The 72,089-nt window shown below is 36.3% G+C and overlaps 2 protein-coding genes, 1 non-coding gene and 1 pseudogene across 5 annotated transcripts in view; 1 reads left to right on the forward strand and 3 right to left on the reverse strand.

Annotated features, from left to right (window-relative positions):
• Nucleotides 1-32,409: 32,409 nt before the first annotated feature.
• LOC145790968 (cysteine synthase, chloroplastic/chromoplastic-like) lies at nucleotides 32,410-40,541 on the reverse strand. Of its 2 annotated transcripts, XM_082870361.1 has the most exons (4): nucleotides 40,399-40,541; nucleotides 36,692-36,752; nucleotides 35,756-35,813; nucleotides 32,410-32,980 (listed from the first exon to the last, which is right to left on the reverse strand). In XM_082870361.1, exons 2-4 carry the CDS (start codon nucleotides 36,742-36,744, stop codon nucleotides 32,666-32,668), a joined length of 426 nt encoding a protein of 141 aa, XP_082726487.1. In that variant the 5' UTR covers nucleotides 36,745-36,752; nucleotides 40,399-40,541; the 3' UTR covers nucleotides 32,410-32,665. The 2 variants fall into 2 exon arrangements, with proteins under 2 accessions (XP_082726487.1, XP_082726486.1); XM_082870360.1 differs by lacking the exon at nucleotides 40,399-40,541 and having other exon boundaries at nucleotides 32,411-32,980; nucleotides 36,692-37,905.
• On the reverse strand, nucleotides 33,802-35,260 carry LOC145790380 (putative galacturonosyltransferase 3 pseudogene; annotated as a pseudogene). Its single transcript, XR_014329052.1, has 2 exons — nucleotides 34,926-35,260; nucleotides 33,802-34,816 (listed from the first exon to the last, which is right to left on the reverse strand). The product of XR_014329052.1 is annotated as a putative galacturonosyltransferase 3 pseudogene (transcript).
• Nucleotides 40,542-41,903: 1,362 nt separating the features above from the next.
• On the reverse strand, nucleotides 41,904-41,984 carry TRNAL-AAG (transfer RNA leucine (anticodon AAG)). Its single transcript has one exon. It is a non-coding gene; the product is annotated as a tRNA-Leu (tRNA).
• Nucleotides 41,985-71,124: 29,140 nt separating this feature from the next.
• Nucleotides 71,125-72,089, forward strand: part of HSFC1 (heat shock transcription factor C1) — a 1,482-nt gene continuing 517 nt past the window's right edge. The window contains exons 1-2 of the mRNA XM_028266268.2: nucleotides 71,125-71,462; nucleotides 71,750-72,089. The exon at nucleotides 71,750-72,089 is cut by the window's right edge and continues 517 nt beyond it. Coding sequence (XP_028122069.2) covers nucleotides 71,259-71,462; nucleotides 71,750-72,089 — 544 coding nt within the window. The 5' untranslated portion in view covers nucleotides 71,125-71,258. The remainder of the gene's footprint in view (nucleotides 71,463-71,749) is intronic.

Consider the following 72,089-nt stretch of genomic DNA (forward strand, 5'->3'; position numbering starts at 1 on the left):
CATCTAGGGTTGCATGTGTGAAAATTTTAGGCTTTTCTACTGGGAATAAAAGGAGAAAGAGAGGCTGGAATAAGGTTCGAAAAACATTTGAGAGAAAAGGAAGAGAGAGGTGTAGACACCACATTTTTGACCGACCTTAAGACTCAGACGTCATCGATTGAGCTCTCGGTGATGGTGCATGTTGTGCTCGTTATGAGGTTTCGGAGTTTTCGGCTGAGAGCCTTACCCCCGAACCTCAGGAGCCTTTTGTGCTTTGCCTCGATTTGCGAACCAAGTCTTGTTTTCTCCTTCCGAAGGGAGGAAGAGGTCTCGTAGACCATCTCTCAGTGGCCGTAGGCTACTTTTCGTGGTCGTAGACCACTGTTCCTGTTTGAAGACCAGTTTCCAATTTTCGGAGCCTTCGGCCGGGCGCCTTAGTTCGGGACCGCTTAACTTTCTCCATTTGCTCTGGTTTTTGGCACTGTGGACGCGCCCTCGGGCCCCCGATGCCACAGTTCGGACTCAAATTGTCACGGTTCTTAATCTAATCTTGCAAAGTGCAACGCAAGACCGATAGATCACCAAAGAGTCCAAATCCGGCAAATCGTTTTGAAAAACAGATTTTTAGAAAGAAGTGCCAAACATGGACTGCTTTGCCAGATACAGAGTCGCCACCTAAATGTTTTATTTTTGAGAAATTTAAGAAACCCTGACTCGTTGCCTAAGGCCACATGTCCGTTATCACCAAAGTTGCCTCTGCTCGGAAACTTGGGTACGATTGGGGAAGGTCAGCTATGAGCACCCCCGCTCGCCCGATCAAAGATCGGCCTCTACTAACCATGATATCTAGTTTTGAAAACATTATGCGTTCTTATTTCGATTAATTAGCTAATCTTACTATGTGATGCGCACAACACAAAAGTATAGACTAGATTGCCTAATTTGGAACAAAGCATCGCATATCCGTTTGTTTGGAAATCAGTTTGAAATTTGCTACTCGCAAGTAGGCTAAAACATAGATTTCAACGAGTTGTTCCAACTCAAACAATCCAACCTTCACCCACAGGCATTCAGGCAGATATATCACATAAGCATATAGCCACATGGTATGCATGCTGTCATGTTAACATTCACACTCATGCGAGATGCTAAAGCATAAAACAGTTACAGTGTACCCCAAGCCAAAACAATGAACATGTTAGCAATCAAATGTATGATCCAAGTCCATGTTAAATGGCTAATGCATCGCATACAAAATGCAATCTAGAATAGGCTCGGCTAATCTAAGAGTGGCATGTGGAATGCAACAAGTAACACGTATTCAAGTTAGATTTGAAATACTACGCAGTTAGTATGATGCGCTGAGCCCGGTGCATGCAATACAAATGAATGGATGCACGCATGCATAGCATAAGGATGCTAAATTAAATATGTCCTAATATTAACCATCAAAAGCAGGTAAGTAAAAGGGAGAAAGAAGTGGGGGTTGGAAGACATGCACACACGCACCCACACTTATTACAAATTCACCCTCACTCGGAGGGACCAAAAGAATAATACAAATTAATTAACCTACAAGCTAATTAATTATTACAGACCACTTAACTAGTTAAGCAAATTAACTAAGCTAAGAAAGCAATAAAACAGCCTCAAGAAGAGGGTCCAATGCATGCGTGCTCGGGTTTGCTCGGAAATCCGTCACCATGCACAAGCTGCCTCTGTTTACCCTGCTCTGCTCTTCTGAAAATTGCACAAGTCCCAAGGAACACTCTCTGAACACTGTGGAGCATCACCGACCAAGGGGAAACATCACCGACCATGGTAGAAGGGTTATCGACCAAATATTCAGCTCTCGGCCATCCATCATTGGTCGATTGGCACTTTATGCAGTCGACTGGCCATATTTATCTGCAGAATCCTGTTTTGACAGCAGCAGAGGGCAAACATGGCATGGCAATGCATTTCAAGCAAATGTTTGCACAAACACCCTCTTTATCATGTTCATGACTCAAAGGAGGATGGTCCTCGACCCTCGGGCCACCAATCGCTCATTTCAATGCGTGATGGCCAAAGAGGCCAAGTTATGCATTTTGATGTCAAATGAAATGCAAACCAAATAAACACATAAGGCCCAACCTCTATCACTTGATTAAGAGACAAGGCATGCATGCTCAATGTAATGCAACCTAGACATGTGAGCTAAGTATGCAATCATGAGCATGAAAGCAAGTAATGTGTACTAAGAACACAACCTAAACAAACAAACATGCAAGGCATGTAACAACATGTGCAAGCTAACAAGCATGCAATATGCAATGCAAACATGCAAGACACGTAACATGTTAAACAACCAAGACAAAAGGAAGAAAACATGCTAAACGCAATGTGATTCAAGCATGCAACACATGCGATAGGCCAAGTATGCAACAACACACAAGGCGAGCATGCAACAACATGCAAAGGAGGGACTTATACCAAGATGAACAGCTCTCTACTAGGTCCAAAACAGTGGCCAAATGCTAAGGAAATGAAGGCCAAAACACATACAAACATGCATGCACACATGGCCCAACTCTTAAGCATAAAGAAGCAACTTTTAAGCACACTTAAAAGAGGATAAACAAGGACTAATGGCAAGCATAGCAAGCTTTGAAAATACATGAGGAATGATGCCAAATCAACCTATCAATGCAAGCAAGGCATGCAACTATGTCTAAAACTCAAGGTAAGCCAAGGGGCTTAAACCATAGCTATATGAAGCAAGTCCCAAAGGGCCATGGGGACTCAAAACCACCCCAAGGTAGATCAAAACAAGGTCAAAGGCACACCTAGATGGCATCTAAATGGCCTAAGTCTAAAGGCATGCAAAAGGGTTCAAACATGGAGCATAAGATGCCAACCTCTTGAAGCATTAAAGGAGCATCAAATGCAAGCATACCATAAGGACTAAAATGATGTTATAAGTGGTGCCAAACCACTAAAACAAGTCAAGTAATGCATGCTTAACACTCACACACCCAAGGCTAACAAGCCAAAATGCAAGGTGGCTATGCAAAGCATGTCATGGATGCCCAAAACAACTCCAAACAGACCTTAAGCATACTAAGACATGCATAAAAGCTTCACAAAGATAGGCCAAAAACATGCTAGAAACAAGGCTCAAAGCACAAAGCATGTTAAGGCAATTCATGGCATTACAAGACAAGTATGCAAAGCAAGCATGGTGTGTCTAAACCAACTTAAAATAGTGTTATATCATGGAAAAATAAGCACAAATACTAGCTAAGACATGGCCAACATGAACTCAACAATGGTGCTCACACATGAGGCTAAAATGAGAACTTTTGAAGACAACAAGGAGAGGGGATGGCCCTCTCCTTGTTAGGACCTCAAAGCACCATCCCCACTACTGAAATCCAGAGGGAGGCCCAAACAAGGTGATCCCGGAGCTCACCAAAATAGCACAAAATGGGAGCCAAACAAGGCCTAAGAGGGTCAAACAACCCCAAACACCAAAACAACCTTAAACAACTATTTTAAGTACTTAAAATCAGAACTTTTATATGTCATAAGTTAAGCTTAAAAATAGATGCAAGGATGGCTAAAAGCCTATGCAAAAATGGGAAATAAAGGGGTAAAGTTCTTACACTTGAAGACCTTCTTCACAAGGACCACTCCAGCCCCTTCTCCAAGCTTAGATCAACTCAAGAACTCTGAAAATCACTCCTTAGTACCTCAGTAGCTAGAGAAAAGTGTAACTCTAGGTATTTGTGTGCAATACTATGAACAAAACACCTTAATACACACATAAAGAACAAAAGAGAGGGAGATATAGAGATAGATAGATAGATACACAAGACCTAACCCTAATTCAGACCTCTGGAACTCTTTTTGTAACCCTCAAGGAGGGAGGAAGAGACCTCCCTTTATAGAGGATCACTCTTGCAAAGCTTACAAAACAAGCTAAGCAATAGTGAAATCCCTCCATACACGTGTATGGAGTGTATGGAAGGGGTGCAAAGTGGGTGCCAGCTAGCACAGTTGGCACAAAATATCTGCCAAAAGAAGATGCACAGTGGTCAGCTAGCCAAAAATGCCAAATTGACCAAATAAATGGTCGACCGACCAAACAGAGTGCCGACCGACCAAACATTTGGCCGATGGCAACAAAACAATGGCCGGTGGCTTCAAACCATGGCCGGTGAGATGTGGGGATGGCCAACAAGCCATTCCCTGCTCCTCAAAAGAAAAACACAAGTGTTTGGTGCAAAACCAAACACAAAACAGGCAAGTCGAGAGGTCTTGAGGCAAGGGACGTGGCCGAGACCTCCGAGAACTCAAGACGAACACGAACATGGATGATCACCGAGTGTTCAAACGGTGATGTCCAAGTCTTGAGGACGGTCAAAAATGGCGTGTCTACAAGCACACACCTTGTTTCCTCGCTCTAGAGGGACATTGTGGCCCGGGAGACCACCTTCGTGGTTGCACGCCACTTTCGATGCTTAACAGTCATTTTTCGGGGCACCCGGCTGCGCGTTTTAGCCCCCGAACCCGCGTTTTGCATCCGTCTTGGTTCATTTTTGGCATGGACCTTGTTTTCATTGTTTGGAAGGTGGTACAAGGGTGGGAAACCACCTTTTCTCCCTGGAGACCACCTTTCCCCGGTCGGCCGATTTTCTTGTCAGGTAAGTGGTCTCCCTCACTTTTGGGCCACAATTGCTGGTCTCCCACCACACCACTTGCTTGCATTGAGTGTGGACACCACCCTAGGAGCCAACCGACCAACTGAACCTTTTGACCCTAGTCGGCCAACCAGGGGGAGTGGTCGGCAGACCACCTGAACTGGTCAGCCAACTTTCTCCTTTTCTGTCTCACTGAGTTGGTGCTAGCTGGAAGCCACAGATTGTATCCTCCATACACGTGTATGGAGGATGCTTAACCTTGGTTTTAAGCTTCTAGGAGAAGCTTTAGACCCTTGGCTCTATAAAAGAAGAGCTCCTCTTCCTTTGCAAGGGTTGAGAAATTGGTTTTTGGGCATACACTATATCTCTCCCTTCGTCTCTATATTTTAGCTTCAAAGCTCCATAGTTCTTGCCCCTTTTGCATACCACCTCCTAGCACAACACCTCCACTATCAACCTAAGCATCTTGGAGCCCATTTTCAGAGGCTGAAGGCTTGCTGTTTCGGTCCAGAAGCGCTAGTCCCTTTGGCTACAAGGGTAACACTCTATTTCCCCCTTTTTGGCATTGTTTTGTTCCATCTCTTAGCCTAATTTGCAAGCATATTTGGGCTTTGTTATAAACTAAAAAAAAGTCTTATTTTGAGGTCCTTAACATGTTTGTTTGAGACCATTTTTCTGTTGGGGGTCATCTACCCCCTTACATGCTTCATTTCATCTTGCTTTAAGCCATGCATTAGGGCCTTTGTGTTGAGCATTGTTGGCCCTTTTGACCACTAAAATCCAGTAAATTTTCAATGGTTATTATGTGTTTTTGAGCACCAAAATCAGAGAGGGATGACCCTCTCACCCCTCGTCTTGTTTACTAGCACTTTTGGCCTAACAAAGGAGCCTATACTTGCATGCCTCCTAACCTCATTTCAGGCCCTTTTCAGTGAGTTTTAGGGCCTGAATAACCTCTGTCTAGAGTTGGTTTTGTCATTTTGGGTGTCCATCTTGCATGTGTAGAACAACCCTCTTTATAGCCTATCAAAGGAGACTATCCTTCTTGCTTGCATAGACCATGTTTCAGTGGGTTTTTGGGATTTATTTTGCATTTCATACCTCTGAATTTTTCTATTTTGGTGGCCTCTTGAATGCTTCATATACTTGTAGTGTAAACCCTCTTCACTAGCTTGTGTTGCATGCTATTTTAGCCTTTGATCCTAGCACTTTTTGGCCATGCCTTAAACTCATTTTGTGCATGTTTTGGACTGCCTTAGCTCTGTTTTCATGCCTCATGGTCGAATGATGCTTGCTATGCATGGTTGTAGTTCAATACCCTTGCCTAGCTTTGAGTTTTGGAGCCTATTGCATGCTTATGTTGAGGTGTTTCCATGTTTTGGGGCCATTGTGCATCATATTTCAGAGCTTACATGCATGTCATATTCCCATGTTTTCCACTCTTTAAATGTGTTTGAGAGTCATGCTTGTATGCCTCGTTTTTGGACCATTGCATGAGCCCCATTTCTTTGCATTTTGATCCATCATTTTAGACCATTTTCCCACTGTTTAGGACCTGCATAGGGACTGTTTGGGGCTGGTTGGGTCATTTGAGCATTGCTTTGTGTACCTCTAGTGTAATGCGCTTCACTAGTTTCGGTATTCGGGCCATCTAGCATGCATTATATGAAGTGTTTGCATGATTCGGGACCATCTTCCATGTCATTTCAGAGCTAGAAAATGTATGTTCATATTTCATCCCTTGCCGTGCTTTGGTAGAGTGGCATTTGATGCCTTAGGTTCGAGCCTTTGCATTGTGCATGCTTATGTGTGTCTTGTAGCTTTGATTTCATCATCCATTGGCCACTGAGTTGGACATGGCTGAGGCCTATCCATCTTGGTTTAAGTCCATTTAGCATTGCGCATGCCATGTAGTTCATCGCATTGAGTATGCTATTTGACATTTGCATTGTGTATGCTAGTCTCATTTTGTCATATTGTTGCATGCTTATGATTGTCTCGCATTGAGCATGTGTACATTAGCATTATGCACTGTGTATGCCATTAGCCTTGCTAGGTTGTTCATGTTGCGTTCCATATTGACATTGTGTATGCTAGGTGCATGTTGGCATGTTCCACCCCTTGCATGTTTGCATGACCAAGTTGCATTGCATTTAGCTTGCATGCTAGAGTCGCATTGTGCATGTCATACTTGTTGCATTGTGTTTGGAATAGGAGTTAGTCCAAACACGGGAAATGAGAAATGTTTTGTACTCAAAGTGACGAAACGTACCTCAATTCCTGATCGCCGACCCTCTTGACTAACACATGATGGAGTTTCGGCATTTATGTGTTCATATGTGCATTCATTCCATATCAAGTCATGCGATTCGACTCCTTGGCCATCATGCATCGAGATGCGTGATTGGTGGCTCGAGGGTCGAGGACTACACTCCCTTAAGCTTGTGCAACGATGGGAGAGTGGTCGTGCACACATTTGTTAAAAATACCTTGCTATGCCTCTCTCTTGCTTTGTGTTGTAGAAAACTAGGAAAAGGAGGCAGAAACAGGTCGGCCGACCAGCCTTTCTGGTAGGCCGACCACCTCTTTTGGTCTCCACCACAAAAGGTGGTCGGCAGGTGGTCTCCAAGGCCAAGGGGCTGGTCGGCAGCCTTCCCACAGCTTCCCAGGGTGGAGTATCAGCCTTCTGGAGTATTTTGCAGTGTTCTGAGGTCAATTGCAAACAAAGGCAAGTCAGAGCATCGTGATGGATTTTCCGACAAGGCGACTCGAGGATGCATGCATTCCTTGTCATCCAAAACAGAGCCGAGGTAGTCACATTCATTTAGTTTACATGCTTACTTAGCTATTTTGTTAATTAGTTAATGTCGTGTAATAATTAGATGTAGTTCATTATTCATCTGGTTTTGTATTATTCGGATCCTCCGAGGAGGACAATGTTGTAATAAGTGTGCATGTGTGTGATGTATGTCTTCCAACCCCATGTCTTTCTCCCTTTTATTTACTAGCTTTTGATGGTTAGTTTAGGGCATGTTTCAATTAGCATACTTATGCTCACATGTTTGCATCATTCATCTGTATTGTATGCACCGGGCTCGGGGCATCATGCTAACTGCATTGTATTTCAATTCCAAGTTGAATACATGTTATCTGTTGCATTTCATATGCCATGTTTAGAATAGCCGAGCCTATCCTAGTTGCATTTTTGCATGTGTTGCATTAGCCATCTTAACATGAACTAGGATCATGCATTGATTACTAACTAGTTTCTGTTTTGGCTTGGAGTACTCGGTAAGTATTTATGCTTTAGCATCCTTGCATGTGTGTGAGTAACTGCCATGATAGCATGCTTACCATGAGGCTATGTGCTTATGTGATATACCTGCCTGAATGCCTGTGGGTGAAGGTTGGGTTGCTTGAGTTGGAATAATTCGTCGAAACCCGTGTTTTAGCCTACTTGCGAGCAGCAAACTTCAATCCATTTTCGAAACAAACGGATATGCGATGCTTTGTTCCAACTTGGGCAATCCAGTATATACTTGTTTTGTTGTGCGCCTCACAAAGTAATTCTAGGCTAATAAACTAGAATAAGTGCACATGCATTTTCAAAAACTTGATATCATGGTTAGCAGAGGCCGATCTTTGATCGGGCGAGCGGGGGTGCTCACGAAGTGACCTTCCCCAATCGTACCCAAGTTCCCCAGCCGAGACAACTTTGGTGATGACGGACACATGGCCTTAGGCACGAGTCAAGGTTTCCTAAATTCCCCCAAAATAAAATATTTAGGTGGCGACTCTGTATCTGGGAAAGCAGTCCATGTTTGGCACTTCTTTCTAAAAATCAATTTTTCAAAACGATTTGCCAGGTTTGGACTCTTTGATGATTCATCGGTCTTGCATTGCACTCTGCGAGATTAGATACAGGACCGTGACAATTGAGTCTGAACTGTAGTAAGCCCAATGAACCAAACAGGATTCCCTCCCGCGACGTTCGGGGATGTCTACAGTTTCTGGCGACTCCGTTGGGGAGTTAGAGAACTTGACTCGAACTCATGATATCTTGTTTTGATTACACTTATGTGTTTCTTTGCATTGCATTTGCATTGGTGCGCCTAGGACACCGTGTTTGCCATCTGCTATTCCTGAACGGTTTGTCGGAGGCTCACTTTGAGAAGCGTGCCATAAGGCTGACTGGTTACGGGCTCTGCCACGATGGGAACACAAATCCTGGTTTTTACCAGGGTACCCTTTTTGACCATTCGACCTAGTGCATATTCGGAATCCATAGTGACCATTCCAAGCTAGGACAGGTTGCTTACCCGATTATAGGTTGTTTGAAATCGCTGCGTGCGTAGTGAAACCCTAGCTCCTGACAAGATAGGACAGGGAAACCCTACCCGAACATAGGGGTGTTTTGGCTCTCACTTGTTTGCTATGTGCTTTTAGAGTGTGTCTCTACAGGAATGCATGTATCAGTTTCCAAGTCTGGGTATCAGGCCTGTGGGCACCAGTATCAGTATTTGGGAATCGGTTATATCCGCGGGTAACAGATTCAGTGTTGGGGCAGTAATTTGGGGAATAGTGATCAGTGGTCGAATACAGTTATTCAGCTATGCTTATGTTTGTTCTGGTGAAAATTGGACTGAGATGCTGCATGTTTTCTCTTTCAAGGTTCAGAGACTCAGTTCAGAGCAACCAGTATTCTCCTCTGCTAAGGCAAAGTAGGAAAAGACTCACCGATTCATCAAATCCGTCAGTCACCAGTTACATCACCTCTGTCTAGTTCAGTAGACTTATGACGACCCAGAATTCGGAGGAAATTATGGTTATGGCAGCCGCACTGAACCAAGGAATCATCCTGCAGGACGAGACCAATGTTGAGGCACCGCACCCACCCAGGTCACCTGCTGCACATCCCATCTGGGAACCCCAGTTATTTCAAACCCGTGAGCCCACCACCTTTGAGCTGATGGGAATGATTGGCGACCTCCAGAGATCCGTGGCTGATCTAGCCTATGGAATGTCAGCCCCGCCACCAACTGCATCGTATGTTAGAAATTTCATGCCGCAAGAGCCCCCGCTACTGGGGTGAATTGTAATTGAGCTCAGCCAACCTGAAGCTGTCTCAAACTCCGACAATGATACGTCGACGACGACGGGCTTCGCACTGAAGTAGCAACCCAAACCGTCCACCAAGCTGAGACTAGTGAAAAGAACAAGATGAAGGCAGATGCAGATCCCTATGCACAACTCCAGCAAGCTGTTGAGGCTCTGAAAGCCGGGGGGTTGACTAAGCAACAAGTACTTGCGGTTATGGCTAAGACTGTGGATGACACTTTCCCCACTCAAACCGAGGGCAGTTCAAGCCAAGGGGAAAATCGAGAGAAGGGTCATCATACCGGAACCGTTCCATCCAACCCTAATCCTCCACCTAGGAAAAATCAGCAAACCAAGCCTGTACCTACCGATCCTTTTGCTAGTACATCCAGCAAAAATCCACAAACCTCGAAGTATCAACCCCGAGGTCGCAGGGTCTTCCATGCCCTCTATATACCTCTATCCAAAGCCCTTCAAGTCCTTGCTAAAAAGGGGCATCTTAAACCCCTTGAGCCTCGGCCCCTCCCTGCTCATCTTCCACCAGGTCATGATACTACCCAGTACTATGCGTACCATCAACAGACCGGTCATAGCACCAACAATTGCTTCCGTCTTCGCCATGAAGTACAAGACTTGTTTGACAATGGGGTCATCCTCCCACCAAGCTCAGCAAAGTCTACTGTTACTGGATCAGTGAACCTGGAGGATAATGTGATGTGATCAGGGGATGAACCACCTGCGGGCGGTGCTCGGTTTACTCCGGACGTGGCGTTTGGCACGCACTATTTTGAGCATTTGCGAATGCTAGTTTTGTAGTTTCTGACTTGGGTGTTGAGTCAGTTCTGTAGTTTTGTTTTGATTCTGTCTCATTGTCTTGGGTCAGTCTTTTTGATTAAGGGTCTGTCTTGTTGTATCGAGTCAGTCCTGTTGTGCAAAGGTCGGGTGATTCCAGGGGTGTTACCTTAGGCATCACCATTTTATTTTGCGTTTGTCTTTTTGCTTTCTCTTGAGTTTGTTTCTGCCGTGGAGCCAGTTGTGCCAACAGATTTGAATGAACAGTAGTGATTTTCACACCCTTGTGTTTGCTTCTGCCTTGCGCTAGTTGTGCCAGAAAGTTTGAATGAAACGGCAGTACTTTTTGCCTACTTTTTTGTGCCTCGAACTCATTGCATTGACCTAAGTTTTCCAAAACTTTTCAAACACTGTGATGAAAACGAAGAGGGAGGAATTCCTCGGGTTTTGCAAAATTTGATCAATTGAGAGAAAGAGAGGCATGCTAAGCCTTTAATGAATGAAATTATGTTTGTTAATGTGAGTACTGAGAAGGACCCTGGCTTGATCCAGATTGGTTCTACACTGTCTTCAGCGCGAGCGATTTGTCGCTTTCTTAAAAAATTTCAAAAAATGTTTTGCGCAGTCCAGCGAACACCTGTGTGGAATCGCTCTTGAGATTGTGCAGCCTAGGATCGCTCTCAGCCTCGAGACTCGACCCCTTGCTTTCAAACCTTGGACCTTAATTCAAAATGTTCAAAGGTCAATCATAATGTGAGGCCTGTGTGGCCAGATTTGAAGCAGCCCTCGAACTAGGGACAAGAAAGTTAAATCAAGAAGATCAGATGTCATCAAAAGAAGCTTGCGAAGCTAGATCAGAAGCACCCCTCAGACTAGGGGCAAAAAATATCAGACGTGCTCGAAGAGCCAAAGATGGATCATTGCTCAAGATAATGAAGATCGGCAAGAATACCAAATCCCAGAATGGAGGAAAGAAGAAAGTATTGCTGAAGGACAATTGAGCTTCTATCCGCAACACCCGGGGCAAATTCAACCCCCAGTGGATGGACTTCTACATCATTAGCGAACAGCAGCCATTCTCCTAGATTCAGATGGCTTCGAGATCCTAAAACCATTCAACATGGACAAAGCTAAACTTTTACCCTTGAGAGGCTCGCTGGGCCGAAAATCCGGAAGGGCGACCCAGGCAAAAGTTAGAGCAAGAAAAAAAGAGAAGAAAAAGAAAAAAAGAGAAAAATACAAAGAATGAAAAAAAAAAGAAAATGAAGAAAAATGAAGAAAATGAAAGAAAAAGATGAAAAAGAAAAAAAGAAGAAATGAAATGGAAAGAAAAGAAAAACAAAGCTCGCAAGGTTGAAAACTCGGAAGGGCGGCCTTAGCAAAAGTTAGAGCGCAAAAGGAGAGGTTAATACCCGAGTATACCTTAACACCCCGAACTACGTAAGGCTTGATTCCCATGTTTAGGATACGTAGGCAACTTCGTTCTGAAGTCCAGCCGTAAAACACTTCAAATTTGACTGTGTCCATGTAATGGTTCTGATCATCGTTGTCTTCTCTGTATCCGAGAGCTCGGTTGTGATCGTCACCTTGAAAACTGGTTACAGTGTGCTGCGGTGCTATTCAAACAAGGGGCAACTTTCCGTTGCCATACAGTGCGCTGCGGTGCTATTCAAACAAGGGGCAACTTTCCGTTGCCATACAGCGCGCTGCGGTGCCATTCAAACAAGGGGCAACTTTCCGTTGCCATGCAGTGCCGTTCAGACAAGAGGCAATTCTCCTTCGGATTTGAGGATGTGCATCTCGAGAATAGGTTCCGTGCTCGTTGAGCAGTGGCCATTTGTAAAAATAGTTTTTGAGAATTTTTACTGAGGTTGACTAATTTTCTCGAAAAGTATTTCATTTTTCAAAACTGGACCATTTCTTGGACCCAAAAAAGGAAAGTTTTCAGTGCTCATAACCTAACTTACATGATTTCAATTCAGAAAATCGAACAAATGTGTTAATCTAACCCTCATATTGGTCAAAATTGTTTTAGTAGAAAGCAAAAACAAAAAATGGTCAAAATAATGAACTAGGGGCACAGTTGAGTCAGGTGTTCTGTCTTTTCCCCGTTGCCAACATACTTGCCAGAAAAGGGCACTCTACTTGCCAGAAAGGGCACTCTACTTGCCAAGAAGGGCATTCTATCTGCCAGAAAAGGGCACAACTGAGGATAACAACGAAGGGCTAAAAGCTCTCTCATCCTTCAAACAGTGAGGCATCAAGCCAAGTGCAAAGCACGAATTGGAATGGATCAATGCATTCCACTCCCTCGTCCAGGGCACCGACTAGACGTCACCGAAAGAAGTAGCCGCAAGCTGATAATGTTGTGCATAAACCCACAACTATCTTGTTTATCCATTAATCACCCAGGGGGGGATTAAAAATGAGAAATTAAAGAATAGAGAGATGTGCGCTAAGAGGAAAAGCGAGGAAAGGGTTTCGAGAGAAAAACCGAGCTTAAGGGCCGAGTGATGTGAGAATCACAAATAAGAAAGGGTGGGAATAATACCCGAAGAAACTGGCTCCTCGTGCACTGAGAGGTCTCTTGCCATTGGAACACGTCTGTGTGTCGTGTCAGTCGTTTTGACTGTCTCGATTCTTGTTTTGAGTCGTTTCACGTGTCTATAGATGTGTTTAGGTTGTCTTACCTTGTCTTTCTCTTTGCTGTTGAGTCGTGGTGTGTTGTGTTCAGTTGTAGGGTCAATACCCAGTTGAGAATTTATTCTCACTCTCAATTTCAAAAAAAAAAATCATTTTGTGCTCAGAGTGCCATGTCGTTCTCCACATTTGTGCAAAACGAGATTTTGTTCTTTCAAAAACCACAGGGTTCAACCCGGGTCATGTGGAAGCAGTAAAACCAGGACCTATCTGAAACTATATAGGTTCCAGACTTCGAAGCAAAAGAAAAAAGGGAAAATGTCGGGCATCTCAGTTTGTTTCAACTTCTGCAAGTTCCGTCATCGCATCCTGTATGTTCAGAAGGCGCTGTGTGTTCAAAATTAAAAGAATATTGTGTTATGAGCCGTGTGTTCGGATCGAGCAGTGTTGTGTTATGAGCTGCGTGTTCAAAAATGAAAATGTATGAGCTGCGTGTTCAAAGTGAAATTTGTGAGCTGCGTGTTCAAAATGAAGTATATGAGCTGTGTGTTCAGAATCGAAAAGTGTGAGCTGCGTGTTCAACATATGAGCTGTGGGTTCAGAATTGAAATGTGTGAGCTGCGTGTTCAACGTGAAGTATATGAACTGTGTGTTCAGAATTGAAAAGTGTGAGCTGCGTGTTCAACATATGAGTTGTGGGTTCATAATTGAAATGTGTGAGCTGCGTGTTCAACATGAAGTACATAAGCTATGTGTTCAGAATTGAAAAGTGTGAGCAGCGTGTTCAACATATGAGCTGTGGGTTCAGAATTGAAATGTGTGAGCTGCATGTTCAACATGAAGTATATGAGCTGTGTGTTCAGAATTGAAAAGCATGAGCTACGTGTTCAACATATGAGCTGTGTGTTCAGAATTGAAAAGTGTGAGTGTAGACACCCCATTTTTGACTGACCTTGAGACTCAGACGTCACCAGTTGAGCACTCGGTGATATTGCATATCGTGCTTGCTCAGAAGTTTCAGAGTCTCGGCTGCGAGCCTTGCCTCCGGACTTCCGGGCTCTTTTGCGCTTCGCCTCGGTTTGCGAACCAGGCTCTGTTTTCTCTGTTTTCTCTTACCGACGGGAGGGAGAGGTCTCGTAGATCATCTCTCGGTGGCCGTAGGCTACGTTTCGTGGTCACAGGCCATTTTGCCCGTTTGGAGCCCGGTTTCCGATTTTTCAGAGCCGTTGGCCGTGTGCCTCGGTTCGGGACCGCCTAACCACCTCCGTTTGCCCCGGTTTTTGGCATACATCTTATTTTCTCCCCTTTGAGGGACACTGTGGTCCGAGAGACCAACTTCGTGGTCAAACACCACTCCCGGTGCCTAACAGTCAATTTTCGGGGCCCCGGACTGCGCGTTTCGGCCCCCCGAACCTTCATTTTGCATCGGTTTGGGCTCATTTTTGGCAGGGACCTCTGTTTCATTGTTAGGAAGGTCGTGGAAGGGTGGGAGGCCAGAAATTGTTCTGTCAGCCAACTTTATCCCTTCATCGCCCTCCGTCGCCCGATTTTTCTCACTTGAAAGCCAATGTTGACCACTCTTGGGCCATTTTCTTGCACCCTAAACCCCATATTTGTGATGTACACACCTGGGAGGCCACCAATATCATATGGCCGGCCACCAATGTTGCTTGACCCTTTTGAACCCCTCCAAAAAGTGGGCTTTTCTCTCTCCTAGTTTACTTTCTCCAGTTTTTGACCACATGGTTGTGTTGTGCACACATGGGAGGCCATCAATATCATATGGTCGGCCACTAATGTTGATTGACCCTTTTGACCCTTGGCCGGCCGGCCATGGGAGGTAGCCGGCCGGCCACCTGCAACTTGGATAACTGGCTGGCCATGTTCCTTGCTGCAGGTACATCTCAAATATGCATCTCTTTTCCCCCCAGATTGTGTATCCGGGGGGGTGCATTTTTGGGGGGAAACTTGATTTTTTTCCCTCCATTTTTCCCCCCTTTTTTCCCCTCTTTTTGCCTGTATAACCAGCCTCCAGCTCTGGTTTTAGGGGTTGGAAAAAATGACCTAAGAGCCTTGCATACATACACCTTCTTCTCCCTCTCTTCCAAGCTCCAATCCTTCAAACCCTACACCATTTTGCACTACACCTCATAGCACCACATCCCCATCTTCCATTCCAGAAGCTAGAAGCTGATTTCCAGAGCTAAGGGGCCACAAAACTCAAGCCAAGAGTTGTCAAAGAATTGGTCTACAAGGGTAAGCTCCATTTCCCCCTTTTTTGTCCATATTTTGCATGCTTTCTAAGTCATTTTTGCTTGCTGTTTTGGGCTCCAACCCTAACTAGAACTAGGCTTATTTTGAGCCATTTTTCATGTTTGTTTAAGGGTATTTACCTGTTTGAGGTCTCCTTGTTGCACTTGCTTCATTACCCCTCTTGTATGCCATTGTCTTGTGTAGTATTTTTGGCCCATGTATAAACTGTTTTGAGCTCTGTCATGAACTGAAAAGTGGCTCATTTTGAGCCCTTCTTCAACATTGTTGAAGGGCTCATTTCTGTTTGAGGCTTCTATCTTCCACTTGCCTTTATACCTCTCTTTTGGCCATATTTTTGCATGATTTGTTAGCCTCTTTTGCTTCTGTTTTTGGGTTCTGGTCCGAACTACAAATGACCTTATTTTGACCCCCCTCTTCATCTTTCATTAAGGGTCTTTCACTGTTTGAGGCATCCTTTATATACTTTGTGTTATATCTCTCTTTTGGGCCTTATTTTGCATAGCATTTTGAGCATTCTTGCGTACTGTTTTGGGTCCGACCATCAACTGTAAAGTGCATTATTTTTGGCCCCTCTTCAACATTGTTGAAGGGCCCCTTTGTGTTTGAGGCCAGAAACCTCCACTTACTTCTTTGTCCATCTTTTGGCCCATTTCTTGCATGAGAGCTTAGCCATAACCGTGTTGGTTTTTGTTGTTTGTTGTGAACTATGAAATATCATATTTTGGGTCCCTCTTCAACATTGTTGAAGGGCCCTCATCTATTTGAGGTCTGCAGCTGTGACTCACTTCTTTATCTCACATTTAGGGCCATTTTTGCATATCAGTTTAGCCCTATTTGTGTTTGCTGTTTGGCCTCGCTTAGAACTGTAAACATGCTTTTTTTGGGGCTGCCTTGAATCTGTCTTCACATGTCATGATCAAATAATGCATGCTTGAGGTAGCTACAAGTCATTTCATATGTTTAATCTCGCATTTCGGGACCATTTTCATGCATCGGGTGCCATGTGTTTATGATTCGGGGCTGTTTTGGGTCATGTTTTGCTGCTGAAACTTGCATGTTGGTATGTCATATTCCATGTTTTGCCATGTCTTGTTAGAGTGGCATTCGGTGCCTTAGGATCGGTCCTCGGTTTGCGTGCATGTGTGCACGCATTTCGAGTGTCTCATTTTCATCTAATGGCCTCTTATGTGAGTGTGGATGAGGTCCACTCATGTTGGTGTAAGTCCATTATGCATTGTGTATGCCATTTTATTTCATAGCATTGCGTATGCTAGGTTGTATGATTAGCGCATTGTGTATGCCATGTCACCTCGTGCATCGTGTATGCCATTTCATAGCATTGTGTATGCTAGGTTGTATTTTAGTTGCATTTCATGCATATCATGCATATTGCATCGTGCTTGGGATAGGGGTTAGCCCGAGCACGGGAAACGAGGTACGTTTCGTACTCCGAGTGACGGAACGTGTCTCAATTCCCGGTCGCCGACACTCCGGATTATCCGTGATGGAGTTAGGTCTTGTTTTGTTTTCATGTGCATTCATTCTATATTGAGTTGCACAATTCGACCCCTCGGCCATCATGCATCGAGATGCGTGATTGGTGGCACGAGGATCGAGACATGCATACATATGTGAAAATACATTATTATGCCCCTTTCCTGCTCTCTGTTGTAGCAAATCAAGAATCAGCAGTCTTCCGGGACTTGGCGCGCTTTCCAAGAAATCATTGCAAAACAGAGGCTAATTGGGGCATTCCAGTGGATCTCCGCGCAAGGCAGCCCAAACATACATCATTCATCAGAGTCAAGGCTGTCCCTGGCTTGCATGCCAGTTTATAGCTTTCCTAGATTAATTTGTAAATTCATTAGGATTTTTGTATTTATTGGGACTGTATTATTTATTCATTTGGGACTGTATATTATTCTTTCGAACCCTCTGCGCGAGGGCACAACTGTAATAAGTGTGCGTGTGTGTGTTGTATGTCTTCCAACCCCACGTCTTTCTCCCTTTTATTTACCAGCTTATGATGGTTAGATTAGGGCATGTTTCAATTAGCATACAATATGATAGCATGTTTGCATTCATTCATCTGTTTTGCATGCACCGGGCTCGGCGCATCATACTAACTGCATTGTATTTTTAATTCCAAATTGAATACATGTTAGCTGTTGCATCTCATATGCCATGTTTAGAATAGCCGAGCCTGCTATAGTTGCATTTTTGCATGTGTTGCATTAGGCACTTCTGTATAATTAGGATCATGCATAGATTTCTAATTAGCTTCTTTTTTGGCTTGGAGTACTCGGTGAGTTTTATGCTTTAGCATCCTTGCATGTGTGTGAGTGACTGCCATGAATAGCATGCTTACCATGAGGCTAATTGCTTATGTGATATATCTGCCTGAATGCCTGTGGGTGAAGGTTGGGTTATTTGAATTGGAACAATTCATCAAATGTGTATTTTAAGCCCACTGGATAGTGGCAAAATCATGTTTTTCTAAGCCCACCTGAGGGTGACAAATCCACGTCTTAGCCTACTTGCGGGTAGCACCATCAAACCATTTTCAAATAAACAAACATGAAATGTTTTGTTCCAATTCAGGCGATCCAGTCTATACTTGTATGCTATGCGCATCACATAGTAAATCTAGGCTAATAACCGGAATAAGAACACACAATGTTTTCAAAACTAGATATCATGGTTAGTAGAGGCCGATCTTTGATCGGGCGAGCGGGGGTGCTCACGAAGTGACCTTCCCCAATCGTACCCAAGTTCCCGAGCTGAGGCAACTTTGGCGATGACGGACACGTGGCCTTAGGCAAACGAGTCAGGGTTTCCTAAATTTCCCCAAAATAAAACATTTAGGTGGCGACTCTGTATCTGGCAAAGCAGTCCATGTTTGGCACTTCTTTCAAAATCTGTTTTCTCAAAACGATTTGCCGGATTTGGACTCTTTGGTTCAGATTTAGAACCGTGACAATTTTAGAGTCCTGAGCTGTAGTGAAGCCCAATATCGAACGGAACGGGAGCTCGTCCCTCCCGGGGCGTTCGGGAACGTCTACAATGAGCTGCGTGTTCAAATATATGAGCTGTGTGTTCAGAATTGAAATGTGTGAGCTGTGTGTTCAACATGAAGTGTATGAGCTGTGTGTTCAGAATTAAAATGTGTGAGCTGCGTGTTCAACATGAAGTGTATAAGCTGTGGGTTCAGAATCGAAAAAATGAGCCGTGTGCTCGAAATGAGCTGTGTGCCCGAAATGTGCTATGTGCCCTAAAATGAACTGTGTGCCCCTAAAATGAGCTATGTGCTCAAAAAAAATGAGTCGTGTGCCCGAAATGTGCTATGTGCCCTAAAATGAGTTGTGTGCCCCCAAAATGAGCTGTGTGCTCGAAAAAATGAGTCGTGTGCCCGAAATGTGCTGTGTGCCCTAAAATGAGCTGTGTGCTCAAAAAAATGAGCCGTGTGCCCGAAATGAGTTGTGTGCCTTAAAATGAGCTGTGTGCCCTAAAATGAGCTGTGTACCCCCAAAATGAGATGTGTGCTCGAAAAATGAGCCGTGTGCCCGAAATGAGCCGTGTGCTCGAAATGGGCCGTGTGCCCGAAAAATGAGTTGTATGCCCCCAAAATGTGCTGTGTGCCTAAAATTAGCTATGTGCTTGAAAAATGACCCGTGTGCCTGAAATGAGCCGTGTGCTCGAAAAATGAGCTGTGTGCCCCCAAAATGTGTTGTGTGCCCAAAATGAGCTGTGTGCTAAAAAAATGAGCTGTGTGCCCGAAATGTGCTGTGTGCCCTAAAATGTGCTGTGTGCCCTAAAATGAGCTGTGTGCTCGAAAAAATGAGTCGTGTGCCCAAAATGAGCTGTGTGCCCAAAATGTGCTGTGTGCCCTAAAATGAGCTGTGTGCCCCCAAAATGAGCTATGTGCTCGAAAAATGAGCCGTGTGCTCGAAATGAGCCGTATGCCCGAAAAATGAGCTGTGTGCCCCCAAAATGTGTTGTGTGCCCAAAATGAGCTGTGTGCTCGAAAAATGAGCCGTGTACCCAAAATGAGCCGTGTGCCTGAAATGAGCCGTGTGCCCGAAAAATGAGCTGTGTGCCCCCAAAATGTGCTGTGTGCTCAAAATGAGCTGTGTGCTCGAAAAATGAGTTGTGTGCCCGAAATGTGTTGTGTACCCTAAAATGAGCCGTGTGCCCAAAAATGAGTTGTGTGCCCCCAAAATGAGATGTGTGCTCGCAAAACGTGCTGTGTGCCCAAAATGTGTTGTGTGCCCAAAATGAGCTGCATGCCCGAAATGAGCTGTGTGTCCAAAAGAGCTGTGTGCCCAGATAAACAGAGTGTTGTGTTTCAAGCTGCGTGCCGAATGAACAGAATATTGTGTTGTGAGCCGCATGCCAAACAAACAAAGTATTGTGTTGTGAGCTGTGTGCCGAATAAACCGAATACTGTGTTATGAGCTGCGTGTTCAGAATGAGCAGTGTGCTGATCCGAGCTGTGTGTTCAAAGTGAACAGAATACTGTGTTGACTGTTTCACTGTTTCAGGCCAGAATGGCGATCAGAAGTGCTCTCCCTGAGTACCATTCCTCGTCAAAGTTATCTTGGCTATTGTTTGCAATAAGGGAAAGTTGTGAATATGATCAGGAAGGAAAATGGCATTTGTAGTTTCTGCATGCAGAAGCTACCCCTGTCAGCATTTCACGACCATTATACTGTGAGTTGAAGGTAAGTGTTCGAAGAACACAATGGAGGGAAGATCCCCGTTAGAGTAAAGCGGTTTACCGCCACTCACTCCATAAGGTGCTTTCTAAAGTGCCGCTTTGTCTATTTATTGCATTCCCTAAGCATCATGCTCTACATTGCTTGTAACATGTACTGTATCATCGCACTTATTGCGTTTATTTGCATCTTGTGTTATCTTGTACCATTTATCCTTTTACGCCGAGCTACATTTAGGATCGTTGTCCTCCAGGATTTTCTCAGGTTACGCCGAGCACGCACCTGATACTTTGTTTCGGACCTCTTCTCACGATTTCAGCATGGTTTGAGTGTTCGCTTCCTCACACGATTTCAGCGTGTTTGGAATTCATCTCAGGTTGCGTCGTGTACGCGCTTGGGCGGTTTTTTGTTGGACCTCCTCTCACAATTTCAGCGTGGTTTGAGTGTTCCGTTCCTTACGCGATTTCAGCGTGTTTGGAATTTATCCCAGGTTGCATCGTGTACGCGCTTGGACGTTTTGTTTTCAGGCCTCTTCTCACGATTTCAGCGTAGTTTGAGTGTCCCTTTCCTCACACGATTTTAGCGTGTTTGGAATTTATCTCAGGTTGCGTCGTGTACGCATCTGGGCGGTTTGTTTTCGGACCTCCTCTCACGATTTCAGCATGGTTTGAGTGTCCCTTTCCTCACACGATTTCAGCGTGTTTGGAATTTATCTCAGGTTGCGTCGTGTACACACCTGGGCCGTTTGTTTTCAGGCCTCTTCTCACGATTTCAGTGTGGTTTGAGTGTCCCTTTCCTCACACAATTTCAACGTGTTTGGAATTTACCTCAGGTTGCATTTTATACACACCTGGGCGGTTGTTTTCGAACCACCTCTCACGATTTCAGTGTGGTTTAAGTGTCCCTTTCCTCACACGATTTCAGCGTGTTTGGAATTCAACTCAGGTTACGTTGTGTATGCACCTAGGCGGTTGTTTTCAGGCCTCTTCTCACAATTTCAGCATGGTTAGAGTGTCCCCTTTCTCACACGATTTCAGCGTGTTTAGAATTTATCTCAGGTTGCGTGGAATGCGCTCTTGATTGGTTTTCTTTGTTCTTCCTCCTCTCACGATTCCAGCGTGGTTGGAGTATGTTACCCCATTTGCATCTATTGCTCTATCTGTTACATCCATAATTGTCAAACTGGCTTCGCTTAGCGTATAAATCCAATCTTCAAACCGACTTCGCATAGCGTATAAGTCCAATTTTCAAACCGGCTTCGCGTAGCGTATAAGTCCAATTATCAAAATCTTCCTGCATAACATTTTGCATTTTTGCCTCTGCCTGCGGGCACATCTCTTTGTTTATCTCGCCTGTTTGTCTAAGTCTTCGGCCTTGTCAAAAATGGGTCGTCTCTGAGCTTTGACATTCATTCCCGTCACTTATGACTTTCGAGTTCTGTCAAAGAGGGGCAACTGTAGACACCTCATTTTTGACCGACCTTAAGACTCAGACGTCATCGATTGAGCGCTCGGTGATGGTGCATGTTGTGCTCGTTCTGAGATTTCGGAGTTTTCAGCTGAGAGCCTTACCCCCGAACCTTGGGACACTTTTGTGTTTTGCCTCGATTTGCGAACCAGGTCTTGTTTTCTCTTCCCGAAGGGAGGGAGAGGTCTCATAGACCATCTCTCAGTGGTCGTAGGCTACTTTTCGTGGTCGTCCACTGTTCTCGTTTGGAGACCAGTTTCCAGTTTTCGGAGCCTTCGGCCGTGCGCCTCGGTTCGGGACCGCTTAACTTTCTCCATTTGCACCGATTTTTGGCACACACCTTGTTTCCTCTCTCTAGAGGGACACTGTGGCCCGGGAGACCACCTTCGTGGTCACACGCCACTTTCGATGCTTAACAGTCAGTTTTCGGGGCACCCGGCTGCGCGTTTTGGCCCCCGAACCCGCGTTTTGCATCTGTCTTGGTTCATTTTTGGCATGGACCTTGTTTTCATTGTTTGGAAGGTGGTACAAGGGTAGGAGACCACCTTTTCTCCTTGGAGACCACCTTTTCCCGGTCGGCCGATTTTCTTGTCAGGTAAGTGGTCTCCCTCACTTTTGGGCCACAATTACTGGTCTCCCACCACACCACTTGCTTGCATTGAGTGTGGAGACCACCCTAGGAGCCAACCAACCACCTGAACCTTTTGACCCTGGTCGGTCGACCAGGGGGAGTGGTCGGCCGACCACCTGAACTGGTCGGCCAGCCTTCTCCTTTTCTGTCTCACTGAGTTGATGCCAGCTGGAAGCCACATATTGCATCCTCCATACACGTGTATGAAGGATGTTTAACCTTGGTTTTAAGCTTCTAGGAGAAGCTTTAGACCCTTGGCTCTATAAAAGAAGAGCTCCTCTTCCTTTGCAAGGGTTGAGAAGTTGGTTTTTGGGCATACACTATATCTCTCCCTTCGTCTCTATATTTTAGCTTCAAAGCTCCATAGTTCTTGCCCCTTTTGCATACCACCTCCTAGCACAACACCTCCACTATCAACCTAAGCATCTTGGAGCCCATTTTCAGAGGTTGAAGGCTTGCTGTTTTGGTACAGAAGCTGCTGGTCCCTTTGGCTACAAGGGTAATACTCTATTTCCCTCTTTTTGACATTGTTTTGTTCCATCTCTTAGCCTAGTTTGCAAGCATATTTGGGCTTTGTTATAAATTTAAAAAAAAAAAGTCTTATTTTGAGGTCCTTAACATGTTTGTTTGAGACCATTTTTCTGTTGGGGGTCATCTACCTCCTTGCATGCTTCATTTCATCTTGCTTTAAGCTATGCATTAGGGCCTTTGTGTTGAGCTTTGTTGACCCTTTTGACCACTGAAATCCAGCTGATTTTCAGTGGTTATTATGTGTTTTTGAGCACCAAAATCAGAGAGGGGTGACCCTCTCACCCCTTGTCTTGTTTACTAGCACTTTTGGCCTAACAAAGGAGCCTATACTTGCATGCCTCCTAACCTCATTTCAAGCCCTTTTTAGTGAGTTTTAGGGCTTGAATAACCTCTGTCTAGAGTTGATTTTGTCATTTTGGGTGTCCATCTTGCATGTGTAGAACAACCCTCTTTATAGCCTATCAAAGGAGCCTATCCTTCTTGCATGCATAGACCATGTTTCAGTGGGTTTTTGGGCTTTATTTGGCATTTCATACCTCTGAATTTTTTTGGTTTGGTGGCCTCTTGAATGCTTCATATACTTGTAGTATAAACCCTCTTCACTAGCTTGTGTTGCATGCTATTTTGGCCTTTGATCCTAGCACTTTTTGGCCATGCCTTAAACTGATTTTGTGCATGTTTTGGACTGCCTTAGCTCTGTTTTCATGCCTCATGGTCGAATGATGCTTGCTATGCATGGTTGTAGTTCAATATCCTTGCCTAGCTTTGAGTTTTGGAGCCTATTGCATGCTTATGTTGAGGTGTTTCCATATTTTGGGGCCATTGTGCGTCATATTTCAGAGCTTACATGTATGCCATATTCCCATGTTTTCCACTCTTTAAATGCATTTGAGAGTCGTGCTTGTATGCCTCGTTTTTGGACCATTGCATGAGCCCCATTTCTTTGCATTTTGAGCCATTATTTTAGACCATTTTCCCACTGTTTAGGACCTGCATAGGGACTGTTTGGGGCTGGTTGGGTCATTTGAGCATTGCTTTGTGTACCTCTAGTGTAATGCGCTTCACTAGTTTCGGTATTTGGGCCATCTAGCATGCATTGTATGAAGTGTTTGCATGATTCGGGACCATCTTGCATGTCATTTCAGAGCTAGAAAGTGTATGTTCATATTTCATTCCTTGCCGTGCTTTGGTAGAGTGGCATTTGATGCCTTAGGTTCGAGCCTTTGCATTGTGCATGCTTATGTGTGTCTTGTAGCTTTGATTTCATCATCCATTGGCCACTGAGTTGGACATGGCTGAGGCCTATCCATCTTGGTTTAAGTCCATTTAGCATTGCGCATGCCATGTAGTTCGTCGCATTGAGTATGCTATTTGACATTCGCATTGTGTATGCTAGTCTCATTTTGTCATATTGTTGCATGCTTATGATTGTCTCGCATTGAGTATGTGTACATTAGCATTGTGCACTGTGTATGCCATTAGCCTTGCTAGGTTGTTCATGTTGCGTTCCATATTGACATTGTGTATGCTAGGTGCATGTTAGCATGTTCCACCCCTTGCATGTTTGCATGACCAAGTTGCATTGCATTTAGCTTGCATGCTAGAGTCGCATTGTGCATGCCATGCTTGTTGCATTGTGTTTGGAATAGGAGTTAGTCCAAACACGAGAAATGAGGAATGTTTTATACTCAAAGTGACGAAACGTACCTCAATTCCCGGTCGCCGACCCTCTTGACTAACACATGATGGAGTTTAGGCATTTATGTGTTCATATGTGCATTCATTCCATATCAAGTCGTGCGATTTGACTCCTCGGCCATCATGCATCGAGTTGTGTGATTGGTGGCCCGAGGGTCGAGGACTACACTCACTTAAGCTTGTGCAATGATGTGAGAGTGGTCGTGCACACATTTGTTAAAAATACCTTGCTATGCCTCTCTCTTGCTTTGTGTTGCAGAAAACCAGGAACAGGAAGCAAAAACAGGTCGGCCGACCAGCTTTTCTGGCAGGCCGACCACCTCTTTTTGTCTCCACCACAAAAGGTGGTCGGCAGGTGGTCTCCAAGGCCAAGGGGCTGGTCGGCAGCCTTCCCACAGCTTCCCAGGGTGGAGTTTCAGCCTTCTGGAGCATTTTGCAGTGTTCTGAAGTCAATTGCAAACAAAGGCAAGTCAGAGCATCGTGATGGATTTTTCGACAAGGCGACTCGAGGATGCATGCATTCCTTGTCATCCAAAACAGAGCTGAGGCAGTCACATTCATTTAGTTTACATGCTTACTTAGCTATTTTGTTAATTAGTTAATGTCGTGTAATAATTAGCTGTAGTTCATTATTCATCTGGTTTTGTATTATTCGGATCCTCCGAGGAGGGCAATGTTGTAATAAGTGTGTGTGTGTGTGTGATGTATGTCTTCCAACCCCACGTCTTTCTCCTTTTTATTTACTAGCTTTTGATGGTTAGGTTAGGACAGGTTTCAATTAGCATACTTATGCTCGCATGTTTGCATCATTCATCTGTATTGCATGCACCGGGCTCGGGGCATCATGCTAACTGCATTGTATTTCAATTCCAAGTTGAATACATGTTATCTGTTGCATTTCATATGCCATGTTTAAAATAGCCGAGCCTATCCTAGTTGCATTTTTGCATGTGTTGCATTAGCCATCTTAACATGAAGTAGGATCATGCATTGATTACTAACTAGGTTCTGTTTTGGCTTGGAGTACTCGGTAAGTATTTATGCTCTAGTATCCTTGCATGTGTGTGAGTAACTGCCATGATAGCATGCTTACCATGAGGCTATGTGCTTATGTGATATACCTGCCTGAATGCCTGTGGGTGAAGGTTGGGTTGCTTGAGTTGGAATAATTCGTCGAAACCCGTGTTTTAGCCTACTTGCAAGTAGCAAACTTCAATCCATTTTTGAAACAAACGGATATGCGATGCTTTGTTCCAACTTAGGCAATCCAGTCTATACTTGTTTTGCTGTACGCATCACATAGTAATTCTAGGCTAATAAACCGGAATAAGAGCACATGTGTTTTCAAAAACTTGCTATCATGGTTAACAGAGGCCGATCTTTGATCGGGCGAGCGGGGGTGCTCACGAAGTGACCTTTCCCAATCGTACCCAAGTTCCCGAGCCGAGACAACTTTGGTGATGACGGACACGTGGCCTTAGGCACGAGTCAGGGTTTCCTAAATTCTCCCAAAATAAAATATTTAGGTGGCGACTCTGTATCTGGGAAAGCAGTCCATGTTTAGCACTTCTTTCTAAAAATCAATTTTTCAAAACAATTTGCCTGGTTTGGACTCTTTGATGATTCATCGGTCTTGCATTGCACTCTGCGAGATTAGATACAAGACCGTGACAATTGAGTCCGAACTGTAGTAAGCCCAATGAACAAAACGGGATTCCCTCCCGGGACGTTCGGGGACATCTACAAGAGGCTAGGGTTTGGAAGGAAAGAACTTAAAGCTTGAATAAGGTCTCCCATGGTGGCTTCTTCCTTCTCTATCTCTTCCCACTCCTCTATGAGTGGCTAGACTACTATTTCTAGGGTTTTGATGAAACCCTAGCCAAGTAAATAGGGTTTGCTTTTTTCTTTTTGATTATGTGAAGGTTTGAACAAATTGTACGGTGTTTAAGAAGTTTCTAATATATTTTTCAGTATTCTCTTCAAGTATTATTTTTTCTGTGATTGTTGAATGCTTTCAATACAATGGTTTTTTGTGCTTTCATGTTTAAGGTATGAGACAAGCCATACTACGAGGGACGAGTCGTGTGCTATCCTAAGTTAGAGCGAATAACTCATACTACTTGAGATGATTCATACCTATACGTTGAACGTGTTAATTTTTTTGATAAATGCTTTGAACTTGTAGTTGCGAAGAATTATTTAGTTCGAACCATAACATAATTGAATCTCAAATTTAAACCTTATTTAGGCAACTAGTGGTGGACTTATTATCCTAGGTTTTTTTTCCGAAAATCAATAATTCCAATTTTATTTATAATTGCTAGTTTAATCTCTTAGTTTATTTTAGTTATTACTAGTTTATGAATCCCTCAATCTTTTTATCAAAATTAATTTAGGAATATAACAATTAAATTAGTTTAATTTCTCATTTGTCCATGTGGATCGATACCTGGATTTACTACTATTCTAAAGAATTTAGTATAGTTTAGTGTTTATATTTGGTATGCGAAACGACCCATCAGGAAAAGAAAAAGTTGATTGTTTTGGTATCTTAATTCTTACAAACATGATCTTTGAGCTTATTAGTTGTTGATAATGTAAGAGTAAGATGTTTTCCTCAAGGGGAGAGTGATTTGAACATTAGCTCTTTATTTAGTTTTGATAATGTCATAGGGGGAGAGAATGGATGTTTTTTAATATGAATATGACTTTGTCAAAGGAAGAAAATTTAAATGAGAGCATGCTTTGAGGGGGAGTTGTTCTTCATGCTAATCAAATCAAAACATCATTATATGCCATCATCAAAATGGAGGAGATTGTTAGTCATAGCATGAATAACATGATTTTGATGATTTTGCTTTGATAAATTTTGAGAAATGGATTATGATTGAAAACTTATTGTTTGATTAAATCATTATAATCTATGTTCTCCTTGTGTTTAACTATGTTTTTTAAGGCCAAATGAAGCTTAAACACGTACTGAATCAGGCCCAGTAGCAGCAGCAGCACAGAACAGTAGCAGAGGAGGTTGAGCCCACAAAGGGGTGATCGACTGGTCAGGCCAATGCTTGCCCAGTTTTGCTCTACTGTAGTGAGATGTGGGAGGACATCCAGGCGGATGTCCGAGCGGACGACCGGCCAAGTAGTTTTGGCATAGTTTTGTTCTAGATCAGTTCTGTTTCGCTTTGGATGTCAAACCAACAGTATGCTTGACGACCGCGAACGACAACCTAGATGACCGTGACTTCATGGGACATCCGGGCAGACATCCAGGCGACGACCCACAGAGACAAAACTTCATTTGGGACATTCGAGCAGACATCCACTGTGCAAAGCATCATATATCAGTAACAGATGCTGAGAGCAAAAAATAAATGGTTTTGCATCAGACACCCATTATTCAACGGGCAAAACACACATGGATGTCAGAGAATATCTGAGCATTGAATTATTTATCATCTTTAGCCATCACCATCGCATCACTTTAACAGGAACAAAATGATGGGATTGTCAAACAGAACAGAGCACTGAGCTCTGCTATACATACAGAGCTCTATGAAATGAATACGGGGACTAGAGAGGGGAACAACGAACTAAGAAAATTTCCTATCTTTCATCACTCACATATTTCATCTTCTCTGAGTATCTAAAGAAGTCTTCATCTGAGTTTATCACCTTTCTTTAGTAAATCAATCACTGAGCTATCAGCCTTAGGCCTATTTTCCTATGAGTGGCTATCAAAAAAATCAGAAAGACTTGAGCCAAGAAAATTTTTGTGATTCTATCATCAGTCTCAAACTCATCCTTAGAGTTATCTGAAGTATTCTCCATTCTTTGTTTTATTCATTTTTCAAAAAACAAACACTGAGCCCAAACCTTAAACATACACACCTTTGAAAGGTTTTATAAAAATATCTGAGAGTTTCATGTTTTGTATCTATCTGTGAGAGATAATTTTGTAGCTTTCTTTGAAAGCAAAAACACTCATTTCCAATCTTGTAAAAGGTCACTAGCAAGCTTGTAAAGCTAGAGAAATTTGTGGAGGATTGCTCTATGTGTATGAGATTACTAGTATCCCTGTGAAGCTAGAAAGTCTGTTAAGGATTGCTCCATGTTTATAAGGTTGCTAGCACCCCTGTGAAGCTTGAAGATAGTGAAAAATCTCAAGTGAAGCTTGAGGAGAGAATGTAGGCTAGGTTGAAACCGAACCACTATAAATCTTGTTGCATTCCCTTCCCCAATCTCTTTACTCTACTGCTCTAACTAACTAATATATTTGGTTCCATTGATTGTGTTTGCTAGAATTCTTTGCTAAATTTATCTAGAACATATTCTGTTATTTATTTTTTTTAAGTTCATCATATGCTATATTTGTTGTAGTAGTTAATTTTTATTGGGAAATTGTCAATTATTATTTGTAGGAACGTAATTCACCCCTCTTAGATTGCTTTTTGGATAACTAGCCTTATAATTTGAATGCTCATTGCTAATTTTAACAAAATTTGATGTTAGATTGCAATGATTTTGGCGGTCAAATTTATATAATTTATACAATAAAAGAAGAGATCCCATCCGTTTCAGGCGTTTGATGCGTACTCTTTGCTAAAAAATAAGATATCACATTGCATCTGGAAAATGTAAGATCGCATCATATTCGTCCAATGTTGAGAGTGAGATTTGCGTACTCTTTGTTAAAAGAAAATAAATCACATCACATTCATCCGATGTAACACTACAAGAATTAACACTTTTGGCAACAAAAAAATTGGTCGCTAAAAGTCAATTTTTGGTCGGCAAAAGTTATCCGCGACCAATTTTTTTGGTCGCTACTTTGGTCGCCAATTGAGGGTCGGCAAAAGTAATTCGCGACCAAAATTTTGGTTGGTCGGCAAAAGTTGGATTTGCCGACTAAATTTTTGGTCGCTAAATATATCATTATTGCGACTAATTCATTTAGTCGCTAAAATACTTTGGTCGCGAAAAGTGATATTTTCCCAACCAAATATCTTAGTCGCCAATTGACACATTTCGCGACCAAAAAGTTTGGTCGCCAATTATCACATTCAACGACCAAAAAGTTTGGTCGCCAATTGTGACATTCCACGACCAAAAAATTTGGTCGCCAATTGTGACATTCCGCGGCCAAAAAATTTTGGTCGCCAATCGTGACATTCCACGACCAAAAAGTTTGGTCGCCAAAAGTCAAGGAATCGCCGACTAACAATTTAGTCGCCAAAAGGTAAAGAATTGCCGACCAATGATTTTAGTCGCAAAAGTATAGAATTTGCCGACCAATTTTTTAGTCGCCAAATCTCTCTATTTTTTTTTTCCAGAGCATTCAATTTTTGTTTTTAAACATTCAATCCAATATCGAACAAAATTCATTCAACCCAACCACAGTTAAGGAACAATAACATTTAAAACATTAAAAATTGCTCACAGTTTTGGTACCACAATTAAGGAACAAAATTCATTCAACATAGCCAAAGAATTTAACTAAGAAGAAAACTTGAGAATTTAACATGTATACAAGAGCAATAGTACGTACAATCTGTGATTTGGCAAAAACAATCACTAAAAATTCAATCTCAAACTACACTTTGCTCTCACCAAATATTAAAAGAACAAAAAAATCAAAGAAAATAACAAGGTATGAGGCTATTACAATCTACAACATACATTCCAAGGGGGCCACAGTGGAGCCAGACCAGCTTCCAACTTCCAACAGAGCAGACAGATCATTCCAATGGAGCAACGCTAGAGCCATATTACCTTCACAGACAGAACAGACCAGTTGCCTACCTCAGCGAGACTACCAATCTGCAAAGCCCAGCTTCCACCTTCCAAATATTGGTGACAGATTTACCTGCATCTCAGTCCTAATACCAAGAATAGCCTAAACATATCTGAGCAATTATTACAACACAGCAGAAACCAAGACTGTATTTGAACATATCAGCAATCAGCAGCATAGCAACTTTGTTCAATAGGCAGCAGAGCAGACCTATGCAAACCATGGCTTCAGGGCACCAGATCAACCCAGAATCAACCTCCCTTTTCAGCTCAGATCAATCAGCATAGCAGATCTGCTCAACAGCCTCAGCATACCAGCGGAGACCTCAGGGCACCAGTTCAGCCCAGAAACAGCCCAAAATCTGGTCCAATAATCACAAGAACTTCTACAATAAAGCATAATTTGCAAGACACCTATGCAATGTTCATAACTAGTTAATAGTCACATTTATGGAAAGTCCCAAACACATCATTTCATACATTACTTTAATAATCTTGCCAGCAACCCTTAGCAACAAAAAAATAAAAATCAAAGAGCATAATAAAGCACATGCATTTCAAACAGAAGCATGTGTTCACAAAAATACCTAGTATGGATGACAATTGTCCAAATCTGAGCCTATAAAACCAACAAATGACTAATTATCGGCATCCCTAAGGAAAATGTAGATTCCAAAAGAAATGACCACCAATTCAATTTTTAAATAACTCCATTACAGATCCAGGCAAGACAGAAGAGCCAAGACACTTCAAACAAGGACAATAATAGGCTCCACATCTCCCTTGCCACTGTACAGTGAAAAAGAAAATGATCCACCACATCGCCACTTCCTTGCACCGACAAACACTAATGAGGGAGGAATTTTCATTTTTTAATCAGTTTTCAATGGTAAAAATCTTCACATGAACTACCAACCACCTAAAGTAACCTACCTTGAACGGGCTTTAGTGTTCATAACGTGTTTCCAAGGGAAATTCCCCAATTCCCTATCAACTTCTTAGTATCTTTTCTTTTCCTTCTTTTAACTTGTCAAAAAAAATCTTTTTCTCTCACCTTTTTGGGGGAGTTGTACAGCATCGTAGACATATGGCAGATTATAGTAGAAGTATAGTTTTTGTTTTTGTTTTTTGTTTTGTTTTGTATGCGCCATGTGTACTGGAGTGTGCCACCACTTTTGGGGGTATTTAAGAAAATTATTTTACAAATAAAATATAAAAAAAAAATTGTTCCCACCATAAACACTATATAGACACAAGACATGGTTCCCACCACAATTGATCCTGCTTGTCATTGATTACTCAAAAGAGGAACCCACTTATTGAGAGTCTCTGATCTTCAGTTTGCAATTCACATAGATAAAACTACAGAAAGTAAAATGCTTACATTGTTAGACCTTCAACTTGAAAAGCCAAGTCTGTAAGCATGTAACAATGACATGCAAAGAGGTTGACACACTGCCACTAAGTTTTTAGGTATTATTGCATTGATTACCATCAGAATTTACCAACACACACACCCAAAAAAAAACCAGTTATTTACACTGGCTTTCCTGGAAAGTAATGTCAACACAACTTTGAAAAGAGTTTAGAGACCCAAAAAAAAATACTAAAACTGTTCACTTTTTTCATTTTTTCCATGTTTCGTGGAATAAGTCCATGTTTTCTTCAGTACTTGCACATTCTAATAAAGGTCAATGATGCTAAGCAGTGGGGACTTACTTATTGAGTGGGAACAACAAAATGTGAGTACAATTCCTGTTAATTGGTAAGATACTAGATGAAAATACTATCTAACAAAAAGAAAGGATCACAAAAAAGAATCAGTCATCCTTTAAAACCAAGAGAAAAGCAGCCTAAAAAATATTTGTTTACCTTGTCAAAAGTTCCACTGCAGTTGAACCATATCCAAGCTGAAATTAGCCAAAAGATATATAATAATTCTGTATATCACTCGCCCTTTAATTGTATTGCATCTTAGAATGCACGCTATTGAAGCACTTGTCTGTCTAGTTAATTTACCATATAATAATTCTGAAAGCTCCCTCCACGTACAATGGTATTTCATCAAGAAGAGACTCGGCATTCAATAGACCCTCATGTAATATAAACAACTAGCATTGAAAAAGAGCATTGATTGCCAATAACATTCTTTTGGCTGTGACATTCTTTGGTCAAGTATATACTTTACCACCATGGTCAGTGAGTATATTACTAATATCCTAATCCAACTATAAATAAACATAAAATTATAAAAATGAATAAAACCACCATGCCAAACTTTGAGCTCACACGTCCCGCATCAAGACAATTCAATAGTGGTATAAATCTTGGAGCAAGGCTAGAGAAATGACCTTGTAGTGATTCTAGCAGCAACATGGTGCTTGGGAGAGAATAAAAAAATTGCAGCAAAATACCTTTGGATTTGCAGGATTGTCAAATTGTTGAAGCATGTAGGCATTTGGCGTGCTATTCAAAATTTCTTCAGCTTTCTGAACTGCTCCGTTCATCCCCTTAGCAGAATCAGTCAAAACAAGCTCAGCTCCAAAAGCTTTAAAAAGAACCCTTCTTTCTAGACTCATTGAGGCTGGCATTGTCAATATGAGCTTATATCCTTTTGAAGCAGCTCTAAATGCAAGTCCAATGCCAGTGTTTCCATTAGTTGGCTCCACCAGAATGCTCTAGATAGAGGGGGGGCGGAGGAGATGGGGAAAAAAGAAGAAAATTGTTGCATCAGAATAGTAAACAAGATATATATATATATATATTTTTTTTATTTTTTTTTTTTGATAGACAGGATAAATGTTAATCTAAACTAAAGTGATTATCAACATATTGAGGACATAACGTGCCATACATATTTACAGGAAGCATTTTGAGCCAAGATGAAGAATAACACCACGATGTGTTAAATGCATTCATGCTGTGTTCTACTTCAGATCATTTGTTTACAACAAAAGATATATTATTATTAGGGTTAAAGGTACATTACAGCTGTTGATTTAAGTGTTTATGTGCTGATGGTGCATAAAAAAATTAGTTTCATGGACTCCAATTTTTGTATCCGCACAAATCAGAAAATTATCACTGAAGTCTAACATAGAAAAGAAGAAAACAGATAGCATTTCTTGGGGGCAAGTGGACACAACAATGCAATTGAAATACTTTTCTTGATCATAACTTAAACAAGAACATATCCTCCTTTAGAAGTTGTATGCACCGCTAGAAATCTAGAACAAGGAACAGAATCTTTACAGTTGTGATGAGAAAGTGGTAATATATTTTGTTCCATTCTTGAAAAGGGGGGTTACATCATAATCTATTTTTCCTTCTAGGTGGGAGGAAAAGGATTTGTGGGATTCGATGAGAAGCAGCACTGCTTTACATAGGCTACTAGAAACAACAAACTCTCAACACATGCATGTAATTAGGAAAGAACAAAGCATGAAGGAAACAAATAAAAAAACTGTGCACGTGTATGTATCGCTCCCAATCAAAATATTCACACAATAACACTCTGTTCAGGGAATGCACAGAGAAAGGGAGATTGGACACTAATATGTTTCCTTACCATGTTTTGCCAACGATGATATATTCCCGTAATGTCTTGCTTCCTCCACTCCTTCAAATCAAAAATATTCATGCCAAATGCCCAACTGCAAGCATTTGCATCAAAATTATCAGAGATCTTCGGATTAGAGAAGTTCAGATACTTGTCAAATCTATGAAAGCTCTCCTTGCAGGTCTCTACTGCACCGTTTACCATCCCTTCAAGATTAACAGACCAGAGAGGTGTCAGATCCTTCTGAACTACAATATCATCGTCCAAAAACAGGATTTTATCAGGTTTGGGTAAACTTCAGGAAGGTAGAATCTAAGGTGATTCAGCATGGACAAATATTTTGGATTCCTATATTTGAGATTGTCAGAGCCAACAGAGAGGGAAGACGCTTGATTTGCCTTAAAATAATATTCTTTCATTCGTGCAGATTCAAGTTGACGCAGTACAGGGCAGTAAGAAGAATTGAGCCATGTGAAATCATCAACATTCTCAACTTGGATTGCTGCACCGGCAGGAGGGTAGACAAGAAACCACATTTTCATAGCTGCAAAATTCAATTTATCCGTTACAATATGGAAAACATGCTTTTCAGGCTCCTTTGCATGTAGCACCGTAGAATTGACAACAACAGATGCTGCAAGTACATTATCAGAAAAGATAGCATAATGATAAAGAGAAGTATCTTCAAGTTTGTCTTTGTTGGGAAATCCCTTGTTTTCATAACTCTGAAGGTAATAGTCTGTTGTGAGCTGTAGAGGCAGGCAGTGTAAGGGCTTAGGGACTACTTTTGCAGTAAGCTGAATTAAGAATGCACTCTTTTTCCTCAGCAAATTTACATTCAATTCTGTGGATTGAAGCATGGCCCTTAACTTCCTCGCGACTATAAGACAATCATAAAATTGGTCCTTGGCTATAGATAGAATGTGCCCCCATTGCTTTTGCTTGATTAAGTGCACTGGATGAGAGGAGAAAGAAAAGGTCCACATTAGGACCAAGAGAGGACATGTATGCTTGGTAACCCAAAGAATAGCAACAATATTTATCAAAAAACAAAGTGGCAATACCTCGGCTGAAGCTCAGCATCAGAACTTGCATCTCCAATGGCATAATGATTTGCTCTGGAGTGTTTAATGAGGGAATCACATAAACCAGATTCATTCTTAGCTTTTGCAATGCTTGCGTAAAGCTTTGCCATGATGATCTGATCACGCATAAGTTTCAAGGTTGAATCAGAGTTTGGGTTTTCATATTCTTTTCTCCATATACTGTATTTCCCCTTGACAGTGCTATCAAGCTCTTTAGCTCGTTCAATAGCAGCTGCTTGCATCTGGTTGTCAATCTCTTTGTCCTGTCGAATTAGCTCTGCAGTACGGAGACCCCTCCTCCGCTGCCATAACATCTGAAGTGCGAGAAATAGTCATGATACAAATCAACCAATAAACACATACAAACGTACATAATGTTCTTGGAAGCATTTGAAATTTTACCAGACGCTTGAGCTTCACTGGGTTTATGGTAGATGTTTGTGGCTGTGGCATTTCACCTCCAGACTGATGCTCATCAGTAGAATGGTCAGCATCATCTTCAAATCTCATATCAGCTTGAAATGACTCTTCTAATGTCTGATAGTGCAAAATAAATGCAGATAAATTCCAGTTAGTAACCTGGGAATTATGAGTTCAATTAGTTGAACATTGGCATAGAGCAATATGAACCTTTCAGTAATCATAACATATGGTTTTCACAGCTCGTAGAATGTTTGACTTGACGCAACTAAATGTTCAGCCACTAATATCAGTTTTTCTGAACAATATTTCAATCTTGAAGTAGATGGTACTACCTGGGAACTTTTTGGCTGGTCACGAGGTAAGGGTTGTATTCATGGTTATGTTACCTTCCCTGGTGTTATAAGACTCCTCTGCTCAGCATCAGTTATCATACTGTGTCCAATCCTGAAACCAAAAAAGAATTGAATACTACAGCAGGGGAAACAGATCAGCAGAACAGAACAGTGGAAGATTGGACTGCCACAATAGTGGAAGAGTTTGGCAAGAAATATAAATAACACCAGTGGAATAGTTAATCAAGTGGACTAGCTTAGTGGACTGCCACAATATAAATAACACCAATATAAATAACACTAGCTTAGTGGACTGCCACAATAATGGAAGAGTTTGGCAAGAGATTGGACTGCCACAATAGTGGAATAGTTAATCAAGTGGACTAGCTTAGTTGACAATTTTTACATACTTCTAATTACAAGGTTAGGGAGTCAATTTATGCCAAAGACAAAGATTGATTATTTTTGCTCTATTATTTATAAATTATGATTGTTCAATTTAATATAATTATCTACATAAATATAAATAATCACTTGCCAATTGAAAAAAAAAAAACAAAAAAATCACCATCAAAGTTGCTACCCTATATGGAAAAATGCACACACTAGTGTAAAAGGAGAGATTGTGAAATGATCAACTTCTTATGATAGAAAATTTTGTAAAATAATCAACTGCTACATGACAACTGAATGAATAAATAGTGTTGAAAAGAATTCAGATCTTTGATATCCATAAGACACTAAGTAAAAATTTGAAATTTTAGAACTTGCTAACATCCTTACAGATAAACACTATATATTTCAACTAAAAGCAAAATAAACAAACTAGATGATCCAAAGGATAAAGGAGCTACTCATGTATTCGACCCAACTTCACAAGTCCATCCTTGCACACATGTATTCGACCCAACTTCACATTAAAAGTACATAAATCTTTTCATTAAAACAAAACTCCTAATAAAAACAATAATAAAAAGAAGAGACCAATACCTGGCCACAAGCATCCATCCTGGGGCATTGAACCACCACCACTTCTCTCCCATTGTCTTTTCTGTTTCTCAATATAAATAAAAGAGTTACCAAAAATAACTGTGACAACAATTACAACCAAATATTAGGGCTAAGGCATAGATAATTACAACTATGGACATCAAGGCCAAGTCAATGAGGGCCACCACCAAAGCCCAAGTAACTTAGACATTGGACTTGAAAGACAATAAATTTAAGATATAATCATACAAGGCTTAGAACCAAGGGTAAGTCTAAGGAAACCAAGGCCACCCCTAGGCCAAGGCAATCCAAGGCCATCACTAGGTCGAGGCAAGCTACGGCCACCCCAAGGTGAAGGCAACCAAGGCCAAAGCCAAAGGAAAGACAATGAGAAAAGGGTATCAATAGCTATTATTATGTTTTGAATGATATTTTATGATATCCACACACAAAGGGTCAGAATCCGTCTAAGTTTAGTAAAAAGGGAATTTCTCCCTTGATGTTATGTTAGAAATGGCACACCTTATTTCAAAATAAAGATAACACATGAGATGATTTTGCTCAACTATTTTAAAGTTGATCTTGCTTCTAATGTCCATTATCAAACCAAAAACTATCTTAAATATTTTGTTGAGTAAAGATATTTTCAAGAAAATTTTAATAAATTTTTTCTAGAATGGTGCATCAAAATTGGCTATCATGTCATTTGTTTTCCACTGTTTCACACAATAAAAATAATTGCAAATTGTGTTACTTTATTTTTTATGCAATCCCAACCACCAAATAGATTTCATTGTCATCTTTCTTTCCTTAATTATGTATAACTTCAATTTAAACACACTATTAACCAAAGAAACATAAATTTTGATAGAGGGATGGAGAGTGAATTTGCAAAAATTTGACACAGAAGATATATACTTTTGTTTAAAAAGAAACATGCATGAAAAATATTCATGTAGTTCAATCATATTCTCTCTTTTTTGCTATAATAATGGTTACCTCATCCTCACATAAACACATGTGAAAGTTAAAGGGAACCTTGGAAGCTTGAGGAGTTGTTAAACAGATGGAGAAACCATAATTATTCATAAGAGTTCAAATCCAATGAAGGAAACACAAGGTAAAACCACCTAAAATTTCATTAAAAAAGCAAATTGAATTATCTTCTATGTACTTCTCTTCCTAGCATGTCTTGAGGTTGGTTGGAATCCTCCTCTTTCTAGTTCTTTGCTAACTTGTTCTTTTCAAGGCCCAATACATACACATATACAACTATAATTATAGAACTGGTTCAATTAGCAATTTAGATAAACTAAATACAAACAAATAATCTTCTTTGTATGGACCAGTCAGCTAGAGTTGATCTTGAACACAACTGGACAAACTTCAGAGTTCCAAAACAGAACCTAGAATAGGAATATCAATGTAAAATGTAAAGTTAACACACATTCATAGTGCAACGACAATCACTAATTCATGTGAAAGGTTGACAATCACTAATTCATGTAAAGTTAACACACAATGAAAGGTTCGATCAATTCAATATGAAAACTAGAATGATTGAAGCAGAAATTGCATTCCTGATGCAAAATCCAAAAAATCAAAAGTAAAAAGACCAACATGTGGGAAATAGAGTATAAAAGCAAAGAAAGAATCGAGAATTGTAACCAATTTCCCCAAGAAATAAAATTGACAAGACCAAGCATCTTCTGGTTGATATGAAGTATACGGATCATTATACAGGCCGACAAGTTGAACATCTTAATAACAATACCAGATGATGCAGTTAAATCACCATACATGTTCCAAAGTACATTTCCTTATATTACAAAGAAAACCAGGTATCAATTTATTAAAAAAAAAATAATTATTGACCTAATTAGGTCAACAATTGATCCAAACCTAGAGCCCGCTTGAGCGCTAATCGAGCAAGGCAATTTGGAGCTTTTTGGAAAATAAAAACGTGCTCAAGCTTGAGCTGGAATCAAGCCCACTTCATGTGGGACCTTCTGGAGTTGAAACTCCAAGAATCCACCTAACCAACTCACTTGGTTGGGTTTGATGAAGAGCGGAAAAGAGAGAGAGAGAGAGAGAGTTGAAAGATTGGGCGACAATGGTCTTGTGAGGCTATGGTCGCGAAGTGTGGGTGGCAGTGTTTCGTACTTATCATCATTCATGGGGATGATAATGGTGCGTTTGGGTAAAGGGAGATGACAGCATGGAATCACCGAGTTTACTCAAGAAGTGAATCAGTAATTTAGGAATTTATTATGCGAAAAAGTCATTTTAGATAGAAAGGATAATATAATAAATTCATTACTTTTGTTAGAGTTGTTTTTGATAGGGTGGATCAATGTAATTTTGTCAAAACATAGGGGTGTGACATAATCATATTAAACATTAAGAAAGGTTCGTGTAATTCACCCTTTATTTTATCAATCATAGTCTTGGTTCCTTAAAGATGAAATTTTAATATTCAAAGGGCATGTTTTCTAAGTTGTCCTCAATACCTATTCAAGACAATCAAAATATTTTCAATTTTGAAACCAGACCCTTTTCATCCCCTCTTCCAACCACACGACCAAATAAAATAAAACTTGTAATCCAGCCTCCAAGTAATGTGATGTAATAAGATTTAGTTGTCTATTAGAATGGCCAGCTGTGCACGAGCTAACCATAAGTGCTTAGTTGGGTATTTAGTCTACAAGTAGGCGGTTTAGGCTCATTATAATCAGTTTGTGACATTTTGAGATTGTATCTATTGAGCTAAGTGCTCTTTATCCCTAATTTCAGCATTTTCTCTCTTATGGAATCCAGTTCCTAAATTGGTTTCATCATTATGTCTCTACCTATAAGGGGTCTGTTTAGTATAGCTAATCATCATAACGAAGAAACTTAAAGCATCCTTCTCTCAACTTTTCAATAATCAACTTTTTCAGCTTATTTAATGTATTTTTGCCTTATAAAATGTAAGTAGCTACACCGAATACTTTGGCACAAATTCTCATAATAAATAAAAATTATAAGTAGCCCCAATAAATGGCCTCAACTTTATATCTGTTCTTATAAAAAAAATTAAAAAGCCATTTATATTCTTTTCATCACATTACACCTCATTTTATTTACATCTGTTTCGCTTTTCTAATAGCTGCTCCCTCAAGTCTACATGTTCAAAGAAGTTACATGCAACTATGTGCTAATTGAGAAAATTAATTGTGGTAATTTTTTTTGAAATACCTCAAGACACAGTGATGCAGGTAATACTAACACATAAGTTGCCACACATATTTTTACTAAGCACACCACTCTTATCATAACTGCAACAAAAGTGTACCCAAACGACCTAATCTGCTGATGAATTTCGAGGAGTAGGTAAAGAAACCCAATTTCCAATCCAACCAATAAAATTCAGTCAAACCCCAAATCGACACTAGTCAAGGTAAAAAATAAAACAATAAATAAAAAGATAATTTTAATTAGATGCATAATTCCCTCTAAGTTCACCAGCTCAATTTAGTCTATTAATCGATATGCAAAATAGAAACCCAAGTCAACACTGATGATGTTGATCAAAATTCAACACTAGCTGTGAGTTCATTAACTCAATTTGGGTACCTAAAAAACTACATTACTGAAGAAACCCATGTAGCAAAATACAAACCCACATAAATATGTATGTAAAATAAGCATAATGAGGGATTAATTACCTCGGGACGATCGGAAGTGGAAGGAAGGAGGCTGAGAGATCGGGCAGAGCGAACTGAGCTGAGAAGCTTCTCTCCGACCTTGGAGAAATCCATGCCGCCCCCTTCGAAGAAGAGCAACGAAGCGAAGAACAAAACCCTAGTTCCCTCGAAACCCCCGTCGTTCATCCTAAATCTAATTTGAAATTAGCTACACATATTTGTATGTATAGAGATATACAGATATATATATATATAGAGAGAGAGAGAGAGAGAGGTTACCATTGTTGCACTTTGATTTGTAATGATGCGCGACAGTGGAAGATCGAGGGTGAACGATGGTGGAAGAACGACCGTGACTGTGAACGGCGAATCAACGATGGTGAGTCTGAGAGAGAGAGACAGAGAGACAGAGAGAGACAGAGAGAGCAAGAGACTGAACTTGTTTGGGTCTATCTACATATTGATAGAAAATAAATTGGGCGGTAATGTAAGAGTGTATTCCCACCAAAAAATGAATCTGTGTTTTTGAAATTGTTTAATTTTATTGCCGACAAAATGTTTTTTGGTCACTAACAATAAGTATTTTGCCAACCACATTTTTGGTCGGCAAAGATCAAAAGTAAAAAAAATTCATTAATATTTGGCGACGAAAATATTAGTCGCAGAAAAGGTATCTTCGACGACAAATCTTTTTAGTCGCCAAACCTCAATCAACGGCGACTAAAATATTAGTCGCTAAATGTATTAATTTGGCGACTGATTTTTTTGGTTGCTGAAAATAAGTTTTTAGCAACCAAATTTTTGGTTGCCAAAGAAAAAAATAATTTTTGGCGACAAAAAGATCATATTAGTCGCAAAAAAAGTACCTTCGCCGACAAATATTTTTAGTCGCCAAATCTCAATCAACAGCGACTAAAATATTAGTCGCTAATTTGGCGACTAATTTTTTTTGGTTGCTGAAAATAAGTTTTTGGCGACCAAATTTTTGGTCGCCAAAAAAAATGTGACCTTCCGCGACCAAATTTGTAGCTGGTCGGCAAAAGCATACCACTTTCTGCGACCAACTCATTTTTTGGTCGCCAAAATATAACCTTCAGCGACCAATAATATTTGGTCGCCAAAAATAAAGATCAATCGCGACTAATTAATATTTGGTCGCCAAATGTTATTTTTTTGCGACCAAAATTTTTTTGGTCGACAAAAGTGGTCGCAAAATGTGTAAATTCTTGTAGTGTAAGCTTAACAAAAAAAAAAAAAAAAAAAAGAAAAAAAAAAAAAAAAAGGAGAATAGGAGGGGAAGAGATCGCGTACAAGGAAGAAATTGCATCGCACCAAATCCATCCAATGTAAGTAAAAAGTAATTAAAAAAAATGAAAGATTTGCATCGCACCGCATCCGTCCGATATAAGTAAAAAGTATAAAAATAAAAATAAGAGATCACACCGCATTCGTTATAAATAAAAAGTATAAAAATAAAAACAAAAGATCGCACCACATTCGTTATAAGTGAAGAATTATATTTGAAATGTTGAGAGTGGGATTTGAACCCACGCCCTTTCGGACCAGAACCTTAATCTGGCGCCTTAGACCAACTCGGCCATCTCAACTTAATGTTTAAAGGTTTTCACAATTTAATATTTATATAAAGTTTTTAACAAGTAAAGCCATAAGTGAGAGAGTCAAGGCTTCTAGTTAAGATGTCACATGAAAAAAAGTGTGAACGTTATAGTCATGTGGACACCAAGCATAATTGAGTATCAATCTTGTCATTGTGTCGCGTGACAATAATATAATGGGAAATTCTATAATACATACCTCAAAAAAATATATATATCATATGTTCAATCATAACTTTTGTAATTTTTTATTGTAACTCGTTATGATTTATTATGGTGTTAGTTATAATTTATTGTAATTTTTATATCATATGTTCAATCATAACTTTTGTAATTTTTTATTGTAACTCGTTATGATTTATTATGGTGTTAGTTATAATTTATTGTAATTTTTTTAGTTATAATTAAGTAATTAGTTATAGCATTTGTATTAGCAATCCCATATATGACATAACTTTCATATGATACACACCTTAAAAAAAAAGGCATTTTATAAAATGACCCAAAAAGTTATCATGAAAATGAAATGTGTGAATTAGATTAATACTAAAAGTGTTCCACACTACGCCAAATACACTATTATACACTTATTTTTAGGCTAGTTTTTCATGGTAAATTGCTTCTCCAATTAGTTAATGATCTGGAAATTTGATACCTTTGCCCTTAAGACAAGAGGCAGTATGATAATTCAGTTGTGTTTTTACTTTATGTTTTGAGTAGTGTTACGAACACATATATGTGAGACAAATGTGAGTCTTATCCTTTGTCTCACATATTTATTATATTATGTGAAGCACATTTATGTTTCTAGAATTATTGTTATGTTTTACAGTATGTTTTTAAAATTTTAAGAAACACAAAATCATTTTTGAAAATTATTTTTACGTGAAAATATTCTAAAAACAATTCACCTTTGAAAAATACTAAACGATGTTTTTGAATTAAAAAAAAAAACACAAAAATAAAATCAACTGGTGTTTCAAACTTTTTAGTATTTTTATTTCCAAAAAAAAAAAAAACTCAATCAAACAACTTTTTCATTTCTTTTTTGTTTGGAAAAAGCAAGCTTTATAAAAAAGGAGAATAAATGTACAATTCGGGGGGCCAAGGTCCACCTAGCATCAAATTGAAAGCCACTTGAGTAATGAAATTGTTACAGTTGGCATAATCTCAACTGTCATTATTATGTCCAAAATAAGAGTATTGATGAGTGACCTATGAGGACCAAACATGACCAATATGGCATCAAAGTGACACCTCACTACACCTAAGTGGCTTCTACAATGTGGACATTTACTACACTACAGAGATTATTGGTTGATGTGTCACTCTTTTTAGTACAATTATGCATACATAATTTCTAGCCAATCTCTCCATCAAAACATTTTGGTTGATCTTGACTGTGTAATCATTTTGAGCAATTATTCAATGCAATGTAACAATGATATAAACAGATCTAATCTAACCCTATTTATTTATTTATATGGAATTTGCATGAGATAAGATAAATGCAAAATGCTAAATTCATTTGTAATATTATCACGATATTTAGGCCAAGTTTGGCATGATTAAAAAAAGACAAAAAGTCAAAAAGTCACTATCCTATTTAAGTCACATCATCTTATTTAAGTCACATCACCTCTCTAACACATCACTTCAAACTCAACCCATATTTCATAAAAAGTTAAAAATTAAACTTATTTAGTCTTCCCAAACTAGGCCTTAATAAAAAAGATTTCCTGTACATGGGACACTATTGATTCTAATTGAGATCGCACTTATATCCTGTCACTGTCCCTTTGTTAGGAAGATGCACTACAAAGTTAGCGCAAAATTTAAGAATTGTAAAGTTTTTTCTGTTTGAATCTTTTTGATTTTCATATTCCAATATCATTATGTGGTGAAAAAAAATCTTTAAACAAAAGTTAAAAGTCAAGAGTCACAACGTGTCCAAAGTTAACATGTATGTATACAGTTTTTGATAATTTTAATTCGAAATTAAAGTGGGATTCAATCGTTGGTTGAGATGGGTTTAAGTAGTTTTATATTTTTTTTAAATGAGAAGATTGAAAAACAAAAATAATGAGCCGAAACTATTAAGTTGATCATGAGAATTGTCTCATAAAGTAAGCATCAATAAAGTTGGGTTTAGATTTGGACTTACGCTATGTTTGGATTGAGTGATTTGGAGAGAAAAGAAAAGAAATGGAGTGATATGTATTTCTCTTATTTATTTGGATAACCTAAGTAGAGAGAAATGGGAAGAAATGAAGAAAAATAGGGAGAAACTCATTTCTCTTATAAGTCTCATTTTCAATCTTCCCAAAAGTGAAGAGATTGGGAGAGAAAAAAAATCACTATTTTCATAATACCAATTTTGTCCCTATAAAAATAAAAGAAATAAAATGATTGAAAATATAAAAAAGTTATTTTGGTAATATAACATAAAATAATTTCTTTTCTTTTCTCTTAATGAAACCTAACCAAACAAGAATGAGAGAAATCACAATCATTTCTTTTCTTTTATTTCTTCCTTATCCAAACAAAAAGGAGAGAAATCACAATCATTTCTTTTCTTTTCTTTTCTCTTATTACTTAAGTAATCATTTCTTTTCTTTCCTCTCCTAAGTTCCCAAACATAGTGTTAGTATTAGTTTGGATTGGGCCTAGACTTGTACTTGTGCATATGTTGTGTTTGGTCTTAGACTTGGACTTAAACCTAGTCTTGAGCTTTGGATTGAGTTGCGTTGGGCTTAATTTATGCCTGTGTTTGAGATTAGGCTTGGATCGGGTTGTGACCCAACAATCGTATCCATTTCACTACCCATCTAGTTTAATTCTCAAAACTTATGTATTATGTACATATTATGATTTATATAATGGTTTTTGAGTTTTGAACCTTTGTAACTCTAGTCCTAATGGCTAGAGTTGATGATATTTGATGACCCTATTGATGTTAGCCTTCACGGTAAAGCTCTCTCCTACTAATATAAATAGAGACATTTCTCCTCCAACTTAGTAGGTTGTTTTTAGAGAGGTTTTATAATGGAAAATGAGATGGTGTTTTGAGATAAAAAGTTGGAGATGATTTTTTACACCAAAGAAAAATTTTCCTATCTTCTTTTGCTAGTCTCTTCTTTGGTTATTGTTAAAAAGAATGCATCCATTGACAAGTTCGCCGAAACTATTCAGAAGGTACTTTTGTATTAACTGATTTTGATCGTCGTATCCTGAGAGACAGACGCTGGCGTGCCTCCAGCATCTATTGGAAGTGGTGAATCTGTTTTAAGGAAACTGTCTAGTGCAGGTTTCAGTTTGCTTCTTTTCTTATCATTTGTTCTTAAATTTTTCAATAACAAAGATGAATTCTAATATTTAGTTAGCCATGTTAATAATTTGTTCTATTAGTAATGTAATCTAATTCATTTCTATATTTTTAGTTGTGTCATTTATTCTGTATTTCATCTTTTTAATAAAAAAAATTATTTTGTCATTTCTATTTAATTTATTTTATATATTGTTCATATATTATTATGAAAAAATATTCACAATAAATATAAAATGGAGTGAAAGGTGTCGAAACTAACACTTGCCACATGTTGGTTTCAAAATTGACCACCTTGTCTTGCCCCAACTTGAGGCCACATGTGTTCAATTATTGTTGCTCGTATAATTTGCTACAGGAGTTTGTCCAAGTGAGAAACATGAAAGACAAAACTCCCAAAAAGCACTTTCATTTTTTTGTTTGGGTTGACAATTGACACGTTTGATGGTTTAATTGACTAATGAAAACAACAATTGAAGGGTCGAAATGAATTGGATGAAGAAAGATGCAGGACTCTTTTTCACCAACTGCAAGACTATGGCATTTGCACCATTTTAGTGTCCTTTTGGTGATGATTAGGCTCTTTGAAGATTCCAATCCCACTTTGTTCTTTTACCCAACTTGACTATCATGAACTACTTGGCTACAAATTATTTTTTTTGTATGGTTACAACGGAAATAAACTACATGGCTACAATTCATGGGTAGGTTTACAAACTCAGAAAAGTAGATTAGAAACTCACCTAGAAAGAAATGATACTTAAGGTAAAAATTAATTCATGAAGCATTCCACAATAAGAAGATTAAATTTGCACTGTAAATGTAAAATTTTGGATCACTTTTTAATTTTCTTTTTTGATTCCATAGGCATATTGTACAATTCATTTTTGTTGTCACCTAATTATTAACCATTACTGCATTGGAAATCCCTCTCTCCAAATTCTTAGATCTTTACCTTTTTTATTTTTATCTCAATACATTTAGACTATGTTTTTCTTAACTTTATTGATTGAGTTGTAAGGGAAAAAGAAAGTTTTAAAAAAAAAAAAGGATAGAGAAATTAAGTAGAAGTTTTATATATATATATATATAAAGGTCTTTCAAAATAAGTAGAGACATTAGTATTAGGACCTACACGTAGATACCCCAATAACATTATATACAATATACATGTAACACTAATGTCTTCCAAAATACGTGCAATGCTACATTTTCAATTTATACGGGTGTTAATTATTATTTTTATTTTTTTTGGGTGGAACTTATAAGGATTGTTGGGATGGTTTCTTACATCACTTGGCCAAGTATCTATCAATTAATTTGTAAATATGGGTTGTGGATTTTTATTGTACTATGCATTTTAAAGTTGCGCAAGCTTTTCCTAAAGCAACAAGTGGTATCAGAGTCATAGCAGATGATATTGAGTCAAATTGATTGGCGCAATTGATGTGAGTGCAGAGCTAAATTCAAATGTAAATTACTCTTTGAAAAATGCTTGGGAGCACTAATTAGTGCTCCCACTAATTAGGTGGCAGTGGGTCCCGCCATTAATGATGTGATGTTTTGGTCTTGGAGTTGTGTTTTTTTTTTTTTTTTTACTTTTTTAATGCATTAGTGCTATTAGTGGTGATGTTTTTAGTGGAAAGAATCATTGTTGTTACTCTTTTCACAATCCTAATTTCAAATTAATTTCATGGTGGTCTTTTTTCATTGATCAATTCGGTAAGAGAATATTTACAAATAAGAATTATATCAAAATAAACCGTTAACTATGTTGCATGTAAGTCTAACAACAAACAACCACTATATCAATACAAGTAAATGGATATAACAAGAATCACATAATTAATATTTGCTTTGTTGACTCTTTGATCTTTCAAATGAGAGTGTACAAGAGGGACCGATTGAACTAGTCCAGTTGGTTAAATAATTTCACTTTGGTCACTTACTTTTTAATTGCAACAATTAAATTCTTATACCTCAACTCGTAAAACTTGAGCAAAAATTGAAACGTGAGGGACCAATGTGAATTTGAATAAAAATTTGAGGGTGAAAAATATTAAAGTTATTACATTTAACATTACTATATTTTTATAAAAATCTCACTTCAAAAACTGAAGGATCACATCGAACACTAGTTGAGATTTGAGAATTTAATTTTAGCAATTAAAATACAAAGAAAAATTGAAAGATTAATTACACTTTTCGCCCTTATAGTTTAACTCAAATCCTTCTTTGGTCCTTATAATTTAATTTAAACAATTTAGTCACTACACTTTAAGTCTAGTTTTAATTTGATCTTTCCGTCTAAATTTTCATTATTTTTTTTTTCTACGTGTACACCTTTGGAGACTGACAAGTGTCTCAAAAATTATTAATTTTTAACCTCAAACTTGAACGATTAAAGGACCAACTAGAACTAGATTTAAAGTATAAGAACCAAATTGTTCAACTTAAGATAATAGGGACCAGATTAAAACTTGGGTCAAGCTATAAGAGTTAAAAATGTAATTAACCTAATATTGAAGGATAAAAGATTTTATTTATCTTAACAGAAAATAAGGAAACATTGAATGTGAGGAAGAATCAAAGAACTCTAGAGACTACTTTATTTTTTTGGCAATGATAAGACTAATGCAATCGTTGTGGTTAATACAATAATTTCTTCTTTCAAATTCTCAAGCACGTTTTTACACAAGCTTGACCTTTCCTTGGTTGCTTTTCAAAAAGTTGTGTCACTTTCTTGTTCTCTTTTGATCCTCTTTATCTTTTTATTTTAGATAATTAAACACTCTATTTAAGTGACAAATTAAGATATAACACAATCAAATGGGACATATTAGGGAAGCCTACAGCATAGGGAGTGTAGGGTTAAGTGACAATTAGTCAAATATATTTAGCTAAAAGTGGGTATTACAAAGTCCATCATTCTTGTCATTATTAATCACTCACATAAGTCTAAATAAATTGATTAAATGTGATTGGTGGAGCATCTAATTCATGTTTAGTGAAATTTTGTAGCTGAGTTGCTGATCAAACTTAGACCTTAAGGAAAAACCATCACTAGATTTTCTAATTTACTCGATCAACCAATCAGAGATTGCATTAGCTCCCTTATTAATTCTAGAATTTGATAAACGACATGGAAAGGTCTCGATTCGAGGTAAGCTTTGCGTAAACATGATTATGGGCTAGAAGTTGCATAGCTAAAAGGTAATTAGATTCTATGGAATTATACTCCGAGTAAGGATCCTCTAGAGTGAAATTTTCCTAAAGTTTCCTAGAGTACTATACTGTGTGGTTGAGATTTACTGGCAAGTCACATCAGAAAAATTGATGTGACTTGCCAATAAATCTCAACCACACAATGTAGCACTCTAGGAAACTTTAGGGAAAAATTACTCTAGAGGATCCTTGGTGTTATACTCCACCTTTCCTCATTTGACTTGATTTCCATTTATGATGCCATTAAACATTAATTAAAGTTTGATATGTTGCCATAGGTCAAGGTGCATGATATTGCATGATATTGACATTTTGTTAATAATGACAAAAAAAATTTATAATATAAAGCTAATTATTCAGCTTGCTTGTTTTCATTTTTTAGAAAACACTTTTTAAAAAATTCTACTTTCTTATTTTTCGTGTTTTTTTGTTTTTACTGAATTTTTTTAATATTTTAAGCAATTTTTTTACTTTTTAGAGACACCTAACATAAATACACCTAAAAAGTAAAAAAATTGTAAAAAAAATCTTTTAAAAATTCACTAAATACCAAAAATATAAAAAAAAAATATATGAATTCAGTACAATTTTTGTATTTTTATGTATTTATTAATTTTTTAAAATATTTTTTCACAATTTTTTTACTTTTTAGATACATTTAACTAAGGTGCATCTAAAAAAGTAAAAAAAATGTTTCAAATTTAAAAAATATTTACTAAAAACAAAAGAATATGAAAACTAAAAAATTTAATTTTTAAAAATTTAATTCAAAAAATTCAAACCAAACACACGGATAGCACACCAGTTCACACCTAAATAGGTTATGATGTTGGGCTGGTAAGTGACCTAGGTGCCCATGAAATTTATGTTGAGCATTGCCAAGGTTTAGGGGCATAAACAGCAACGGAAGAATGTAGTACATAGTGAGCCCCCTATTTCACGTTGACATGGTGAACTTTGACCCAAATTGTGAAAAGCTAAAAAGTAAGTACGGTATCATTTATTCTCAAAATTTTATTTCTTGCCTTACTGCATGGGCACATTACGGGATTGTTTAGAATGTCCTAAATAAGTATATTTTTTAATTTTTTAGACTAAAAAATTGAGAAAAAAATATAATTATTTGGGTTAACTTTTTGACATTTTATAAATAAAAAAAATGTGTATTAAAAAATTATATAAATTAGTGTGTACGAGAAAATTAGGATTGGGAATTGCGCAGTTATAATTTTTGACTTTTGGTGAATAGTGATAACTTTTTAACTTTTTGAGTAACTTTTTAACTTTTTTGACACATGCCAAACTTGGCCTACTAGTTGCATATCAAGCATGGTTTTCCATATCTGTATCGATAACAGATGTGATTGAATATCCGTTTATATCAAACAATAGTGACTAATATATGACTGAATAATGATATCAAAAGTCTAAAACATTAATAGGTATTGGCTGATATGATTTAGAACAACCAACATTATAACAATGATGTTGAAAATTATAGGGTAAACTACCAATAGGTCCTAATAGTTAGACTTAATTCTCATCAAGTCCTATTGAAAATAAGTCTTGGTAAAATCATCGCTAAAAATAATTTTTTTGTGACGATTTTTTACATATGTCTCTAAAAATTAATAATTAATAACTTTTTTTTGTTATGATTTTTATAAATTGTCACTAAAATTTACAATTAGTGACGTTTTTCTGTGACGAATTTTTCAAATTGTTGCTAAAAATTGTGAATTAATGACACTTTTTTGTGACAATTTTTTTAAACTGTCGCTAAAACTTATAATTAGTGACATTTTTGTGACAAAATTTTCATATTGTCGCTAAAAATTAATAATTAGTGACATTTTTTTAATAATGTTTAATAAAAAATGTCATTAATTATCATAGGACCTATTGAACAATAAGTTCACTTATTAAGACTTACACGTAAATTCTCCAAAATTTTACCATATTATGTGATTGAAAGTATATTGAAAACGTGAGGACAAATGTCTTGAAGACATGAGACCTTGGTCATGAGGTAAATAATTTTCAAAGTAGTAATGTAAATTATGTTCATTGAGGTAAAGAAAATTGTCATTACCCATATAGTGCAATGGCATTCGATTGACTCGTAAAATACCTTTGTTGTTGAGGCCATGAGTTAAAAATTTCACCAAGTCAAAGTGTTTAAATTCCCCACATGAAGATGATTAGTGTATTCCTATTGATTTAAAAAAACAGATAAGGAAATTAAAATCTATTGTTATTGTTGCATGTAATTTTGAGAGAAACCCTACATATAAATTATGAAAAATATTTAAAAAATAAAATTTATAGCCCAAATTTATCGTGGTAGCTCATATCACAAAATAATAATAATAATAAATAAAATAAAATAAATTTACACCATACGATTCAATTTCTGATTATTATTATTATCATTATTTAATTTTATGAGAGTGGTTATTAGACAAATAGAATTCATGAGTCAATTTTTCACCACCTACCATGATTGGCCGGTGATTTTGGGATAAATTAAAAATAAAAAAATTATATAAAAATTTCATATAAGGGCTAGATTATCCCAATGGAAGAACAGTTGATTAAATGTTCGGTGTTGTTTGAAGCTACGTATCGTAAAACTCTTACACAAATCAAATTTAGCCGACGATTTATATATATACATATATATGTGGGTCAGCTGTATCTTGACTTTGTTTCATCTGGATTATTTCAATAACTTAATTGTTTGCTCATATCGATTTTGGAGGAAATAATTAAATTGAAACTAAATTTAAAGTCTGGGAACCACTATAATAAAAACATATTTTAGTGACACTATATTAGTGGCATGTTCTTAAAAAATGTCACAAAAAGAATATTTTGTGGCATTTTTTAAAAAAATGTCATAGAGCCACAAACATACAAGATTCTAGTGGCATTTCAATTAAAAAAAATGTCACTTCACTACAACAAAAATGTCACTACAATAAATTTACACTTTAGTGACACTACACTAGTGGCATGTTTTTAGAAAATGCCACAAAAATAAAAATTGGCATTAAATGTTTTAGAAAAATGCCACAGAACCACAAACATATAAGGCTCCAGTGACATTTCAATAAAGAAATGTTACATCAATTTTATGGCGTTTTGTAAAATAATGACACAAAAAATTATGTTCGTGACATTTATCAACAGATGCCACTAAATTTTAGTCGCAATGGCATTTTTTAAAAAATATCAGGACACTAAGTAGGTGCAAATTACTTTTTATGACACTTAGGTGAAAAGTGTCATAAACAAATATTTTATAACATTTTGAGAAATACCACTAAGCCAAAAACTTTCCAAACTTATAATGGCATTTTTGAAAAAACAAAAAATGCCAATATATTTTCTAAATTTTTAAAATGCAGCAAAAGATTAAAAATAAATAAATTAAACTCAATATACACTATAGGAAAAAGCACATTCGGCGACTAAATTTCCTAACCAAAAAAAATTTGGTCCCTGAAAGCATAGTTTTCAACGACCAAAACAGCATTAGTTGCCAAAAGTAAAACTTTTTGGCGACTAAACAATTTTAGTAGCCAAAAGTTTACAATTGGCCACTAAAACTAAGTTTGGTCGCTGATTATATGGGTTTTAGTGACAAAAAAATTTTTAGTAGCCCAAAGTAAAACTTTTTGGGGACTAAAAAAATTTAATAGCCAAAAGTCTACAATTGGTGACTAAAAATAAGTTTGGTCGCTGATTATATGGGTTTTACCGACTAAAAAAATTTTAGTAGCCAAAAGTCTACAATTGGCGACTAAAAAATAAGTTTAATCGCCAAAAGTGGTCATTTTTAGCACGGGAGAACTAAAATCCTAAGAGCATCTCCAACAGTTTAGCAAAATTTTTACCAAATCTGAGTAAAAAAAAATTGATTTTCTTGATTTGATACGCGTGGCTCCAATGGTTATGGTTACTATAGTTTGCATCAAAAAAGGAAAGGGACATCCGGTGGGTCGACCGGTTCAAGTTTTTTTTGAACTGTTTGAACCAGTAATTTGAACCATTTGAACCAGTTCGCAGGCCAATTTTTGCATGAGCTAGTCAACCGGGTGGTCGACCAAGGGGTCGACCCCATGTGTAAAATTTTTACAAATTTCTACTTTAACGACTATGCACAGTGATTTGATGAAAGGAGCGAGCCGTCCTCAATTTGGTGAAACGCTTGATGTTTTCTCAATTTGATACTGTTTTGGTGTAACCGTTGGAGCACAAAAAGTAGCTTTTTTTCATCAAATTTGAATTTGATGTTGGATTTGGTGAACCGTCAGAGATGGCCTAAGGCGGGAATTAAATTTTTTGGCAACCAAAATTTTGGTAGCTGAAAGTGCATTTTCGGCGACCAAATCCGATTTTGGTCGGCAAAAGTTAAGTTTTTTAGCAACTAAAAAATAATTAGTAGCCAAAAGTATAGAATTGGCGACTAAAAAATACTTTTAGTCACCAAAAGTGGCCTTTTTTTTATTTGGCTAGTAAATAGTTTATTTTACATAAATTATGTTCAATAAAATAATTATGTTTATACATATATTTCTATATTAATATGAATGTATGTACTATATAAATAATATATGTTGCATATATAATCATGTGGTGCTATAGAAGTGTAGTGGGAAGAGTGTGGTGTATAAGGTTTATGGTGCGAGAGGTTGGCGGTTCGAGTCTCCGCAAGAGCGGATCAAATTGTTTTATAACGAATTATCGTCACGAATGGCACTTGATAGCGTCATAAATAGTGCCTACCATGACATTAAAGTGTCACTGAAAGGTTTTAGTCTTGATAGTGTAATGACACTTATAAGTGTCACTAACTCTTTTTTTAATAGCGCTTGATAGTGTCACAAATAATAACTACCATGACATCAAAATGTCATTGAAAATTTTTAGTCATAATGGTGTAGTGGCACTTGCAAATATCTACCGTGGTACTAGTATCTACCGTGGCACGGATACAAATGACACTTCTTCAAAATGCCACAAGATTAAAAAATGTCATTAAACCAATAGTTTTGTGGCACTTTCAAATGTCACTAAACTAAAAAAATATTGTAGTGAACTAAATTATTCAAATTGAAATAATAAAAACAAAAATGAAATTTGAGTCAAAAAGTGTAATTTACCCAAATAAAAATAAGAATCTAAAATTTTGTGATTAAGTCCTAACTAAAAATATTATGAAATTAGGCTGGTGAAAAATCATGTTGTATAAATTGTAAAAGATAGATGTTAAAACACTGCCTATAATGTGGACCTAAGGCCTCGTTTGGAAATAGGTTTTTTTAGTAATTTTTTAATTTTTTGGTTAAAATGTGATGTAAAAAAAATTAATATGTTTGGAATGACTTTTTAATTTTTTATGAAAAGATGTGTAAAAAGTAAAGAGAAAAGAAAATGTTTGACTTTTTAATATGAATTGTTAACTTTTTGATTTTTTTAATAATTTTTTGATTTTTTAACTAAAAATGACACTTTCAAAACGAGGTCTAAACAACACATTAATCTCTTACAGTTACAATCAAATCCCAAATGGCAATGTCAATTATATCACCCTTCCATTAGCTGTTGTTATACGGGCTAATAAAAATGAGGAGAAATTTGTAGCGTGTAACCCTAAAAAGTTGAATATCATAAGAAAGTTACAGTGTGTAGCACTAAAAAGGTGTATATTGTAGCATTTGGTTGTGTTTTAGAATCATGATTTGGATCAAAAAATTTTAAAATTCATAACCAAACAAAGTTTTCATAATTTAATTAAAAAATTCTTTTCAAAATTTAGAATTAAACTATTTTCAAAACTCTATTAAAAAAAATCAATTTTTTTTTATTTTGTTCTTTAAAATTATACTTTATTTTTTATTTTTTTGAAAAACTATTTTTTTTTTTATTTTTGAAGAAAAATATTTTTTTATGTTTTTTCAAAAAAAATAATTTGTTATATCTTTTAAGTATTGGTCAAATAATTAAAATATTTACAAAATAAAATAAAATTTATATATTTAAAATAAAAATAATAATAATAATTAATATTTTAAATATTTTTAAAAAATATGTAAAATATATTTTTTTTAAATAAAGGCTACAAATGTAGTAATTCAACGCACATTAAAAAAATAAATAAATATTTACGGTAAAAAAATATTCACCCTAAAAAAATAAAATAAGAAATTTTTTAAATATTTAAAAAAAAAAGACCCAAAACACAACTCAAAACTCAAAACTCTTTTCAAAACTCATAACTAAATAAGGCCAAATTTGGCAAGCAGCCAAAAAGTCAAAAAGTTACTCAAAAAGTTAAAAAGTTATCACTATTCATCAAAAGTCAAAAATTACGGCTGCACAACTCTCAATCCTAATTTTTCCCTACACACTAATTTATACAATTTTTTAACACACATTTTTTCATGAAAAGTCAAAAAGTTAACCTAAACATCCATATTTTTTTCCTCAATTTTTTAGTCTAAAAAGACAAAAAGTGCACTTATTTAGGACACCCCAAACAACCCTTAAGTTGTCTCATTTCAAAACTCATTTTAAAAACTAAATTTTAAAATACAACTTAAAACTCAAATTATGACAATAATGTTATGAATATTAATTAATGGGAAACTTATCAATAAGTCACATATACAAAGTTCAAAATCCATCTAATCTCAAAACAAAATACTTACACAAATTAGTCCTATCACTACAAGAAATGTCACTTTTGACTACTAAACTATTGGTCGGCAAAAGGCATAAATTTGGTCGTTGAAACGATTTACCGACTAAATATTTCTGTTGCCAAGTTCGTCGCCCATACCCTGTCGGCGATAGTATTGGCGACTAAATTTCATTTGGTCGCCAAAAAATGAAACATTTCCTTACTAAATTTCTTTTAGTAGGCAAATGGTATCTTTTCGCCACTAAAACCGTTAGTCGCCTAATGTGACTTTTGCCTACTGCACTCATGTAGTCGGGGAAGGTGTTCGTTTTTGCTACGAATATATTGGTCACCGAAAGTGAACATTTAGCTACGAATCCTTCGTTAGTCGGCAAACGTGACCTTTCCGCGACTAAATTTTTAGTCACTAAAAGTTCTACCTTAGTCGTGGTGACTTTTGCCGACTAAAACTGTTTGTAGCCAAAAACCTATTAAGATTCATTTCTTTACTTTTTGCCACCAAAAGTTTTAGTCGCCAAATGATCTTTTTTTTCCGTGACTAAAAAATTTAGTGGCCAATAGTTTCTCTCTCATTCTCAAATTTTTTAGCTACTAATTATTTGGTGGCAAAAACGTTTTGGGTTATGTTTTTGCTACTAAATTATTAGTAGCTAAAACTTTTGATTACCTATTTGGCTACCAAAACATTTGGTGGCCAAATAATTTTTTGTTCTGTTTTTTTTTTAAAAAATTTTTTTGTAAACAACCTGTATTCATTTATATTACAACCTGTACCCTGTCTAAACAATATAATCCATTAACACTAAAATATATTATAAACCATTAAAGCATTCAACAAAGTGCACACATTTCAGTTCCAAGCATCCAAAAAAGTAATCTTGAACGTCCAATTCTATATATAATACAAATTCCATACAGTCCAAGTCTAATCCAACATCAATAATTTAAATCCACACATAATACAGGAATAACCAAATTAATTAACAAAAAGAACATATGTACCACAACAAAAATTTAATCTGTACTGCCCCAAAACTATTTTGTACCACGTGCTATGCTAATTTCTACCATGCCAAATTTAATCGGATATTTACCACACCAAAAAAGTAATTTGTTCGAACCACTATATATACGGATAGAGCTATAAAAACAATGCCCTCCCGTAATTGTCAAAAAATTATATATCCATATTTGTATGTCCAAAACCATCTGTAAAAAACAATAAAATTCATTAGTTTGGTGCCTATATAGCAACTGTATTAATTTCAACTGTATAGCAACTGTATTAATTTCAAATATTAAAAGCCAAGGAGAGTAATAGCTATTAATTAATAAAAGACACCCAAACATGGACTGGTAGACGAGTATCCATTCTATGAATTAATGCTAAAAATTGTGTTTATAGCAATGCTCAGGGCCACAGTCAACAAAAGCACAAAACAATTTACCAAAAATATTGTGCCACGTTTAACTAATAAGGAAAGAGTTAAATAAACTATAGTATTACCAAAATAGTTACTCACGACATGGGCATTTCATGTTCTACCACATAAACACATTGTCAACCCCCAAATGCTTTTTTCAACTATTGTTATGACATTTTCAACTCTAACTCCCAACGTAGGTGTCCTATTTACGTACCGTCTGTCTCTACATGTCACATTTGTCACCGGGAAGCTTCCCGTTATGTAAAAACAGTGGTTCGGGGGCTGTTTTGCATTTTCGCCCCCCAAACCCCTTTTTTCGACTAAGTTTATGACATTTTCAACTCTAACTCACAACGTAGGTGTCCTATTTACGTACCGTCCGTCCCTACATGTCACATTTGTCTTCGGGAAGCTTCCTGTTACATAAAAACAGTGGTTCGGGGGCTATTTTGCATTTTTGCCCCCGAACTCCTTTTTTCGACTAAGTTTATGACATTTTCAACTCTAACTCCCAACATAGGTGTCCTATTTACATACCGTCCGTCCTTACATATCACATTTGTCACCGGGAAGCTTCCCGTTACGTAAAAACAGTGGTTTGGGGGCTGTTTTGCATTTTCGCCCCCCGAACCCCTTTTTTCAACTAAGTTTATGACATTTTCAACTCTAACTCCCAACCTACTAGTCCTATTTACGTACTGTATGTATGATTGAAGGCACAAAATCTATATATGTCAAATCACTGTGTAATATTAATTTCATTTCGACATTATGTATGATGAAGGCACAAAATCTATATGTTTCAAATAACTATGTAATATTATCAGATTTCGACATTATATATGCTTGAAGGCACAAAATCTATATATTTCAAAGAACTACGTAATATTATTAGATTTCGACATGATGTAATGATTGAGTTAATATTCAAAATACCACTGTTCAAAACAATATGCTACTTTAATCGAAACATGAAATTACACTATTTTTTTTAACATGTTGCTACTATGGTTAATATTAATCAAGTAAATGTGTTAAATAGAAATTCAGTGTTAAGAAAACTCAATACCAAACTCTAGTAACTACACAAGAAATCAATTGCATAAACAACATTTTGGTAGTTTAGGAGATTTGAGTTTTTATTAATTTCTAAAAACTCATAAGTAAGCTTTAAATTTCTAATCGGCATTGTATTCATTAATGAAGATGAGATGTCAAGATATGTATACAGTAGTCTATTGTATTGATTTGCAGTAGTCTATCTTCATTAGCTTATCTTCATTTGCAGTAGTCTATTGTATTGATTAAAGTCAGCCCTAATGATAGGTCTTATTTTTCCCACATAATCTACCTTAACCAAAAGCAGTTCTCATAGTGTCCGTTTCGTATTCAAGACTAAACTTTGCACCAATTGAGGCAATATTCTACAAACTAGGAACTCCCAAATTGATGACATTTTCAACTCTTAAAGCGAACATATTTAAACAAAAAAAAATTATACCTGTTTTCATTTTCTTGTTATTCCATTTCAAATGATTACCTTGAGGAGAAATGTGTATGAATCAGAAGTAGTTTTCAGGTCTCCAATAATGTAATCGGATTTATTTCCCGAGTAAGAAAATCCAACACCAGCTGGAGAGTCCAAATATATGATGTTGGAAACCTGGCAGACAAAGACCATCAATTTAGGAGCTTATTTAAGAAATATGGGTAATATAAATGCTATTTGACATTCAAAACAAATTTATAACCTTGGACCAGCTGTATGGATTGAGATGTAGTTTGGGAAGGCTACCCTTTGTCTCTCCCGTTTCAAAATTGAATGGTCCTGCATAATATGATCTAAAGATTGTTTCACACATTACGTGAATTAAATGAATTGAAGAGAAAAATAATTAGTTTTCCAAGAATTAAGTGCTTTCAATAGATGAAAGTAGAAGAGGGTATTAATGCAAATTTATAATGGTATCTAATGCAAATTTATAATTCAATGTTAGAAGCCAAATAGTACACCCATTTACAAAGCTTCCAGAAATGATGTTATTGCAAATGACACATAAACATCACATACATTTACACTGGAGAAAAGAAAACGTGTGCATCCTCAAGTTATTAGTTCCAAAGACTGATATTCCCAATATATATCATTTCACTATTTTGGAAAGAAACCATGTTGGCACTCAATGCAATGATGATTTTATTAAATTCTGCAAAGAAGGCATACTTCCTACATATGCTCCCCAAAAAAACTAAATGTAATACTCAAAAGTCTTCAAGTGTTTAAGGATAGCTCGGCTACTCAAAAAGTTCAGTCATCCAAAATAGGAAAGTATGAACACGATCCAATTTATGGCATATATTAATGTCAAAACTTTGCCAGACCCTTTCTAAACCAATGTTCATGTTAGGAACAATCATGGAATTGTACCCAATAGTTGGAATATGATCAAATGAAGTGAAACTTATCCCTAGCATTGTCAAATCAAAGGCAAATCATTTAAATGCGCCATCATGATTATAGCAGGTCATAAGTAGTTTTGGGCAGTTTAAGTCTTTGAGAGCATCACAACATACTAAAAAACTAGATTCTTCTCCACAGCAATAGTACATAATCAATAAAGAAAAGAAAAAGGAAAAAAGAGCACTTTTGGCCTTTAATTATGCATAACCAGCTCTTCACTAAGAAATTAAACAACTTGACATCAAATGCTAAGAGAAATTACACCCATTGTTCTCTATTCGTAATAAAACTTAACATTTCAGCAGCATATTATTGACAACTTACGTCACTAGTCAAAATGTAAAAGAAAGCTGCAGCTGCCAAATTGCTAGGTGAGTCGTCGAAGCTGAGTCCCAAAACAGCATCTATAATTGATTTTGCCATCCTGAAAAAAAGAAGTTAAGGTGTGCAGCAGCAAACAAAGCAAAATAGTTTCGATATCCAACTATAGAACAATGGGGGTTGATTCCAACTGCAAAGATTTAATTTCTAGATGAATACATATATGTTTTAAACCATGATAACCACTCTTCGTCGTAACCTCTTGTCTACACTATACTAATGCATTGTACCCAAGAACACATAATTGAGCATTCTAATCTATACCATCTGTATATTATATAAAGCACACACCTCAATTTAGTTTGTGTGAATTGTCACACTTCCTTCTATTCTCAAATTGCCCCAATATAAACAACCTCAGATCTTGATTTTGAATTTCATATCTCCATAATTTTTTAAGTTTTTCTTTTTGCTCCTACATTCTGATTGATTTTCATAGCATGCCCATCGGCTATGCATACAATCTGGTAAAATTAAAGGGAAAATCCAAACACCACCTAAACAAAATCTTGAAAAATCTTGAAATTGACATACCCATGAGTTCTTAGAAGCCACCGTTGCTGTGCCGTACAGCAAATCGACAACAAATTTGACCGTTTTAATCTATACTAACAAAACTTGACCATGTACAACTATCCCTATATAACTACCTCAGATTTTGATCTTTGAATTACAAATTTTGATAATTTTCCAAGTTCTATTTTCTCCTTCTACATTCTGGTTAATTTTCATAGCACACCCATCAAATATGCTTACAAGCTAGTAAAATTAAAAGAAAAATCCAAACACTACCTAAACAAAATCTTGAAAAATCTTGAAAATGACATACCCATCAGTTCTTAGAAGCCGCCGTTGCTGCAACGTACTGCAAATCGATAACAACAACAGAGAGCATTCTTGCGATTGAGGCAAAATTCCTAAATTTAAAACCCTAAAAATTGGGGAAAAATACACACAAATTGAGCTATAGTTATAGCGAAGACACGTTCGACACCGGACTTGAGCCTGGTGAGAGTGGCCTTCTTGTGGGCGACGATGAAAGGGGCGTCCGAGCTCGCCAGTGTCAAGAACAGAGCTGCTATCAGAAAGAGAGACGGAGAGAGAGAGAGAGAGCTGGAGGAGGGCAGAGGCGTGATGGCGGTGATGCTCGTGTGCGATGGCAGTGATGCTCCCGTACCCGACGCCGATGGAGACAAAGGGGAGAGAGAGAGCTGGAGGAGGGCAGAGGCGTGAGAGAGTGAGAAAGAGAGAGAGAGTCACAGAGTGAAAGACAAACAAACGTATGGAAGTGTATTTTTTAAACCTTTCTTTCCCGACCAATTTTTGTAGTCGCCAATGAAATTTCCCTCCGAAATCTGAAGCCCAATTTCTAAATTTTTTAATTATAATCGCCGCCTAAAATTTAGGCGGTAAAAGTAAATTAATACCGACTAAATTATTTTTAGTAGCTAAAGATTATACATTTAGGGACCAAAATTTTTTTAGTCGCCTATAGGGTAATTTTTTAGCGACTAAGTCATTTTTAGTCGCCTATTCAGTAATCTTTTAGCTACTAATTGTATTTTAGTCGCCTATTGGGCTATTTTTAGCGACTAACTGTTTTTTTGTTGCTGAATGGCTCATTGTTTAGCTACTAAGTCATTTTTAGTCGCCTATTCAGTAACTTTTTAGCTACTAATTGTATTTTAGTCGCCTATTGGGCTATTTTTAGCGACTAACTGTTTTTTAGTCGCTGATTGGGTCATTGTTTAGCTACTAATTATGTTTTAGTCGCCAATAAGTAATATATGGCTACTAAAAAAATTTAGTAGCTAAAATATGAAACATTGCTGACCAATTCAAATTTTAGTCGCCAAAGGGCTGACTTTTGGCGATTAAATTAATTTTAGTAGCCAAATTTGGTTGCCAAAAGTGTAATTTCTTGTAGTGTATATATTTTTAATTGTTACCAAAAAATCCTTTTTACTAAATTTTTTTTTATAGACGCTATTACATCCCACTACCATTGGACTTCCATTACGGTCACTGGAGACTTGCCGGAATGTTCAATATCAGCGGAAAGTTACCGGAGTATCGCCGGAAGTTCACCGGAGTGTTATGAACGTCAATGGAAGTCGCTGAAATGTCCAAAACATTCGGTGGACGTTAAGAATATCATTAGAGACTCACCAGAATATCCAAAATATTGTCAGGAAAAGAAAAGGAATAAATAGAGAAATTAGAGCGAAAAAACATAGCAAAGTGTGCTAAATATTGATAAACTAAAAGAAAAAAAAATCTAACGACAAAAAGCAGCAACAATGAAAAAAACATATGTTATTTTTTAATTTTTGTAAGTTTTAAGTAAATAATCTCCAATATTGATCAAACTAAAAAGCTTCAAAGCAAAAATCCATTAAGCATTTATCCTTATTAATCAAATTGAAAAACATGTCATAAAACTACAAAATTTTATAATTCTAAAGAATGTTATGAAACTATAAAATTTTGCAGTTTTAAACCATGATTCATTCCAACACCAAAAAAAAAAAATTAAAATTGCAAAATTTTATAGTTTTCAATGCCTGTAACTAAAACTCGAAAACAACTTGTTCAGAATTTAAAAATTTCCTCTGTCAAAATAAAAAAAAAAGAGAAATGCATAGCAGAGAAAATGTAGAAAAATTAAAAGATCAAGGAGAGACAGATATAGAGAGAGGATTATACTCCAACAACTATTTTTTGTTTAGATCTAGCCGGAGCTGATGTAGATCTACATCAGATATAAGTAAATCTACTCATCTTCTTCATCGGAAACATATCTCATTCACCATCGGTGAGGGTAGACTAAAGAGTCGACAGTCGGTGGTTACCGGTGAATTCCAATCAATGGTAGTCATCGGTCATTGGTGATTATATTTCAGAAAGAGAAAGAGAAGAAGTAAGATGTGGTTACCCGTCGATGATCGTTAGAAATCATAAAGAGCAAAAGAGAGAGAAGAAGAATAACGTTATAGAACTTTTAAGTATAAACAAAAGGTTATGGGACTAAATAGATTACACGTTTTTTCAAAAAGACTTCTTGATAATTTACCTTTAATTAACACCAACAAACATAACAAGTGGACATCTAAGACTTTTGGCCTTATTTTGCACCACTTGTGAAATTACGGGATCAAATTTTATAGAGATAAATTTGATACCTTCGGTATTGTTCTCTTTCCTAAGCCTCCGTTTGGAAAGTGGGTTGACTTTTTAACTTTTTGGCTATTTTAGCCTGGCCTATTTTAGCCTGGTTTGAGAAGAGTTTTTTGGCTTTTTAACTTTTTTGACTTTTTTGGCTTTTTTTGTGAGAGAGGATTGTAATGATTATGGATTGGATTTGATGTTTTGTTTTTTGTGGCTAAAATAGCCTATTTATTTTTTGTGGCTATTTTAGCCAAAAAAGCCTGACTTTTTTCTTCCCAAACGGAGCCTAACTTACAACTAACCCTTACTAATATATTATGTGACTTAAAAAAAAAAAAGGGTAAATTATAAATACATCCCTTGATATTTGATTAAAATACGAATCACTTCTTGTGATTTTAAAAATTACATTCTACCCCTGAGGTTTTTAATTTCATAATGAATTTTTCCTTTTATTAATAAATCATCAAGTCAATTAAATTTTTTTAATGATGTTAGAAATATATTTCAATTAATAATTTAACTAATTTTATTATTGTATAAGAGAATAATTATGAATTTCATTATTTTAATTAATTTTATTAAATAAAAAATTTTAATAATGGGGCATTTGTAATTTTTTAAACTTAAAAAGATAATTTATATTTTAAGTAAATTTCAAAAAGTGTATTTATAATTTTTTTTAAAAAATAAAAACAGACAAATTAAACATGGGTCCCGTGTAAAGTGGTTAGATTAAGATGGTGTTGGTCATACTTTTGAGATCTCTTTGTAGGTTGAAGTTAAAGCAAAGGCATTTTACGACATAATCCGTTGAGATTGCTGATTAAATTCTTTGAAGTTGTACTTTGGTACTCGGGTTCTACAGCAATTTCACTTTCTTGGTGCTTTTTGATAACCAGATGTCAGGCATAATCATAAATTTAGGATTGTATTTTTTTCAAAAGGTAGTCTTTGGAAACTTTAGAAAAGGAATTTTGAGGCTTAATTTGGCATGTTTAAAAAAAAGTTAAAAAAATTAAAGAGTTATTATTTTATTTAAATCATATTATCTTATTTAAGTCACATCACTTCTCTAATATATCACTTTAAATTTAACTCAAACTCAACTCATATTTCATAAAAAGTTAAAAAGTGCACTTATTTAGGACATTCCAAACAATCCCTAAGTGCCGTTTTGGGAACCAAAATAAAAAGTCACATTTTTGTCAAAATGTCCAAAAACGCAAGTGGCAAAAACGCAACAAAATTGGTTTGGGAAGTGCCAAAAACGCAAGCATGAAATTACAAATTGGGGCCTATGACAAAAAAATTAAAAAATAAATTTCTTATGTTGGGTAAGAGTATTTTGGTCATTTTAATTTGATTTGACACCATAAACAAATATTAAACTAAAAAGTCAAAAGTCAACTTTTTACCAACTTTTCAAATCACTTTTCAAAGCCTTAAAAAGCTTGATAAAAAGACAAAAGCCAAAGACTACCTCTAATGGTTTACTAGATTTATTATTAAATTTAAATTTGATGAAAAAGAATACTTTTTTTTTGTCTCTAACAATTTTATCAAAATTATATCAAATTGAGAACGGTTTAAAATTTTCACCAAACTAAGGAGTTAGAATAGATTTTACGATTTTACTGTGCGCGGATGTTGGTTGTGGGCCTATCGGATGACCAACCGAACATCTAGTAGGTTGTCCCTCCAGTCATCCGAATTACAGAGAAAATAAAGAGCAACTGCCATGGTTTGGACTGCGAACTGGCTTGCAAAGTTGGTTGCTTTTTGTGGCCCTTCCATCTATCGCGACGTATGTAATTATGTCCTACAACAAAACCATTTCTTTTCTTTGATCGATCACTTGCTATCATGTATTATACTAGCATTATTTATCTCATTAACACTTAGAAATTTGACAATTTTTTCATCATCAGACTCATCATCAAAGGATGAGGAAGAAGATGATGAACATGAAGTGAACACGTAAGAACTTGAGGTAGTCATTATGCTCTAGTTTCAGTTATGGTTGGTTCCAGATATAATGGATATTTTTTTCAGTATATATAGTACATGGGTTAATCTGTTTATATTAATTTTTGGAAGCAAATAATTCTTGGAGGCAAAATAAAAATGGGAAAAGATTTAATGGAGGGAAAAAGAAAAGGGAAATGAATTGGTGAAACAAATATGAAGGGGAAAAAAAATTCATTTTCCATGTCCGGACATCCACTGTGTTTTGATGAATGCTAAAGTACACCATTAGAGTGACTGATATCAGATTGAGGAACTCGTCATTTTTTTACTCAGATTTGATTTTTAAAAAAAAAATTGTGAATCATTGGAGATGTCCTAATAGCTCTAATGTGTGTGTGAGCCTCATTTGATTTGATGTTTTGATCTTGTGTGTGTTTTTTTGTTTTTTTTTTTTTTTTTTTTTGATTACCAACATCACTAGAGCTCAATTAGGAGATGAATCATTACTGATTATTTTTTCAAATTTATGGAATTTTTGAACTTTTGGAATTTATGGTAATTTTCAAATTTATAGTATTTTTTCAAATTTATGCCTTGTTTAGCAACATTATTTTTTAGACTAAGAGTCAAAAAGTCACTAAAAAAATCAAAAAACTAACAATCTATACTAAAATGTCACAGATTTCATTTATTTTTATATTTTACACATTTTTTCATAAAAAATCAAAAAATCATCCTAAACATACTAATCTTTTTACATTATATTTTAACAAAAAAAATCAAAAAATTATTAAAAAAATATATTCTCAAACGAGGCTATAAGATTTTTTCACATGTAATATCACACTCTTCTTCAGGATGGTATTTTCTATTCGAGTAATACAATTTACTTGTGTTTATAAGATGAGATGACAAACAGGGTATGTATAACAGTAAATTTTTATTTGGGGGACGGGGTGGCATTTTTAAGGGGGGGGTATACTATTATGAAAAATGGTATTATATCTGTTTAAAGAATGTTGATGGTACACATTATTTATATACACATAAAGGTGTGTATATATATTGTAAAATATGTGCCGTTTTGAAAAAAAAAAAAAAAAAAAAAAAAAAAAAAAGTAAAAGGCCACGTTTTTTATCTAAAGGGAAAAAAGGTAAGTGGCTAAAAATGCAACAAAATTTATTTGGGGAGTAATAAAAATGTAAGTGTGAAATTATAAATTCGAGCCTATGATAAAAAAGTAAAAAAATAAATTTTTTATGTTGGATAAGGATATTTTGGTTATTTTAATTTGATTTGACACCATAAATAAATATTAAACTAAAAAGTCAAAAGTCAGCTTTTTACCAACTTCCTAAATCATTTTCAAAAAAACTAAAAAACTTAGTAAAAAGTTAAAAGCTAACTTTTTACTAACTTTCCAAAACAGCAATGGAGGCTCAAAATATGATTAAATTAAACAAGATATTTTTGCAGTACGCAGGCAGGTATGGCCGCTAAGATATATATTTCTTTTCTTGTGCCCTATTAGAAGGAAAATTATTTGACTCTGTTCATGTTGTTCCATTATTGTTCCTCACCTGGGTCATATACATTATATATATATATATATATATTAGCGGGAGTGTACTCGTAATATTTGTGTAAATAATATATGCAGTTGAGGAATGAAGAAAACAAATAGTTAAAATTTTGACGATGCGAATCAATTTTTTCACATAAGTATTTTTAAAATTATGAAAAAATTGTACTTCAGAGTAAGTTTTCAAAATTAATTGCTAAATAGTGAAAAAATATATATCAATTTTAATAATTAAAGTGAGAAGTTTTTTCATGAATTTGTAAATTCTATTTCTAAATATCACTGTTTTGTAATTTTTTCTAAAATTATTGTGGGCATTTTTGAAGAAGAAAAATATGTGATACAATTATTTGGGATTTGTTTATTTAGTATATTTTTTGATTTTTTATGAAAATATGTGGAAAAAAATATAAAAGTGCATTTACATCATCCTCAAACAAATGTAGGTTTTATATAATTAGGGTAAATTACACTTTGTACTCTTGTATTTTGCACCAAATCTCATGTTGATCACTACACATGAAATTGTGACAGTCAACCCTCTACACTTTTGGTCAAATCTCCCTTTAGCCCCTATATAAAGTCCCTTAATCTCTATTATTTAAATCTTAATAGAATCCGATCATATGATAAGAATGTAATTACGAAAATAGTATAAGAGAGAAAAATTATCCATATTTCTCACCAATATAAACTAGAATAGACCCACACTGTAATTTAATTGAGCTATAAATACGTATTTAGCTACTAATAAAGTGAAATTTCATATTTAAATCAATAAAATCACGTCCATATGTTATAACTACAATTTTTTAAATATCCATCTATACTTATTTTGATACCACTATTTAAAATAAAAATTGTAATCATAAAGATTAATATCTCAACTTCAGCCAAGATTACACAATGAGTTGCTATCATTCTGGCACAACAACTTTCATCACTTGAGAGAGAGATTAAGGTAGAGTTTGACAATTATGTTTTAAATAATTTTTAGTTTTCTCTTTTTGTTACTTTTTAAATTTTTTTAAAAGTTTATACGATTTGCTAATTATTAATAAGTTTTTTTTTATCTCTTTAAGCTTCCTTTTTAGTAAGAAATTATTATATTACCCTTATAGTATCACGGAATCCTTGATATATTAACCTTATAGTATCATTTACTAATTTTTATATTTAATTAATTAGAGATCAATCTATTCAAGTTTATTATGTAAATTCACAACAAATTAGGAGGTGAAAACAAAATTGTGAATCCCACTAATTTTTTTCCCATACTCTTGCTCATCTGATTATTCACTCATCATAACTTGCTCTTGCTAACTACAACTTCTCCTTCTAACAAGTGTTACCATCAATTACTTTCTTTATTATAGTCATTCCTCATCCTTACTTCAATGCATTCCTTACCCCCCATTTCTCAACCACCACCATCAACCCCCCCATTTCAATGCATTCCTTACTTTCTTCAGCCCTCACCTTCATAACCATCACAATCCAAATCACTATCAACTGTTTTGTCTTTTTTATTATATATAATAATATACACATTCATGATATGTAAAAATTTGGTGGATCTCAAATTTGTAAACGTGACACCTTCTGATTGATTGCTCATAAACCAATGAGTTTATAGGACAACTATGAATAAACTAAGCGCAATTAGGTATATATTTTATGTAGCCAGTACTATAAATAGTAGTATAAAAATTGTCATGAAGTGGGTGAAATGGAAAGAACAAGGTGCAATAAGGGGAAGTGTTGATTTTTTAATAATAGAGACAACAATATATATATAAAATTGTTTCCCAGGGGCCTAGCACTAATCGTTAACCCAATTGGGTGTGGAGGGGTGTAGCACGTGCCTGTACCACAAAGCGCCACATACTAAAAAATAGCATCGTCACTTTTTTATTAAAAATGTTTGGAAGTACTAAATTATGAGCTCTAAAGGAGCTTTAAAGAGTGGATCTTATTTATTATTGTGATATTTTGACCTTAATATTTTGTTTTTTTTTAATTTTTATTTTATTAGCACTCTATTAGAACTCTCAAATTAAAAAGATGAATAATTGTTGCTTTTTTATGAGCCAACGCACGAGAAAGTGATCAGCCAATTAGGAGATAGAAGGTGTGCCCTCGAGATAACAAAACCAAAAGCAAATCGGATTCCAAGTCTCTCTCTCCATTGTATTTGTCTCAATAATTTCAACATTTATACTGCAATTTAAAAATTATTATCTAAAATGCAACAAAGAATTATCAATATGATTGAGAGGCAATCTATCATTAGATTTCACAATACACTATCAAATCTCAATCATATTTTTATTTTCTTGATATATTTCTTGACTCAAATTTTATTGTCTCTAGAGTTGTCTAATTTCAAAAATTAATTATATTAAAATATCTTTAATTATTAGTAAATGTCATCTTATTCTCTTAATTTATGAAGTAAAAATGATTAACGTGTACGAAAAAAATACAATTCTCAATTGGATGCTTGTGTTGAAGATTTGTATCGTTTAAGAAGTCACAATAGTCATACCCTAAGCGATGGTTTGAATTTCTGAACATATTTGTATTATATTTTGACCTGACACTTTACAATCCTATTTATTAAGAATTTGCATTTTTTCTGACAAATTCTCAATTGAATGATCATATTCAAGATTTGTGTGACTTAACAAGTCACAATCTAAAAATTATGTGAAATCTTCACCAACAAATATATTTGCTTTATATATTTGTATAAATTACATCTGATAATAGTTGGATGTAATTGAAATAATTTACAGCACTTATCATGTTTTTAGGACATTTAAAAAAAAATTATAACTCTACACCAATAAAAGTGCTTATTTTATAAATTTTGTTAATCACAATTTTAAGTGTTGTTAAGTATCACAAAAAGTCAATATTTAAAAATATTTTTCATATATCTTAAAATATTTTTGTATATTTTAATATGTTTTTTATACACTTTTTTTAAAGACTACTTTTAATATTTTTCTTACTTTATATCTATTAATATAGATAGTGTAGATTATATAGGTATTTGTTTAAGATTGATAGTATAGATTATATAGGCATTTGTTTAAGATTGATAGACGCGGTTCCCTTGAGCATATAACACGTGTACAATCTATGACGAAAAATGGAGGAAGAAGAGCTAGGACAAAAGCTTAAATTATTGTTTACCAAAAAAAAAAAAAAAAGCTTAAATTATTTTATATATATATATATATATATATATTTGGTTGGACATGGTTGGACTGTATAGCGAATTATATAATAGAAGTCATAACTGTTACGAGGTTCAATAAGTGTATTTTTAATTTTTTATAAAAAAATATATATAATATTATAAAAAAAATTATATGATTTAAATAAGAGATAATATGACATAAATAAAATAAAAAGATAAAAGTATGGAGAAGTTATTAGTTGGTCTTGAGACACCACTACAAGGTACCAATGGTATTGTGATTAGTAGAGGGGTAAAGCTTACGAATTTATGTTGGGTGATTGAAAAATATGAAAGAATATAGTGAATTGTGATTGGTAAGAGATAGGATCACGTGATATCTTTGGGCCAACTAATAATTTTTTTTTGAAAATGTGCTAAAGTAATGTATACCAAACAAGGTCTAAATATAATTTTTTTTTATAAATATTCTTAAAAAATAAAATAAAGGGTAGGGTTTCTCTCTAGTTCACTTTATAGACTGGACGGTGCTATTGCTATTAGACTCGTGGAGTCCACCATGAGTCACATTTTAATGATCTGAACCATTTAATGGTCCCGTTTGGTAGAGTTTATGGAAAAGTGATTATAGCTTATAACTGTGAACATAAGCTGATTTTTTACTTATAAATTAAGTTTCTCCTCCCCCACTCAAAGAATAAGTTGATTTTTGACTTACAAAAAACTATAAGCTGTATTGTTAAGCTGAACCAAACACATCAAAATAGCTTAAATTAAGTTAAAAACTGAAATAAGCTGGAAATAAACCCTACCAAACAGTGCCAATATGTAGAGCTCATCAAATACTTCATTCATGCAAAAAATTACGTTAATTGAATAACCTCTTAATCAGATCATATTTTTTCTAATGATAAATATGACTTTAAAAATAAATTATTAATAAAAATATATTCTAATAAAGGACTATCAATATCTGATTAATATGATTTTTTTTATATAAATAAAATATTTGATGAGCTCTATCAATTACACTGTTCAAATTATTAGAATGAAATTTATAATAAGGCCTCGTTTGGGAAGTGATTTTTTTAGCAAAAAAGTTAAAAAGTCACTAAAAAACCTAAAAAGTCAACAATCCATATAAAAAAGTCAAAGATTCTATTTTCTCTCTACTTTTTACACATCTTTTTGTAAAAAATCAAAATGTCATCTTAAATATATTAATTTTTTTTACATTAAATTTTAGCTAAAAAATTAAAAAATTACTAAAAAAATTTGTTCTCAAACGAGACCTAGGTCCAATAAACTCAACAGTACGGTATAATCTATTTTGTAGACTTAAAAAAAAAACCCTTTCTTAAAATAAAATCCTTAAATAAGTATAATTATTTTTTTTAATGAATATTCTTCAGCTTATGGGGACCCTGACAAGTTTGCATTTTAAAATGTTGGCTCAACGCGTTTCGTGATGAGCGTGGGACAAAAGCATCCGAACTTGGAAAATATCTAAGAGCCCCAATCCGTGACGTGTAACAAAAGGTTAGAAAAGGGAAAACAAGTGGACGCCACTTTGTCATTAAAAAAACATCAGAACCGGTCGATGACCGCCACGTTACCACTCTTGTTACTGTACATCGCATTGTTATATACTACTATGCTCCCTCAAACTAGTGTCAACTGTCAAAAAGAAAAAAGAAAGGCAAAAAAACAAAACACAAATCACATATCTCTCTCTCGGCTCAACCTGCTGCTCCATTATCACACCAGAGAGAGAAAGAAAGTAGTTTTAGAGAGAAGAGTTTATGTGATGGAAGCTAACAATTTAATCGCGCCGTTCATCATGAAGACTTATGAGATGGTCAGCGATCCAACGACGGACCGTTTCATCAGTTGGGGAAAAGCGAATAACAGTTTCATCGTCGTTGACCCGTTGGATTTCTCTCAGCGAATCCTCCCTGCATATTTCAAGCACAACAATTTCTCCAGCTTCGTTCGCCAACTCAATACATATGTAAGTATATCTATATATATTTCTGAGTCTATATTTGATCCACTGTCACGCTATGTGTGATTGAAAAATTTAAAAGAAAAAGAGAAAAAATGTGTAAAATTCGTTAAATATAATTATATTTTTTTATTTATTTTTAATCAAATCTTCTAAGTAAACACAGCGTGCCGTATGATGTACGTATACATGTCAAGATATTTGATTCACAAGTCAGTGAATTTAATAAAATTTAAAAACACACAGCGTAGTGTGTGAATTGTGAAATTTTACAGTTTTGAATAATCGACCAGGGATTTAGAAAGGTGGATCCGGATAGATGGGAGTTTGCGAACGAGTGGTTTTTGCGGGGTCAGAAGCATTTGCTGAAGAACATCTCCAGGAGGAAACACAATAAGCAGCGCAAGTTCGAAGAAGACGACGATGAAGATGAGGAGATAGTTATGGAGATAGCGAGGTTGAAGCAGGAACAAAAAGATTTAGAGACAGAGCTTGAAGGCATGAACAAGAGGCTCGAGCTTACGGAGAAGCGTCCACAACAAATGATGGCTTTTCTACATAGAGTCGTCGAAGACCCCGAAATTTTACCCCGTATGATGCTGGATAAAGAGAAGAAGAGACGTTTGCTGATAT

Source organism: Camellia sinensis, chromosome 5, assembly GCF_055761805.1.
Source record: "Camellia sinensis isolate YWXY chromosome 5, ASM5576180v1, whole genome shotgun sequence".
NCBI classification, from domain to species: Eukaryota; Viridiplantae; Streptophyta; class Magnoliopsida; order Ericales; family Theaceae; genus Camellia; species Camellia sinensis.

What these genes read in the sequence shown, in the direction of transcription:
- LOC145790968 (XM_082870361.1), bottom strand. Translation starts at nt 36,744, where the DNA reads ATGGGAGAGAAGTGGTGGTGGTTCAATGCCCCAGGATGGATGCTTGTG. An exon ending in GGATGGATGCTTGTGGCCAG is followed by an intron (nt 35,814 to 36,691) that starts GTATTGGTCTCT and finishes TTTTGGTTTCAG; the next exon opens with GATTGGACACAGTATGATAA. An exon ending in GTCTTATAACACCAGGGAAG is followed by an intron (nt 32,981 to 35,755) that starts GTAACATAACCA and finishes CCCTCTATCTAG; the next exon opens with AGCATTCTGGTGGAGCCAAC.